The sequence below is a fragment of the Natator depressus genome, chromosome 24 (genome assembly GCF_965152275.1).
Source record: "Natator depressus isolate rNatDep1 chromosome 24, rNatDep2.hap1, whole genome shotgun sequence".
Classification (NCBI taxonomy): domain Eukaryota; kingdom Metazoa; phylum Chordata; order Testudines; family Cheloniidae; genus Natator; species Natator depressus.
Genome location: NC_134257.1, coordinates 18650468 through 18720550, shown reverse-complemented (window position 1 = coordinate 18720550; position 70083 = coordinate 18650468). Strand labels below are relative to the sequence as shown.

General features: G+C 51.2%; 3 protein-coding genes and 1 pseudogene across 3 annotated transcripts; 2 read left to right on the top strand and 2 right to left on the bottom strand.

Annotated features, from left to right (window-relative positions):
• Nucleotides 1-4315: 4315 nt before the first annotated feature.
• Nucleotides 4316-5611, top strand: LOC141977378 (interferon-inducible GTPase 5-like). Its single transcript, XM_074938834.1, has one exon. The coding sequence runs from the start codon at nucleotides 4343-4345 to the stop codon at nucleotides 5609-5611; it is 1269 nt and encodes a 422-aa protein (XP_074794935.1). The 5' UTR covers nucleotides 4316-4342.
• Nucleotides 5612-20670: 15059 nt separating this feature from the next.
• On the top strand, nucleotides 20671-23067 carry LOC141977563 (interferon-inducible GTPase 5-like; annotated as a pseudogene).
• A 17230-nt stretch (nucleotides 23068-40297) lies between these two features.
• On the bottom strand, nucleotides 40298-41407 carry LOC141977377 (interferon-inducible GTPase 5-like). Its single transcript, XM_074938833.1, has one exon. It carries the CDS (start codon nucleotides 41405-41407, stop codon nucleotides 40298-40300), a length of 1110 nt encoding a protein of 369 aa, XP_074794934.1.
• Nucleotides 41408-62452: 21045 nt separating this feature from the next.
• On the bottom strand, nucleotides 62453-68714 carry LOC141977562 (CD276 antigen-like). Its single transcript, XM_074939077.1, has 4 exons — nucleotides 68642-68714; nucleotides 67720-67796; nucleotides 63458-63811; nucleotides 62453-62694 (listed from the first exon to the last, which is right to left on the bottom strand). Exons 2-4 carry the CDS (start codon nucleotides 67787-67789, stop codon nucleotides 62453-62455), a joined length of 666 nt encoding a protein of 221 aa, XP_074795178.1. The 5' UTR covers nucleotides 67790-67796; nucleotides 68642-68714.
• Nucleotides 68715-70083: the final 1369 nt, after the last annotated feature.

Sequence of the window (70083 nt, the reverse complement as noted above, 5' to 3'; positions counted from 1 at the left end):
CAGAAAGGCACCTAGTGGAGTTTTGGGAAGTGCTCCAGCAGGGTAGCCGCCCAACTCCCATTGATTTCCAATCCCTCTTTGCATCTTTAGGTACCTAAATAGCTATGGAAATATAGCCCTCAGTCACTTATGAAAATAGAACTTTGGTGCCTAAGTCCCTTAGGCTTTGCTATGACCTGAGTTAAAGAGCCTCCATTGTCTACGTGCTCTCTCTAAGAAGTCTCCATTGTATCCAGTTCTTGGGAAAGTCCTTGGGAGTGTGGATTCCCTTTAGTAGACCATCAGTGCATCTGGCTCCTCCTTTGCAGCATCTGAAAGGCTGGTTGTGGGTGTTCCCAATAAGGCAGCCCTCCCCAGAAACCTTCTGGAAAGGATTGCAGAGAACCTCCATGAAAGTTTCCTAAAGATCTCCATGGAGGATTCCTGGGTCATCCCTGTGCACATAAACATCCTTTTTGGGGGAGAACCCTCTGCGTAGCTGGGGCAGCCACTGGGAATCAGCTACCCACTGCACCTCACTTTTCCTTCATATTAAACATAAAATATAAGAGCATGTAACCCCTACAGTTTCACTGGAATTGCATCCCCACCAGAGGTGCCTTCCCCGGCATCACGCCTGACCACGATGCTGTTCTGGGAATGGCTGGACTGCTCTGGGGTTAAAAGTAGCTCCTGGCTCTCAGGAAGAATGGATCCCCCGCTCGCCTGCCTTCCATTCTCCTCCTCCTGCTCTTTGTCCACAGTGTCCTCCTCGTTGTTGCCTGGGGTGGCCCGGGACTCCTGGGAGGTAGCCATGCTGCATTTTGGGGGTAGTGCTGGGGTCGCCGCTGAGAATCGCACGCAGCTCGTTGTCGAACCAGAATGGTTGTTCGTCTCCCTTGTCTTCTGGTACCCCTGCCTGCTGAAGTGCTTTGGTTCTCACACTGCACTGTTGCATGTCCCGGGTGTAGCCTGTCTCCCCCAGACCCCACGCATAGGTGTCGACATTTCTTCAGCTGGATGGGAGCTCTGCCTCCTCAGACTCTTCTTCCCACACAGCAATAAGATCCACCGCCTCCTGTGTACTCCACGCTGGGGCACGTTTGGGGCATTGAGTCACCATGCTCAGCTAAGCTGTCGACCCATCAACATCGAATTACTTAAGTAATTAAGTCAATGCTACAGGCCGGTTAGGTTGGCGGAAGGGACCTCCTACTGTAGACGCAAAGGCGGCTTCCTTTGACCTAACTTTGTCGTGTAGACCAGGCCTTAATTAATTAATACAACGGGAGCTTCATCGCCGCTCATCAGCAGGTCTGCACTGCCCTAGCGAGATGGCCCAGAGGGCAGCTCACAGTCTGTCCTGGGATCCAGGCCACTGGTGGGTGAGTGTGTTACTGGCTAACGATGGGGCCCAGCTCTTGTCAGGGCGGAAAAGGGAATGGAGCCAGAGATCAGCGGGACAACGTAGAGTCCAGAGAGAGACAGTCAGTATGTGAAGGTGAATAAACGAGGGGCTGGGGGCAGCGGGGATGGGCAGGAGGGGTCTGGGACAGTAAAAGGGGCAGTGACATGGGGGAATGATTTGGGGCAGGTGGGGGGGATGGATTGTTTTTACATGTGGCAATTTGCACCCCTCCCCGGGAGCAGGTCAGGGTTAGGAGTAAGGGAAGGAATGCTGGTGGGTTGGAAGCCAGGCCCCACGCTCTGTCAAATGACAGGACCCCTTGTTCAAGGAGACTCTGAAGAACCAGAGGGGAAGCTGTGGCCGGGGCTTCTGCAGAGCAGGGGGCTCCTGCCTGGGATGCTTCACTCTGAGGAGGGGTGTTTGAACGGAGAAACTCCTGTGTGTGGTGTTCAGTGAGGAGCCCTGAAAAAGGGAAACTGAGGCAGGGTGCTGTGGAGCTGCTATGCCCACAAGGGGGCGCTCAGTGGGCAGCTGGCCTGGTTACCTGGAGGCTCTGGGGTGCAAGGAGAGAGCACAGAAGTTGCAGAGGGGAGTTTTGGTGGTGTTTTGGTCACAAGGCGAGGTGAATGTCTGAGCAGTCACGTCCCCTGTTCTCTTACTGCGTTCACCGCCAGCTGCAGGTAACTTCCAAACGGTGCTTGTGCAAAGCTGAAGCACTGGCCTGGCTTGGTCAGTGTTGCTGACTACTTGCCAGGTGGGGTGTGACCCCGATAACAAAACACCTGCACTTTGCTCCTGCCTCGTCACAGAAGAAAGCTGGGAGCTGCTGTGGCTGTAAGGCGGAGAAAGCTTTGAGGTAGCTGGGGAGGGGAGGGCGTTGAGGGGCGGGGAAGGGGGGCACAAAGGGAATCATGGGGAGCCCTGGAGGGCCCCTGAGGCGCCAGGTGGGGCAAGGCAGAGTTGTGGAGCTCTGAGGTACCGAGCAGGGCAATTATAGGGCAGGGGGAAGGTACCAAGGAACTAGGGAGATTCTCAGTTACACTAAATCCCCTTCATGCCGCCCGAGTGGTGAGATGAAGCTTAACTGAGATTTCGGACCCCGCATTCCTCTCCACAAAACCCAAAGGCTGTTCCTGTCATTTACAAGGCCCGAAAACGAGGCATTAAAGAACGTGAGAAATCTCTCACCCGCCACAGAATACACATAAAAATACAACCACCAGTTTGGGCTGTTTAATCTCCCAGAGGTTTAAACCCCGGAGCTGGAAAATCCCAGAGATTTAAACCTTGGAGCTGGACTGGAACCAGCGCTATGGAGGAGAAAGGCCCATATCGAGGCCTGGCAGAATTTGTATTTTTATTTGATATCAATGTTTGGTTTTAAGCATTTGTTTTATTTGTATTGATTTCAGTTTTCTCAGTTGTGCACAATTATGGGCTTTAAGCATGTTTATTGATTTAAATGTTCACAGTTCCGGGAAGCCAGGGAAGGTCAGACAATCGGGGGGGTCAGACAAGAATGACAGTAGACATTGAGAGTCAGAAAGTTGAAACTTTGCAGCTGTTAAAACACAAACTGTCAACATTGCGTGTCAAAACTTTGACCTTAAATCGAATTCTAATCAGCTCTGAAGCAGCATTTCCCGTACTTGGCTGATCTGTCAGTTTCAGTTATCGATGGGAATATTTTCCATTCCCAGCTCCCGTGAGCCAGCCAACGCCCTGGAGAACACAACGCAAACAGGAGCACGTTCTCTTGGCCCTTCCTCCTATGACAGTGGGCCAGCGCCTGCAGCTCTGCTCAGTTAAGATTTAGACCACCTTTCGGTATCTTCTAAGTGCTCTAAATCTGCATAGTTAATTAGATCGCCTTGAACCAGGGTGTGCCTCCTGGAGGTACTGGCTAGGGTTACTGATCCAAATGTGGGGTCATTTAAGCCAGGGATTCCCAAGATCCAGTGGTTTCCCTCTTCTCCCCCCCCCCACCTAAAAAAATCCTTTTCTTAAGGATCACGGGTTCTACCAATGATTATTTGGTGCCAGACCTGATGAACTCTGTGAAGTTTGCAAGCTTGTGTCTCTTCCACCCAGAAGCTGGTCCCATAAGGACATTCCCTCACCCACAGGGGCGGCGAGATGTATGGAGCACGGGGGCCAACTCCACCAAAGTTGGGGGCCAGGTCTCTCCCGCAGCCCCACCTGCCACCCCCGCGCACCTCTCCTGGCCTGTCCACCCCGTCCCCGCCTGCCACCCCTGGGCAATTTAAAAGGGCCTGGGGACCCCCCCCCCACCACCAACAGCAGCGCAATAGGGCTAAGACAGCTTTCTGCCTGCCCGCTCAGCTTCCAGAAGCAGCTGAAAGCCGCCGGCACGACCCTGCAGCCCGGGGGGGGGGGTCTCCATGCCTGCCCCCCATGTGGGAATCGGGAATTAGGAGCACTTTGATCTCGTGGAGTGGTCTGAGCCCCTCTCCCGCCACCCCTGTGCCTGTCCTGGGTGGTCCTTGGCTTTCACTCCCATCTCCAACCCCTCCTGGCAACCTCCTGCTCTCCTGGCTCCACAGAGCAGCACATCTGACGGCCCCATCGTCTACTCCTGGGAGAATTCTGCTCCAAAGTATTAAAAATATGCACAGCTCGTTAATTATACACATGCACAGTAGGGCAGAATTCCCCCAGGAGTAATAGTCCGTGCACCGGGGAGGTTACCCAGTATTTACAGTGCTTCAGGTGTCTGCACCGTGGGGACGGGGATGCAAGTTCCAGCACACGTGTTGGTGGGGGTGAAACCAGCCCCACGGCTGCAAGTCTGTACGTTGCTACCTGAACTGTTTTATTTTTTTAAGGCTGCATTTACACTAACCGAAACGTGCCATTTCCTTTTCTTGTCTTGGGAAGAGGGAATCTCTTGTAGGTCCAACGGATATGGAGCTGGTCTCAGCGCTCACAAAGGGTATGGAGTCCGTCTCAGCGCTCATGAAGGGTATGGAGTCCATCTCAGTGCTCATGGAAGCTCTGGATCTAAGCTCGGACCCAAAGGAATTCTTCGATGGCTCCATAAAGGTGTTTGAGGAGTTCATGGATCTTTTCAAAGACAAAGGACAGGCTGAAGTGGCTTCCATAGCGCAGGCGGAGCTGGAGTCGTTCAAATCCACCATGCTCGACATCGCAGTCACGGGGGAGACGGGTGCCGGGAAATCGTCCTTCATCAATGCCCTCCGGGGACTGACTGCTGAGGATGACGGGGCTGCCCCAACTGGGGTGACAGAAATGACAACGGAGCCGACTGTTTATCCCTATCCAAACCACCCCAACGTGAGGCTATGGGACCTGCCCGGCATTGGCGCCCCAGATTTCAAGCCAAAGACATACCTGCGGCAGGTGAATTTCAAACGCTATGACTTCTTCGTGATCATCGCTTCGGAGCGCTTCAAATGCAACCACGTGGCCCTGGCCTGGGAGATCGAGAGGATGGGGAAGAGGTTCTATTTTGTGCGCTCCAAGGTGGATGAAGACTTGTGCAACGAAGAAAGGGATCACCCTAGAACGTTCAGTCAGGAGAGCGTCCTGGAGCGACTCAGGATGGACTGCAGGAAACACCTGCAAAAGATAGGGATGAGCAACCCAGAGATTTTCCTTCTCTCCAGCTGTGAATTCACTAAGTATGATGCTCCTGGCCTGGTCAAGGCTTTGCAGGATGATCTCCAAGGTCTGCAGAGACTTGCCTTTCTGCTCAGTCTGCCAAACCTGTCTGCAGAAATCATAGAGGAGAAGAAAGCTGCCCTGCAGAAGCTGATATGGCTAATCTCTCTCGCATCGGCTTTAGTCAATGTCATTCCAATCCCACGGCTCTCTGTTGCTTGTGATATTAGCATCCTGCTAGGATCCATGATTGCCTTCTACAAGCACTTCGGCCTAGATGAGGGCTCCTTGGCTAATCTGGCCAGGCAGACTGGGAAACCGATAGCAGAGTTGAAGGCCGTTATCAGATCTCCTGAGGCAAAAGAAATAAGAGGAGATGTTGTAATCAAAATGCTTCTAAAGGAGGAGAAGGGTTTACCTAGATTAACTGCAAATCTACCAGTGCTTGGTCCCATGTTAACTGTGGGAATCTCTTTTTTAACCACCTACTTCATGCTGTTGAGCTTTCTCGATAAAGTGGCTGAAGATGCCGAAAGGGTTCGGAAGACTGCTTTGAAGGAAGACGAGAAAAAGCGTAAATGATCAGCAGACCTGTTCATGAATAAGAGACCCAATCCCAGCTGGAGATTGGGCCACCTCACCCCCAAATGTTAAAAATCAAGCCGAAAAGAAGCGGCTCTTTCATTCTTTAATTTCCCCCGATGAGTCGGGTTTCTAGTCTTTCCGTTGGACTTGTTAGGATAGCCAAACCATTTGTCTAAAATGGGAAAACCAACAAAATACACCAAGATCCTCAACTGCTGTAAATCAGTGTCGCAACCAACCTTGCCGTCAGCTGCTGTCTCTTTCGTACCCGGCCTGCACGACCATCCAGCCCCTGTCTACAGCAGACTCTGTGCACCTTCTAAACCATGCCTTTGATCTGAAGAAGTGCAGACCATGGCTAGTTTGTGTGCTAGCAGCCGGGTTACAGATGAATGAGGGTGCTGGAACAAGCATTTCCCAGCAATGTCACTGCAAGCATTCAGAAATCACCACTCAGGCCCCTCAAAATCATGAGATTTTTAAAAATGTTTGTTTTTTTTTTCATTTGCCTCCTGTTTTGAGGGTTTGCTGGTCACCGTGTGCTGCTGTTCTGCGCAGCCCCTGGAAACCAGGACCAGAAAGTTCTTTTTTTGAATAACACCTGAGAGTCTCCCGTGACCACATGACGCCAGGAAGCGTTACGGGGAAGTACCAATAACTGCACGAATCACAAGAGTTTGCAATGCTCATATAGTGACTGTAACCAAGCTGTGTTTTGCATCAGGTGATCCGAGGAGCAATTTAATCATAGCATGATCCCAACAGCCCGGCTGAGCCCTTGGACAATCCAGCGTATTGCTACGAGTTGGATATAGAAGCTAAATTCTAGGTCGGTGGTTTTCAACCTTTTTTTCTGGTGACCCCGTTGAAGAGCATTGTTGATGCCCGCGACCCAACGGAGCTGGGGATGAGGGGTTTGGGGTGTGGGAGGGGCTCAGGGCTGGGGCAGAGGGATGGGGTGCATGGGTGGGGCACAGGCTTACCTCCGGGGGCTCCCGGTCAGCGGCACAGCAGATGTGCTAGGGCAGGCTTCCCGACTGTCCTGGCACCGGGGACTGCGCTGCACCCGGAAGCGGCCAGCAGCAGGTCTGGCTCCTCGGCGGATCTGTGCAAGCGGGTGCTCAGGGTAGGGGCAGCGCATGGAGCCCCGTGGTTCCCCCACCTAGGAGCCGGACCTGCTGCTGGCCACTTCCGGGGCTCAGCGCGGTGTCAGAAGAGGTAGGGACTGGCCTGCCTTAGCCGGGCAGCGCCGCCGACGGTACCTTTAACGTGCTGACCAGAGCCGCCGCGACCCAGCGCCTTCCATTCTGCGACCCAGTGCTGGGTCGTGACCCACGGTTTGAAAACCACTGTCCGATGTAATCTATGGCCAGTGCAACTGCATTCATGCTGTATCAATAATTAGTGTGCTTGTTTCTTTATGATTACTGCTCGTGCATATATAGTCGTCTCATGTAATAAATTCAATTATAACCTGAATTAAGCCTCTGTATAGATCATGACGGCAATGGTCAGAGAGAAAAACCCAGTGGTAGGGAGTCCCATGGGTTAACCCCAGTAATTCCCATTGCCAGGGAGTCCCACTGGTTAACACTGTTAATGCCCAGTGGCAGGGAGTCCCGTGGGTTAACCCCACTAATTCCCAGTGGGAGGAGTCCCACTGTTTAACACTGCTCATTCCCAGTGACAGAGAATACCACTGGTTAACCCCACTAATTCCCAGTGGCATGGAGTCCGGTGCGTGAACCCCACTAATTCCAAGTGGCAGGAAGTCCCACTGGTTAACACCACTAATTCCCAGTGGCGGGGAGTCCCGTGGGTTAACCCCACTAATTCCCATTGACAGGGAGTCCCTCTGGTTAACACTGTTAATGTCCAGTGGCAGGGAGTCCCGACCGTAACAAAATGCTTAGGCAACCCAGGGATGAGGGGTTTGGGGTGCAGGAGGGGGCTCTGTGTTGCGGGGGGCTCAGGGCTGGGGCAGGGGGTTGGGGCTCGGTGTGTGTGTGTGTGTGTGTGTGTGTGTGTGTGTGTGCTGCCCCCTGCTGGAGGGGCTGAGCCCTGCATTGTGTGTGTGTGTGTGTGATAACTGCACACTGTTACCCCCTGACTGCATGGCAACATTTAGAGCTGTGTCCACCAGGAAATGGGCTGGGGGGCTGGGGGCCTACACTCCAGGCATGGCAAGCCAGCCTGGGCGATGTTGCTCAGCCCCCTCCAGCTGGGCTGGAGTCTCTGGAGTGAAAAGTTATGTGACTCCTGGTGACGAAGGCGTGCCCCTGACAGCAGGTCTCCTCATTCCACCCGTGCAAACTGCGGGCTCCCCCACTTTGCAAGCAGCTCGGCCCTGTCCCTGCCTGGCTCCCGCACTTGGGCCCTGAGTGACGGGCTCCCGCCCACAGGCCAGGGGTGCAGCCTCTCTGCTCCTGCGGCAGGTCTCGGCAGCATTTGCCACCGTGCTACCGCCTCCGAAGGAGGACAAGCAAGGCCCTGAAATGGCTCCGGCCTTTCATCTCTGACCGAAGCCCAGGGCCATTCTGGGCAACGACTCCGCAGCCTCGAGGGCTCCCGTCTCCTGGGGCTCATCCCCGCCCCTCCCCATTCAGCAGCTGCAGGAAACCAGCAGGTGAGCTGCCCAGATGCCCAGGCTGAGGGGCCAGCAGGGCACAGACCACACCTAGCTTTGCTCTGGCTTCGTGGCCAACGTTACCTGCCCTGTCTCCCAGGCCTCTCGCTGCCTGGCCAAGGTCAGCAGTGGGGTGAGAGGAGCAGCAGCAGCCCCCCCACACGAGGCGGAGCTGATTCTGGCAGTGAGAGGGGACCACTTTGGAGAACTCTGCCAGAGAAACCCCTTCCCTTGGCCTTGGGCACCTCCTGCTCTGGTTTACCTGGAGCGGGTATTCCTGTGCCAGGCTGTGTGGACACTCCTACCTGGGAAGCCACGTGGCTAGAACGGAGTTAGCTAAATTGGGTTTGTTACCAGCCATCGCTGACTCCACCCTGAGCCAGGTTAGTTCCAGAGTCAGACCATCCACACAGACCTGCAGCAAAATACCCGCATCACCACTCGGCATCCCGTTTAGCGGAACCGTCTGCCTCTGCGCAGGCCAGGCTGATTCTGCCCCGCTCCTGCGCACTCCCCCAGCAGAACACCCTCCCATCAGTCGGCATCCGGCCAGCAGGTCACCGCTGCCGAGCTGGCCACGAGTTACGGGAAAGGCCCTGATAAGGCAGCTGCAGTTTCCTGTCTTCAGGAAATGGAGGCCGAGCTCTGAGAATGCGCAGCGTGGTTCACAGTGGGGCAGCGTCTGCCCAGCCCCACGGGCTCCCAGGGACACGTTGCCCGGGTCTTCGCTCTTCGCTCTGGCTCCCCACTGAACACCGCGTTCAGGCTCCTTGCCCTCGGTTTCAAAGCCCTGCATGACACTGGCCCCACCTGCCTGAGATACCGGCTTTCTTCCCCCTCCGCCATGACTTCCCACAACAGCTGCTAACTGACGGGGGGAGACCAACAACTGGGTTTGACAGAGTCCTCACGGGAACCAGACCCAGACGACGCAGCTCGCTGGCACAGGAAACCCCAGCCTGGCTGCCTTTAAAGCCAATGCAAACCCCGTCACTGTGGCCAGCACCACACTCCTGCTCTTCTGCATTCAGGAGCAGCCGGAGCCTGCCTATGGCGGGCAGGGAAGAAAGACAGAGAGGCCCTGGATGCCGTTATTTTCCGCTGGGAGACGCTCAGACAACTGCAGCGATGGGCCCAATGCAAGAACCCAGATGAGAGAAACCGGATGTGAAACGCTGCAACATCAGAGATTCCACTGGCTCTGAGCTCAGGCTCCTTTCTCTTTTCCTCAGCAGGATGTGGCTTCCGATTTTTAAAGGCTGCCTCTTTGCCCCTGGCCGCTCTTACTCTGTTGTTTAGCCACAGGGGCACATTTTTGGCCCTCCACTATGTAGTTAAATTTGGGGTCACAGGTAACATTTCATTTGAGCTGCTATTACTTTGCTTCACAGAGCTTTACACGGTACACATTTCATTTCATGGTGCATAACTTCCTGCTGTGTCTTGTATCTGATGTTGCTATTTGCGCCTGTGCAAAGGGGGTGTCATCTGCTACCAAACGGCAGGAGAGTGCATTACAACCACTCTGCAGCGCCGTAAGTGATGGCGCAAGACAGAGCCAGGCCCTGAATTTCTGCCTTCCCTGTGAGAATGCTGAATTCCTTGGGTTTCAGCAATGAGCCCAGGTAACATTCAGCAGCTGCTGAATGGACATACACAGACAACAGCACTTCGCATTGACTCATTAGCTGCTATTCAGTAAAACTGTAACAGGCTTGTCATTAGAGGTCGCTGGGACAGTGACCAGCCCTACCTGTGTGTTTGTGCAGTATACAGCGTCCTGATCCTGACTGGTCCCTTTGGGCATGATGGCCATGCATGTCAGAATACTCCTAATTAATAATGGCATGTCTGACTACAGGCAGGGGGGCAGAATCTGTCTGCCTCATTCTTTATTGCATTCCATTGAGAATTTTTCTCAAATAAATGCATTAAAACTATTGGTGCTCGTTGACAAAGCTCTCTGGACTTTCTTTTATAACATTGTTTTTTGCTGCCCAATTCATACGAGAGAATTGCATCTGCAAAGCTAACATCTGGCCGTCACCGTTTATCACCATCATCATGTTCCTATTACACCTCTGGTGTTTAGGGCGGTGACGAAGCTCCTCCACTCCTGTCTGTTTTTGGCAAGTCTTTCAAAGGTCCCCCAGGTCTGCCCCAGGTTTTTCAGCTCAGCTGCCACAGCTCTTCACCGTGTTGTTTTCGGGCGGCCTCGTTTTCGCTTGCTTTCAGGTGTCCATCTTATTGCTACTCTGGTGATGGAATCACATGACCGATCCATCTCCAACGCCTCCTGGCAGTGATGGTGCTCACATCCTCTTGGCTGCACTGTGTCAACAGACCTTGGTCTGAGATTGTTCTGGGCCAAAAGATACGGAGGCATGGGATTAGCAGGGTTCAGAAAATGTCTGGATGTTTATATGGAGGACCTGACTATCCAGAGATATAATAGGAAAGAGTGAAACAAAGAAACAGACAAAAACCACCCCAGAATTTTGGAAGGGACAGAAACTTCCTGATTCAGGGCATGAACCAACCTCTAGTTAAAGGGATCAGCATGAGCCATTTCCTAGGGCATGCTGTCTCATAACTGCTACTGCGGGCCCCTTGCTCCTTCCTCCGGAGCAGCTGGTAATGGCCATTGTCAGAGACAGGATTCTGAGCTAGAGGGGCCCTAGTCTGATCCCCTCTGGCAGCTCCTCCGCTTCTCTGTTAATTAATGAAGGTGAAACTAATGAAGCAGGGGTTTTGTGAAATCATAGCTTTCTGCTTATAGTGAGAACTATGACATAATTTCCTGTGCATGGAATGTCTGGCTGGGCTCTGGAAATGATTTGGTTCTTTTAAAGAAATAAACATTTTGGACTGTTTCTATGTCTTGAATTGTCTCAGTATAAATCACTGTTCAGCAAAAATGACAAATTGTCCCTTCATTGCCAGCAAATAACCCTCCTCCCCACAAAATAACATGAACATTGGTGCTCTTTGTGTGTCAGTCTCTTTAACAGAAACTGACCACTGAGGCGGTGACACAAGGGAGTCGGGGATACACAGGCATTCCCAGCGTCAGAGCTCCAAGGGGGTGGCTCTGGAATCCTATGTGCTCTGTTGGTCGGTGAATGTGATGGGCGGTCACGTCCAGAGATAGAAGAGACAAGACAACTAATCTGGGGCCCTTGGATCATATGCTAAGGCAGCATGGCCTTGAGCAGCGGTTCTCAAACTTCATTGCATCATGACCCTCTTCAGGCAACAAAAATTACTATGTGACCCCAGGAGGGGTTACCGAAGCCTGAGTCCACCCAAGCAGGGGGGCCAAAGCCCAAGCCCAATCGCCCCAGAGGGGCAAGCCGGCCAAAGCTGAAGCCCACGGGCTTCAGCCCTGAGCGGGTGTCCTGTAACCTGAGCCCAGCCACCGAGGACTGAAGATCTCTGGCTTCAGCTTCGGCCCTGGGCGCTGGGGCTTGGGCTTTGGCCCCAGGCCCTAGCAAGTCTAATGCCAGCCCTGGCAACCCCGTTAAAATGGGGTCATGACCCACTTTGGGGTCCCGACCCATAGTTTGAGAACCACTGGCCTAGAGGAACGACAGTTTACTCGCTCTTGCAAATGTAACCCCCAAGGAGATGCCCTAGGTTCCTGGGGCTCGGTCTGCTGGCAGCTCTGGGAGGGGCACACTGCCCCTGGTAGAGAGGGGGAGCCAAGGCAGGCTCAGAGTCTGCCCGGCAACCACTAGGGAAGGAGATGCCCTCCCAGGGAGCTCAGGAAAGGGGAGAAGCCATTTGGGAGTCAGTCTGGAGCCGGCCAGGGCAAGGGCAGGCCTGGCTGTGTGGGGAGCTGGGGAGTCCCAGGCCAGCATGCAGGGTTCCCCCTGAGAACTGACCTCTAGGGACCTGACAGCAGATCCCTGCGCTGGGCTTTTCCCTCTCCACTGATGATTCCCAGTTTGTAGAGTTTTGCTGGGAAACTTCCTCAGCCAGGCGGAGTTCGCCCTCCAGCTCCCTAGGGGAGACCAGTCACCACATGACCAGCTCTGCTCTGGCTGCTAGTCCTGGGCTGGCCTGCTGGGAGTGTGTCTGGACTCTGGGCTAGGAGACGACAGTTTGGATTTTAGCACAGTTGTGTAATCTGCACCTTGAGCCCTGCACCCCTTTGTGGTGAGGGGAAATCCTGGGACCAGAAGCAGCCTGATTCCTGCCCGAAGAGGATCCCTGCCAGCAGAGATCAGCCCCTCTGCAGTGACCGAGGAGTCCAGAGTCAGCTCTGAACCTGAGGATCATTCATGGAGTTTGTGATGCACCATCGTTTAGTCAGTCAGGGAATTTGTTTTGGGGACTCCTTACTCCCTGAACTGTGTCCTCAAGCCAGGGAGTGAGGGTTTGGGGATTTTATAACCTGCTGCATATTAAACCTGTAGAGGGATTTACCACCTTCTCCCACTTGCGAGTCCTTTGGGATGTACTTAACCCAGTCAGCCACACTGCTAAACCACTGCAGAGAAGAATTTTGTGGTCATAGGTCATCAAGGGCCCCAACAAAGTACGCGTACCAACGGGACAGTGATCTTACATTTGCTACATCAGGTCCCGTGACTGGGGAAAGTCACGGGTATTATCAGCGTGGGCACCGGTGACCCTAAAAATAGTGTTTTACCCTGTTATGTTATATTTGTCTCCTGTTTAATATAATTATTGTGTTGAATATATTGTATGTGTGTGTGTTATTTCTTGGAAGTCTCCAACTATCTGGCAAGTAAGTGGGGGTTACCCTGTGGTTAGAATTTTCCTCCCAAGCTGCCCTGGTGACCCTGCCAGGAAGGAGTGAGCGGGGTGGAGGCACCGCCAAATAAATTCATAGGAAAAAATAAAGAAGATTCACCCTACTGAGTGGGTGGCGGAATCCAGAAGAACCCAGACCTGTCCATCAAAACAGTCAGCCTCACCTCAGTCCCTGGAAAAATCATGGAGCAGGTCCTCAAAGAATCAATCCTGAAGCACTTACATGAGAGGAAAGTGATCAGGAACAGTCAGCATGGATTCACCAAGGGAAGGTCATGCCTGACTAATCTAATCGCCTTTTATGATGAGATTACTGGTTCTGTGGATGAAGGGAAAGCAGTGGATGTATTGTTTCTTGACTTTAGCAAAGCTTTTGACACGGTCTCCCACAGTATTCTTGTCAGCAAGTTAAGGAAGTATGGGCTGGATGAATGCACTATAAGGTGGGTAGAAAGCTGGCTAGATTGTCGGGCTCAACGGGTAGTGATCAATGGCTCCATGTCTAGTTGGCAGCCGGTGTCAAGTGGAGTGCCCCAGGGGTCGGTCCTGGGGCCGGTTTTGTTCAATATCTTCATAAATGATCTGGAGGATGGTGTGGATTGCACCCTCAGCAAATTTGCGGATGATACTAAACTGGGAGGAGTGGTAGATACGCTGGAGGGGAGGGATAGGATACAGAAGGACCTAGACAAATTGGAGGATTGGGCCAAAAGAAATCTGATGAGGTTCAAGAAGGATAAGTGCAGGGTCCTGCACTTAGGATGGAAGAATCCCATGCACCGCTACAGACTAGGGACTGAATGGCTAGGCAGCAGTTCTGCGGAAAAGGACCTAGGGGTGACAGTGGACGAGAAGCTGGATATGAGTCAGCAGTGTGCCCTTGTTGCCAAGAAGGCCAATGGCATTTTGGGATGTATAAGTAGGGGCATAGCGAGCAGATCGAGGGACGTGATCGTTCCCCTCTATTCGACACTGGTGAGGCCTCATCTGGAGTACTGTGTCCAGTTTTGGGCCCCACACTACAAGAAGGATGTGGATAAATTGGAGAGAGTCCAGCGAAGGGCAACAAAAATGATTAGGGGTCTAGAGCACATGACTTATGAGGAGAGGCTGAGGGAGCTGGGATTGTTTAGTCTGCGGAAGAGAAGAATGAGGGGGGATTTGATAGCTGCTTTCAACTACCTGAAAGGGGGTTCCAAAGAGGATGGCTCTAGACTGTTCTCAATGGTAGCAGATGACAGAACGAGGAGTAATGGTCTCAAGTTGCAATGGGGGAGGTTTAGATTGGATATTAGGAAAAACTTTTTCACTAAGAGGGTGGTGAAACACTGGAATGCGTTACCTAGGGAGGTGGTAGAATCTCCTTCCTTAGAGGTTTTTAAGGTCAGGCTTGACAAAGCCCTGGCTGGGATGATTTAACTGGGAATTGGTCCTGCTTCGAGCAGGGGGTTGGACTAGATGACCTTCTGGGGTCCCTTCCAACCCTGATATTCTATGATTCTATGATTCTATGAAACCTGTCAGCATTAAAGACGGTAACCGGCTGGAGAGGGGGCACTATACAAATTTATCGTAACTTGATTTTGGCCCTTGCTGCAGGCAGACTCACAATACTGCACACAAGATTGGGAAGCCAAATGGGAAACAGTGCCCTGGCACCCAGGGGAAAGGACAATGAACTGCAAGCCCAAAGACCACTCCTATCCCAGCTCTTCCACTGATGGCTATTTGCTACTAGCAGTGGCCGATGGGCCACATTCTCAGCGTAACATCCCTTTCATAAACTTATCAAGCTCAGTCTCGAAGATGGTTAGTTTTTTCGCTCCCATTGGAAGGCTGCTCCAGAACTTCACTCCTCTAATGGTTAGAAACCTTTGCCTAACTTCAAGCCAAAATTTATTGATGGCCAGTTTATATCCATTTCTTCTTGTGCACCATTGGTGTGGAACTTAAACTTCCTCTCCCTGGTATTTATCCCTCTGGTGTATTTATAGAGAGAAATCATATCTCCCCTCAGCCTTTGTTTGGTTAGGCTAAAGAAGGCAAGCTCCTTGAGTCTCCTTCGTAAGGTGTGTTTTCCATTCTTCTGATCATCCTCATAGCCCTTCTCTGCACCTGTTCCTGTTTGAATTAATCGTTCTTGAACATGGGAGACTAAACTGCACACAGTATTCCAGATGACCTCGCACCAGTTTCTTGTATAATGGTATCTTTGCTATCTCTACTGAAAATCCCTTGCCTGATGCTTCCTAAGATTGCATTAGCCTTTTTCATGGCTGCATCACATTGGCAGCTCATAGTCATCCTGTGACTCTTTCTCCTCCTCTGTTGCTTCCAACTGATATGCCCCCAGTTTATAGCAAAAATTCTGGTTAGTCCCTAAGTGCATGACCTTGTACTTTGCACTATTAAATTCCATCCCATTTCTATTACTCCAGTTTTCAAAGTCATCCAGATCTTCTTGTATGATGTTCTGGTCAACCTCCATATTGGCAATACCTCCCAACTTTGTGTCATCTGCAAATTTTATTAGCACACTCCCACTTTTTTTTACCAAGGTCAGTAATAAAAGTGTTAAATAAGATTGATCCCAAGACTGATCCCTGAGGAACTCCACTAGTAACCTCTCTCCAGCCTGACAGTTCGCCATTCAGTACGAGCCTTCGTAGTCTTCCCTTTAACCAGTCCTTACCCATCTTTCAATTCTCATATTAATCTCCAACCTCTCCAATTTCCCATGTGGAACTGTACGCTTGACTGAAACGCAGGTAGGTTAGATCTACTGCATTTCCTTTGTCTAAAAAATCAGTTATCTTCTCATAGAAAGAGATCAGATTGGTCTGGCATGATCTACCTTTTGTAAAACCATGTTGTACTTTATCCCATCCAGTTTGGGCTGCAGCTCTTCCCTATGAATGTTTCCCCCTTGCTTGGGATGCAGGTTTCACATAACTTCTGCAACTTTGACTTGAAGAAATTCCAAGCCGACTTCACATTAGATCCTTGAGTTCTTCAGTCCAGTCACTTCCCTAACTTCTTCCCTTAAGTTTTTAGTTTGCTCTTTTGAAATCAAGCACCATAGTTACAGATCTATTTTTGTTTATCCTTCCGTTTAAAATTGAATTAGCTCACGATCACTTGAACCAAGGTAGTCCCCTACAACCAGTTCGTCTATGAGCTCCTCACTACTTGCCAATAAAATGGCATCATCTCTTGTTGGTTCAGCGACTGTTTGGTGAAGAAATCTGTCTGCTATCACGTCCAGAAAAAATTGGGCTCTACCATTATGAGTAGCATTTGTCCTTTAGTCTATATCTGGGAAATTAAAGTCTCCCCTATTCCCAGTAGTATTTATTTCATTCAAAATATTAAAGAGGTCTTTGTCCATACCCAGAGTTCTCGTAGTAGGAGCCACAATCATACTGCTTGTGATAAATCTGTGAGAGCCAGCAACTCTGTGATTGTCACGCACACTTTGGGGATGGGCTGGGAGAGTTCAACAATCTGAAAAAAATGGCATCAATCGTTTAAAAAAAAAGGCATATGTTTTCGGGGGTCTGACTCATAATTTGTGACATTTTGGCTTTGGTAATACTGCAGATGCTGCACACTGCTCTGAGCATGTACAATGCTACATATGGCAACGCCAAGGTGGTCTGCTCAGAGGTCAGGAAGAATTGGGGCCTGAAGGAGGCTTTCTGCCTGGAGCCTCTTTATCTTCCCTGCCCCAGCTCTCCAGCCCGGTCTCTCAAGTTCAGTCCCATTCCAGGGTTGCAAAGAGTTCAACAAAACTGTCTTCATTTGAGCTTCCAAACAGAGCCTTGTCCCCCTTGGGGGCTTAGGTCACTTCGCTAGGAGGCTGGGGGGGGGGACGGGACCATGGCCAACCCACTACTCCGGGTCCCAGCCCAGGGACCCTACATACTGCTTCCTTCAGTTTGCTGCTGCTATTCCATGGGCCTTTTCCCATGGGGCCTTTAACTCCTTTCTCTCCACCCTGACTCAGGGCTGAGGTTCTCAAATCCTCTTCCTCCTTGCTGAATGCGGGGATCACCAGAAGCTGTCTTCTGGTTCTCTTCTTGAGCTCCTGTCAGCAGCAACAAGCACCCTTCCTTACTCTTCTGGTCCCAGCCAGGAATTGACCTACTCAGGCCCTGTAGCTCCTTTTAATTGAGCCTGCTAGGCTCTGATTGGCTCCTTCCAAGAGGCCTATCGAGGCAGGCCTGGAGGACCCCCCTCTGCTGCTTCTTCCTGGGTCGAGGGTTGCCACCTGTCCAGGTTTTACCAGACAGTCCGTTTTTTGGCTTCTGTGTCCAGGTGCTATTTAGGGTTGCCAGGTGCCCGGTTTTCAACGGGAAATTCCGGTCAAAAAGGGGACCTGGCAACCCTAAATGGCACCCAAACCAAAAGTCCAGTTACTGTGGGGTGGTGGGAGGCGCCAGGTCATTAGTCCATGCCAGCCCCTGCTCATCGGGGCTACCTCCTTCCTGCAAGCAGGCTCCTTGAGACAATCCAGCAAACGACGTAGGGAAGGATGGAGAAAGGAGTGAGCGATGGGGGCAGGGCATTGGGAGGAAGAGGGAAAGAAGAGGCGGGGCCTTGAGGGAAGAGGTGGAGCAGGGGTGTGGCCTTGGGGGAAGAGGCAGAGAAGAGGCAGGGCCTTGGGGGTCCAGTAACCAGCAATTAGAAAGGTGGCAACCCTACTTGGGGCAGGGTTTGGTAGGATCGCAGGCCCTCCAGCAGGAAGCCTCGAAGGGCCTAGTACACCCCATCACATCATTGTTAAGATTCTTTTTTGATCTTACTACTTTTTAAAAATGCCTTCTTATTGTTCTTAACTCTACTGGCCATAGATTTTTCCTTGTGTTATTTTGCTTCCCTTATCAATTTTCTACAATTCCTAGCTTCTGATTTACATTCATTACTATCACCTTCTCCATTCATCCATTTGTTATATATATGTAAGCAGTGTCAGGATGAGCTCCACCCTGACATCTGGTGGTGAGGTGTGGCAAGTTGTGGAAAAAAAAAAAACTTCAGGGGCTGATCTCATTTGCATAGGCACACCCACCCCGCCTAGACTGAGGCCATAGCTGCCCAAATGGTCGCTTCGGCTGCTGTGGGATCCCCAGTGTCTCTGTTATTGGGGCAGGAAGAATAAATTGTTATTACCCTGATTATGGGAACGGTGCTTGGAACTGTACTTGGCTTTTTGCTATGATGGAGGGACTCACCATCAACTAAGTAGCACTCGCTAGGCAAGGGTCATGGGTTCCAAAACTGTGTGAATGGAGAGAGACTTGAGATGGGTATTAGTGCCTGGTGGTGTGGGCCCCTTTGTGAGGGCCTGAAGCACCAATTGCACCTCTGTCTCTCTCCACTGTGGAATGTCGGAGCTAATTTTGGGTCTATTAAGAGTCTTGCTACAGGTACTGTGCTGCATTCACTTTGGCCTTAAGGTGCACCAGCACTAAGGCCCCCACTACTATGAGCTGAAATCACTGAGCACTGTGTCAAGTAGTGGGGAGCCGGAAGATCTAGAGTGCAGCGGTGTGTTCGTGAGACGGCGAGCTGAGCAGAACTGTTCGTGAGACGGCGAGCTGTGCGGAGTGGAGCCGTCTGTGAGACAGCGGTGTGTTCGTGAGACGGCAAGCTGAGCAGAGCTGTTCGTGAGATGGCGAGCTGTGCAGAGCGGAGCCATTCATGAGACAGCGAGCTGAGCAGAGCTGTTCTTGAGACAGCGAGCGGTGCAGAGCAGAGCCGGTCGTGGTGGAGCGGAGCCGTTCGTGAGACAGCGGTGTGTTCGTGAGACGGCGAGCTGAGCAGAGCTGTTCATGAGACGGTGAGTGGTGCAGAGCGGAGCCGGTCGTGGTGGAGCAGAGCCGTTCGTGAGACAGCGTAGCAGAGCAGAGCCCTGTGGGGCAGTCAGCTTCAGGACACGTAAGGTGCCCCTTGCCCCTTTTCCCCACACACAGGCACATTTTAGCCAGACTGGGGAGTAACACTATGCAGATGAACTTTTGAACTCTGGGGCTGGACTTTTTGGACTTTGGGTGATTTGTGGATTGCTGGACTCAAGAGACGTTTGGGTGCTGGGACTCAAGAACCCGAGGGAAAGGGGCATGCCCCAATTTGCTTGGGGTGGGTTTTTTGCCCATGGGTTGTGTTATGAATCCTGTTGGTGGTGTTTCCCCAACATAATGCCACATTGTTTCTCTTTGTTATTAAAAGGCTTTTTGCTACACCCAGACTATGTGCTTGCGAGAGGGGAAGTATTGCCTCTTGGAGGCGCCCAGCGGGGGTGGTATATATTTGTCCCAGGTCACTGGGTGGGGGCTCGAGCCGGTTTGCATTGTGTTATTGGAATGGATCCCCTAGATATTGAACCCGGCCCTTGTTGCTGCCAACTCTGATGGGCAGAAGGGTTACATATATTTTAAATAACTGCCTTCACTTCCCCTCTAAACTCAGTCTGTTTTTTTAATTAGCATGGCCTTCTTCCTGAGTTGTGGGATTGTGGCTTTTTGGGCATATAGTAAAGTATTCTTAAGCAATTCCCAGTTATCATTCACATTTTTCTGATAAAATTCTTACTTCCAGCTGAACTGGCTCATAACTTTTTTCCGCTTTTTGAAATTGAGCCTTTTAGAGCAACAGGTACATAAATCACTGGTCTGGACTTTTTTCTGTTTGCACATTATAAATGTGATCAAATCACGATCATGTGTATCTAAACTACCATTAATTTTTAGTTCTATGATCAGTTCTTTAGCTGTGAAGATGAAGTCTAATATAGACTCCCCCATGCTGGATGCAACACTTTTTGAGTTGGGAAATTGTCATAATGGATGTGTCAAATCTGTAAGCTTGGCTATATTCTCTCTACACAGCCACTGCTCTAACCACGAGACCATGCTCCTCCCATAGTAAACATGTGTGCTAAGGATCTGAACGTCTTGGATTCAAATCCTGCTGATGACCTGGGGAAGGTGGGGGTGGGGGGCGGAAGAGAGTTATGGATGCATATAATGGTATCAGTTTTTCTAGTTTTCTCATTTTCAAATTGTATCAGTTTAATTTGTACAGTGAGAAAACACCCTGAAGAAGTTCTGTAGTTAAAAAACCTGTCAATTATAGGGCAATGTATAATAAAAGCCAGGCGTTCCACATTTCAGTCACGTTCTCACAGTTTGATGGCTTGTGTCACACATTGGCAGGTTTGATAGCCTTCGAGCCACATTTACTGTCCTGTGAGCCTTTCTCTTGCTTGAAAGGGTCTGCAGTGAGTTATGGGGAAGGGGAGCTGGTCGTGTCTGCTTGCAGAAACTCCCAAAGGCGCAGCTCAGAATATGCCCCTGGAGGTGTGTGATCTGAATGAAACCTCTGACTCTTTCAGTCAAGCCCAAGAAGGGAAGCAGTGATGTAAGGAGCCAGCTGCCACCATCTCTGTTCCTCTGAGGCCAGCTAGAGACAGTCAGACACCTCTGTATCTAGGCCCCGCTCTGTCCCTCCCCTGTTATCCACCACAGCGGGGCCAGGGGGGTGATGCCCTGCCCGCTTCCTCAGCCAGCTGCTGCTTTCACTTTCCCTGCATTGTTCCAGGGAAGGGGAAGGGCCAGACTGGGGGGCATGGGGAGGGGCAGTGGGATTGAGCCAGCCGCAGAGCAGAGGGAAGGGAAGGGGAGAAAGAGGGGCACACAAAGAGGGGACTTGGCAGGAAGAGGGGGAGCTAGGAGCCCACAGAAGGCAAGACAGCAGCTGAGACACTGAGGACGAGAGATTGATGAGCTGCTTGTGCCCACAGATTGCTGCCCCTTCCTAGAGACCATCGGGCCCCCCCGGATGCAGCGCAGCCTGGGGGAAGGTAAGAGATTCCTGCTGGCTGGGATTTCCCTGCACCCCCCACCCTCCCCACCCCAATTCTCACATCCCCCAATAGTGGCCAGCTGCCGGGCTCTGATGCTAATGTCCTCTGGTCCTGTGCATGGAGCCGGGATGGGGTCCAAGAAAGCAGTGTGCTCCCCGTCTTCCTGCCAGGCCTTTGGGGCGAGTGAGAGCAGCTGCAGGGATCCCCCTGGCTCCCCTGGCCTAGAGGGCATGCCGAGGGAGGGCTGGGTCTGAGCACTGCTCTGCCCATTCACAGCTGAACTATTGTCCCCGTCAGGGGGCAGGGTGCTGGGCTGGCTCGAAAATCTCCCCGTGTATATTTGTGTCTTCATGGGGGCTGAGATCTTGTGAAAATTCTCACCTGTGGGTCTGCACAGCACCCAGAATAATGGGGGCTCCTGATCTCAGTCAGGGGGTCTGGGCAGCGCCCACCACAACAGGGCCCTGATCTCGGTCGGGGTCTGGGCACGCCTGGCACAGTGGGCTCCGATCTCAGTCAGGATTCATATGCACTATTATACAACAAATAATAAATAATGATTAAAACCAAACAACTCCTGTTTTTCCCATACTTCCCCTGCCTCCTTCAGTGCCCGGACCAGATACGCAAGGGGAAGAGTTATGGTTGCATAGGCTACCATAAATATGCCTTTTCCTAACTTTTGAGTGCTTGACGTTGCCACCATAAGTAATCCGCTGTCGGCGTAGGATTTTCCAGAGGTAGCAATAACTAGGAGCTGAAATGTTTCTTCTTCTCTGTAGTAGATTGAGCACCATGGCTCTCGATGGGTTCAAAGCCGCTGTCTATCAAGGGAGCCTGACAGAAACTGTTTCTAATGTGCAGGATTTTTACAGCCACACCCTCAGCTTTGCCGTTACAGGGGAGTCAGGGTCCGGGAAGTCCTCCCTCATCAACGCCATACGGGGGCTACATGCTGGTGATGAAGGTGCTGCTGAAACCGGGATGCTGGATGTCATAAGGGAGCTGATGGCTTATCCAGATCCCGTCCTTCCAGGAGTCACCCTCTGGGACCTACCAGGGGTGGGGGGTGTCCTATTTCCCTCTAGACATCTACTGTAAGCGGCTCAATTTGAGCCAATTTGAGTTCTTCATCATTGTCGGCTCCCAGCGCTTCCGCTCCGACCACGCCAGGCTGGTCCGTGAGATCCAGAGACTGGGCAAGAGGTTCTGCTTTGTGTGCTCCAAAGCCAACGTGGACCTGGATGCTTCCAGGAGGCAGCGTCCCTCCAGTTACAATGAGGAGAGGATCCTGCAGCAGATCAGGGAGGACTGCAGGAGAGGCCTGGGAGCAGAAGGAGTGGGCCACCCACAGGTTTTTGTCGTGTCCAGCTGGGACCCCCACCACTACAATTTTCCCCTCCTGCGGCAAACTTTGCAGACGGAGGTGCAGAGCCTGAAGAAACACGCCTTCCTGTGTAGCCTGCCTGCTGTCGCCTTGCCCATCGTCAAGCAGAAAAAAGCTGCCCTGAAGGGGCAGATTTCTCATGTCTTCTCAGTGCCGTTCCTGTCCCAGGCCTCTCTTTCTTGTGCACCTTCTTCATCTTCAGGAAACACCTGTTCCGATACTGTAGCAGCTTTGGCGTGGACGACAGGTCCCTCTCTGCTCTCGCCCGGCAGGTTGGGAAGCCCATAGGGGAACTGACGGCCGTGATGACGTCCTTGGGAATGACCCCCATGGTGGCTCTGAAGCTGCTGTCGGACTCGGTGGGGGCCGCCGTGACGGTAGCGGAATATTCGTGGAAGCGCCTCCCCGTGTTTGGTGCCTTGGTGCCCGGAGGGGTGGCGCTGCTTACCACGTTCTTCATGCTGCAGCAGTGTTTGGCCTCAGACGATACCCAGCGGGTTCTGAGCAAAGCGCTGGAGGCAGAAGGGGAAACACCATCTAGGATTGGATGTCGTGTCGGATGTGCCTGCTGCTGTCTAGCAGACATGGTCTTGGACTTCAAGCAGGAAAGCTTCATGCTTCTCCATCCAGGAGTCCCATGTCCAGTCCCCATAAACCATTTAGGGGTGTTGTTGCACGTGGGTCAAAGTGCCCATAACGAAGGTGACAGACTCAGTGACAGCTCAACGCTCCTGAGGTTTCGCCCCACAAGGAAGGAGGCAGCTTCCTTCTTGACATTCATACAACAAAAATAAAATTATACTGAATCCAGTTCTACCTACCTGTGTCCCTCTGTGCTCCTCCATCACTTCGGTATATGAGCACCTTACACGCATTAACGGACCGGATCCCCACACTGGGGCAAATCGGCCATAGCTCCATTGGGGTCAATGGCAGAGACCCCCAGCTGGGGTCAATTGGCCATAGCTCCACTGAGGTCACTGGGGCTAGACCACCGCTGGGGTCAATGGGCCGTAGCTCCTTTGGAGTCAATGGGGCCGGATCCCAGCTGGGGTCAATCGGCTGTAGCAGAATGGGAGTCAATGGGGCCAGATCCTCAGCTGCGGGCCATTGCTCCATTGAAGCTTAGAAGCTGAAGGTCTTGTCCTCATGGGAAACTTTTTCGGTAGAACGTAAGCTGTGAATTTAAACTGACAGAATGACCCTGGTGGAACCTCCTGTGTGGACGCTCTCGCTCCGGCAGAAGAGTGGCTTTCTTCCGTTTTGTTTATGTCACTTGGGAGAGGGTTTAAGCTGAGCCGGAGAATGTCACTGTTCAACCGGGACAAGAAGACAAGGCAAGGCTTTGAAGACAAGGCCTAAAAGCCTCATTAAAAGTCAATCCACCCGCAGCTCACCAATCATGTGGGACGATCTTGCCCTGTGAATCTTGTCAGTTGCCTTTAGCTGCAATGCTGGGGCAGTGGGTTTGCTGTGTTTGCTTTTTCATGCTGATCAGTATCGTCTTGCGATCATGTGATGCTTTATTGACTCATTCACTCCCTGACGCAGACCATGTTTAACGTAATAACGCCATTAGATTCCACACCCGCCAGCCAGTGCCTATCCACGTTTACCTTCATTCACTGATCTTGGTATTTGTTGTATTTGTGTGTGTGTGTGAGAGAGAGAGAAAGAGAGAGATTGTGTGTGTTTGTCTGTAATCATGAATCTCAGATGCTGTGTGTTTTTCCATGTGTAAAAGTGAGTGTTGGACTCTGGCTGTGTATAATCATGAGTTTCATATTGTGTGTGTGTGTCTGTGTGTGATCAGGAGTCTTGGACTGTCTGTGCGCATCTGTGTGTGTGATAGCAAGTCTTGGATCACGTGTGTTTAATCATGTCTTGGATTGTGTGTCTGTGTAAGTCAAGGGTCGGAAAACTACGGCCTGGGGGCCACAACCGGCCCTTCAGATGTTTTAATCTGGCCCTTGAGCTCTCGCTGGGGAGTGGGGTCCGGGGCTTCTCCCACCCTGCATGTGCCATGGCTCCGCACGTCTCCTGGAAGTAGAGACATGCCCCGCTCCGGCCCTACACTTAGGAGTAGCCAGGGGGCTCCATATGCTGCCCCCGCCGCAAGCGCCACCTGCGCAGCTCCCATTGGCCGGGGTTCCTGGCCAATGGGAGCTGCAGGGGCAGCACCTGCAGACGGGGCAGAGTGTGGAGCCGCCTGGCCGTGCCTCCACATAGGAGCCGGAGTGGGGACATGTTGCTGCTTCTGGGAGCTGCTTGAGGTAAGTGCCACCTGGAGCCTGCACCTCTGACCAACTCCCGTGCCCCTTCCCTAGCCCTGATCCCCCTTCTGCCCTCTGAGCCCCTCAGTCCCCAGAGCACCATCCTTTACCCCCAACCCCTCATCACCAGCCCCACCACAGAGCCTGCACCCCCAGCTGGAGCCCTCTCCCACCCCAACCCCCTGCCCATCCAGAGCCCCCTCCTACACCCTGAACTCCTCATTTCTGGCCCACCCCAGAGCCTTCACCCCCTCCCACACCCCAATCCCCAATTTTGTGAGCATTCATGACCTGCCATACAATTTCCATACTCATATGTGACCCTCGGGTCAAAACGTTTGCCCACCCCTGGTGTAAGTCTTGGACACTGTGTGTGTGTGTGTAATCCTGAGTCCTGGATTGTGTGTGTAACTGTGAGTCTTGGATCATGTGTCTGTGTGTGAGATAGTGAGTCTGTGCGTGTGTGGGTGTGCGTCCGGGATTACGTGTGTGTGTTTGTGATGATCGGGCTGATTTCCCCTGTGTTTAATTCTAGCAAGGGTTGTGGGGCTATCAGAAGCTGCACCCACCCTCCTGCGGGCCCTAGAGTCGTTTGGAAAATGGGGTTTGTTGAGGGGAGGTATTTCTTAGAATATTCCATTTTTTTTGTCATCCAACTGAAAAATGTTCAGCTGAAAAACCCGGTTTTTTTAAAGCGTAAATATTTTTTTTGTGGCAGGACTCACCAACCAGGGCTGGAGACCCTAAAGGGTTAAAGCAGCTTCCCCTCCCCCCTATGCCTGGGGATGCCAGGGCAGCTCTGCTTCCTGAACAGAGCAGTTGTTGGAAAGATACCGGGCACCAGGACTGAACCTTGGACTTGGGGGGAGGACGAGGGGGGAATAAACGCAGGAGTGTTTAACGCTGGAATTAAAGGAGACACATCTTTCGCTGTGCGGCTTAGCAGCTCCCTAAACCACTTCCCAGGATCCAGCCACTAGAGGGGGTGAAAGACACACACTGGGATGTTTCAGAGTAACAGCCGTGTTAGTCTGTATTCGCAAAAAGAAAAGGAGGACTTGTGGCACCTTAGAGACTAACCAATTTATTTGAGCATAAGCTTTCGTCAGCTACAGCTCACTTCATCGGATGCATACTGTGGAAAGTATAGAAGATCTTTTTATACACACAAAGCATGAAAAAATGGGTGTTTACAACTACAAAAGGTTTTCTTTCCCCCCACCCCACTCTCCTGCTGGTAATAGCTTATCTAAAGTGATCACTCTCCTTACAATGTGTATGATAATCAAGGTGGGCCATTTCCAGCACAAATCGAGGGTTTAACAAGAACGTCTGGGGGGGGGGTAGGAAAAAAAAGGGGAAATGATCCGGGTTACACTGGTGCTACAGTAAACCACCCCACCGAGAAGGTGGGGGGAAAGCGAGATTAGGATCATGTAGACGACCCCCTAACCCTGTGGAGCTGCCCCTTTAAAACCTTAGATTTAAAGAGGATAAATGATAACTTTTTTTCTGTTGTGTTGGTGTTAATGTGCGGAACTCCCTGCCACTGAAAAGTGGATTGAGACATGGCTGGCCATTTCGATGGACAGTGAGATGATCCACAGCCCCGTTAGAGAGATGGGTGTAAATGGGACACATGCCTGCCTGTTTTTGAGCCCATCAATCTCTGACTGAGGAGGCAGGAAAGAGCCCTCCCCCATGGCTCAGATTGTTCCACCAGTGAACATTAAGGGGCATCATGCACCATCCCATGGAGCAAGTAGACCAGGCCCCCATCAGAGCTGGGACTATCATAGAATCATAGCAGATTAGGGATGGAAGAGACCCCAGGAGGTCATCTAGTCCAACCCCCTGCTCAAAGCAGGACCAACAGCAACTAAATCATCCCAGCCAGGGCTTTGTCAAGCCTGACCTTAAAAACCTCTAAGGATGGTGATTCCACTACCTCCCTAGGTAACGCATTCCAGTGCTTCACCACCCTCCTAGTGAAATAGTGTTTCCTAATATCCAACCTAAACCTCCCCCACTGCAACCTGAGACCATTGCTCCTTGTTTGGTCATCTGCCACCACTGAGAACAGCTGAGCTCCATCCTAATTGGACTAGCTAGTGTCTTCCATTCACTTGCTCTGTTCTGTGATTACCCAGAAGGGGGCCAGGTATGTAAAAAATAGTCAGATCCCCAGCTGGTGTCACTTGGCCCCGGATGGGGGGAGAGAGAGAGAGAAGCATATCTCAGGATAGATAGATAGAGGTGGTGTACGGGGATAGATAGATAGATAGATAGATAGATAGATTAGATAAGCTGGGGGTCTATTACAGACCCTGTCCATCCATGACACCCATTCTCTCTGATTGTCTCCAACCCCTGCAAACCCGTGTTAGAAGGATGGCTTGAACAGACTGCCTGACCCGCAGACCGTGTGGCCTGGTGGATCTGGGGTCCCCACCCTCAAGGGCACTCGGTCTGAGACCTATGGCTGTGCTGGAAGCAAATAGTAATTATTATTGATCCACTGACTGATTATTGGGGTGCAGAAGAGCGCACCTCGTCTTCTGGTGGAGACTCAGATGGGCTGGGGCCAGGGGAGCAGAGGGGCAGGGGGAGGCTGTGGGGGCCCACACAGGTGGGGTGTGGGGAGCAGAGGGGCAGGGGGAGGCTGTGGGGCCCCCCCAGTGGGGTGCGGGGATCGGAGGGGCAGGGGGAGGCTGTGGGAGTCACACAGGTGGGCGCAGGGGGGGCCACACAGGGAAGAGAGGGGGAGGCCGTGGGCCAGCAGGTGGATGTGACATTTTTCATCTGAGCCTCCCCGTTTCTTGCTGCATTATATAATGCCCCCTCTCCCCAGGCTGATCTTTTGCGGGGGGTGGCTGTATCTCGGGAACTGCTGGCTTAAACAACCCCACATTTGGAGCGCTAACCCTCTCCACGGCCCCACCCAGGAGACAGCGATTTTCTAGCGGGTCCCATTCAGCGCGTGGATATTAGACAAACTTAGAGGCTCTGGCCCGTCAACAGGAAGCAGGGCCTCAGACACCTAACCGGAGCTCGAGCAGGGCTTTCGCTCAGCTAGTGTAGGTGACATAACCTCTCTGCAGCAGCATTCCCGTCCTGGGGGGCCTCTCCCCCCTCTGTCCCCCACCACAGGCAGGATCTTCCTCTTTCATTTGTTTGGTCAATAAAACAAGCCGGTGAGAGAGAGAGAGAGAGAGAGAGAGAGAGAATCCAATTTATATCAGAACTCCTGGCTCTAGCTTTGGGAGGAGAGTGGGGTCTAGTTGTGCTGGATGCTGCCCGGACACACAGTGAGAGTCAGCCCCTGTACTGAAGAGCTTACTGTCCGCACAGACAATGTGGGGTGAGGGGAAACTGAGGCACGGGGTGGGTGGAAGGATGCCACTTGCACGAGGGCAGCAGGAGAACCAGGACTAGCACCCAGGAATCCTATTTATGTCTCTCTACAAAGAAAGAAAATTCCTAGGAACTGACTTGGGAAGTTGTCAGGGTCTGAAAGCAGGGGGTGAAGAACAGAAGACGTTTGGGAAGGTCAGCTCCAGTGGGCACATCCGGGTGGCCCGAGAAGAGGGAGGCTTCGGCTGCATTGGTAAGGTTGCTGGACCCAGACTGACCCGGTGGTTCTGTCCATCTTGAGCACCGAGCCCGCGCTGCGTCACCTCCCCACGAGGAGATGGCAGCCACAGAATATGACTTGCTCAGTCTCTGGTGATGCCCCAGGAGAAACAAATCAGAGGGTACGGATTTTATTTTTGTTATTAATATTGGGGGGTCTCACACTTCGGTGCAGCCATTGGCAGAGAGCATTGCCCACCCCAGGGGCTTGCCTCCATGCCCTTCCTCATGCCAGGGGCTCTCTGTGCCCCACATCCCCCCTCCTCTCCATGCCAGGGGCTCTGTGTGTGACCCTCCCCTTCTGCCTCCCATGCCAGATGTCAGTGTACTGTTGTGATAACTGAGCCTACAAATTTACCCTCATTGTGAGCCCAGCCGTAAATAGTGAGTGAAGGATTATATATGTCCCTAGAACAACCAATGTGGCTGGGAAGAGTGGGAGGTGAGGGGGGACAGGACAACGGAACAAGCCCAAAGAAAACGGCTGCCTGATACAAGTCAAGGGCAGCATTAAGATCATGTCTGGTAACCACAAACAGCGCAAGCCTGCAAATCAATGCACCACAACTGGATGTCAGAAATGAGGGCTAATCGGTGGATGAAATATCGAGGGGACGGGCTGTGCCGCCCACCGCTCCCTTTTGGGGTCCTGAATGAAGGAGATTTTGGGGTGCGACTTGGCTTGTTTGACTGCAGCTGCTGGCTGGGAGGTGGGTGGACCGGAAGGAGTGAGTTTCACCATCGTAGTTTCCATCCCCACAGTCTCCTGGGGCTCTGGGCTCCACCATGACACTGCTGGGGGAGGTCGAGGGGCTAGGGGGGGAGGTCGAGGGGCAGGGGCAGCAGCTCTTGGTTCTGCACCTACCATGTGTGTCCTTGAGTGAGTCAGCGATATCGGCGAATGAAGCCTCAGCTTCACTTCCTCCCATGCTGACCTCCCAAGCCCCAGCTGCATGGGGCTGACAGCCCGAGCCCCAGCCACCCAGGGCTGACAGCCTGAGCCCCCTCCCATCTTCAAATAAGGGATAGAAAGCGCTTTGCCAGTTCTCCAGATTATCTGATTTTTTAGTATCCGGTCTGGCCCAGTCCCAGTGAGATCAGACAAATGGGGTTCTGCTGTAATGATCAGAGTATTGTCATGCCCCCATATGACCATACTGTGTGGCATAGGAGCTGACTCCACGGGTGCTCCGGGGCTTGTGCACCCACCGGCAGCCCCACAGATCAGCGCCTCCCCCTTCCCTCCCAGCACCTCCCACCCACCAGTGCCCCACTGATGAGCTCCTTCCCCTCCCTCCCCGCACCGCAAGCCCACCATGATCAGCTGTTCAGCAGCATTCAGAAGGTGCTGGGGAGGGGAGCGGGGTCAGGAAGAGGCAGGGGGAGGGGTGGAGTGGAAAGGGGTGGAGGCTTGGGGGAAGGGGTGGAGTGGGGGCAGGGCCTGGGGCAGAGCTGGGGGTTGAGCACCCCCTCCCCTGGAAACTGAGGAAGTCAGCGCCGGTGCCAGGGGGACACTCTTATTTTGGTGGAAGAGTGGCTTTTTTTCAGTGAAGCTTTCGCTGCATCCCAAGCAACATGAGCGAAACTGAAAAATGCCCACTGTTATATCAAGTATATCAAATATATTTATATATATATATATAAAGCCTTTCTACAGATCACAAGTTTCCCCCTGTCACGGAGTGCCCGGGCGATGCTCTGGAACTGCTCCCTATGAAGCCAGTCAGGACTCTGGGGCAGTCGCCTTCCGGTGAGCAGCCTGTCCGCAGGGCAAACAGCTCACACGGCTTCCACCTTCCTGGGTCTGACCTCAGAGCATTCAGCATCCTCTGCCCCTCCGTGTGCTTCCCACAGCGAGACCGCTCAGGCGGGGCTCCTGGGGAAGCCAGAGGGTCCTGCACCCCAACTCCGCAGTCAGACGGGACTCTCAGCCAGCCAGTAAAACAGAGGTTTATTAGACGACAGGAACATGGTCTAAAACAGAGCTTGCAGGTGCAGAGAACAGGACCCCTCAGCTGGGTCCATTTTGGAGGGCAGTGAGCCAGACAACCACGTCTGCACTTCACTCCATGTCCTAGCCAGCCCCAAACTGAAACTCCCTCCAGCCCCTCCTCCTCTGGGCTTTGTTCCTTTCCCAGGCCAGGAGGTCACCTGATTCCTTTGTTCTCCAACCCTTTAGCTCTCACCTTGCAGGGGGGAAAGGTCCAGGCCATCAGTTGCCAGGAAACAGGGTGTCGGCCATTCTCTGTGTCCAGACCCCTGCACACACCTGCCCTCTAGGGCTCTGCAGTGATCATACACCCTTACCCCACCACCTAGATACTTAAGAACTGCATAAGGGAAATTGAGGCACCCCCACAATATTCGGAGGAACCATTAAGAACAGTCCCACTTCGTCACATCTCTCCCCCCTTCGAGATCGAACTGAGCGGGGTCACTTTAGGCGGTGACCTGGGGAAGTTCGAAGCCACCAACGTTCCCATGGATGCCCCAGCGTCTCTGCCATTCCTTGGTAGGAGTTACACCAGGCCCTTCCAGTTTCACGCCCTCCCTTAGGTCGGGGGTGGTCGATAGCACTCGCAGGCCGCATGTGGGAAGGTTTCTGCGGCCCGCCCTTTGGCCACCCCAAAACCCCAGGGGGTCAAACTTGGATTGGGTCTTCTCCCCAACAAGCTGGCCAAACACAGCCACTTGGTTATAGGACTGTTTAAGTTTCTTAACAGCTTTCACTCCATCTGAGACCTTCTCAAAGCTATCCACACTGGGTCTTTCAACAGGACAGTCAGTGGATCCATTCACAACAGAAAATTTCTGGCTGTTAGGAACTGAAACTTTCTTGATTAAATCACTTTCACACCCTTCAGTTGCAGTAAACTGCTTGCAAAGACTCCATGAGGATTCCTTTCCCTAGGGCTTTTCTATGCAACAATTCACCCCTCCCAGAAATTCTGCTCTTACCCTCTTTACCTAGGGCTTGCTCTAGAGGAACACGTTCCTGAGCAACAACAGACTCTTTCTGGGTCTCCCTTACATCCAGAATTACCTATGGCCCGTCCGGTGGATTCCTACACAATCCCCTTTCAGGCAAACTGACAGACTTCCTAGATAAATGGTCAGAAGCCTTCTCCTTCCCTTTGCCACACACAAGTTCAGGAATCTTTTCCTTCTTCCTACAGGTTTCCACACCCTCCATAGGTAACACAATCACATCACCTTCACGCTCTCCTTGTGCCCTGGCTAGGATCTCACCCTGATTAGACAGAGTTGCGACACCCTTTCCCAACCACACACGAGCAACAGGCAAAATACAAGCACCAGAATTGTCTGGTCTCTGGGATTTTACATAGACACTAACTGGATGCGACCTAGTTACAGGGCCATTCTCCCGAGCAGACACAAACTTAGGACCATTCCCTTCCTGGGCTTTAGCTGAATCCAGAACCAGCTCTGAGACAACTGCACAACGCTCAACCATCACAGGCTGCAAGGCCCCTTCTGTCTGCTCCACAGACCAAGAAGAGCCGGACACACTTTCTCCTTTACCAGACACACAGCTTGGGATCTCATTCCCCTTGTCCCAGCACACAAGGCTGGTCACAGACACCTGCTTGGAGATCAGGGTAGCTCCCTCCACAGGCAAGTCAATACCTCTGACAGGCACAGGCACGTTTCCTTCACTGTCCCAATTCTCCACCCAGCTAACAGGTAAGGTCCAGGGACACTCATCTTCCACTCTCCTCGCCTTCCCACCCTGCTGACTGGACAAAACCATCAGATCACAAGGCTGCCTAGGCTCATCCAAACTTTCCTTACCAAGCACCTTGCCACTCCCCACAGATCCCCTCCCCTGCCTGTGTCTCCCCCCACTCAGCTGGGGTCTCAGCTCCCCCTGTGCTCAGCGCTGCCCTTGCTGTGCCAGTGGGGGTAGGCAGCGAGCTCGCTGCTTTCCTCACTGCATCAGAGCCAGCGTGAGCCCCCTCTCCGGAGTGCAAGGGCGTAGGGAGCATCTCTCTGTCCCACCCAGCCCCAGGGGTCTGCTTACAGGCAGGCAGGTAGCCTGAGCCTAGCGGCTCCTCCCTGCTGCGAGCCAGGTCATCTGCATTTTCACTGACCGTTTCCCTCTCCACCGATTGGTTCCCTGGATTCAAATTCAAACCCTTGGCCGTTACAGGAGCAGGGCCTGGATCCTGTCCCAAAGAGACACAGTTGCCCCACAACAGGGTCTCGCAGCTGGTGTCCTGGAGCACCCCAAAGACCAGCCAGCCCCACCCCTCCTGGGTCTGCACAGGGATCTGGGCCATAGGCAGGGCGAGGGGCTTCGTCCCTGGGACCCTCACCCAGCTCACACAGCCCCTCAACCTCTGAGGCTGCACCACCCAGGGCCTGACAACAGTTCTCTCTGTCCCAGGATCTCGCCACCCCAGGAATGTCTCCCCATTGACCATCACCTTCCGCTCCCACTGGGGGTCCGAGGGGCCTGGCCCCAGGAAACTCCACACAGACATATAGGTTGGGGTCAGGAGTGGGAGCCTGTCCACCTCCCCACCCATCTGGCCGACAGAGTCTATGGCCTTGGGACCCAGCAAGGGAGCTAGACACCGGGGCTTTTCCGCAGGGTCCCCCTGGTTCAAATCTCCAGCCTGCTCAAAGGCAGTGAGGTGGGCATCCACATCCCCCCCTCCTTAACCAGGGGCAGCAATTTAGTCTCGAGGTTCCCTGCGGAACTGGCCCCCCGGGGTCTATCCCCACTCACCCCGGGGAGGTTCCCTAGGCCTCTCCGCTCCCCCACCGCCAGTTCATGCTGCTGCTGCTTCTGCAGCTCTTTCTCGGGCTCTCGCTGTCTCTCACAGTCCTCTTGCTCTCTCGGACTCAGCTCCAATCCCGTCCATCTCCGATCCCCCGATGGGGAACCCGATCGTGAAGACCCTCGTCTGGTCGGGGACAGGAGTCTTGGCGATGCCTGGCTACTACTCCAGCTGCTCCCAGATCCTGCTATAGCCCCATTTGGGGTCAGGAATCTGTCCCTTAGAGCGGTCATCCTCCTCCAGCTGCACGATTAACTGTGCTTTGGTGAACTTTCCAATGCTCAACCCTCTCTTTCTGCACAGGGTTACAATGTCCTTCTTAAGGAGATGGTGACAGACCATCACTCCACTCTTCCCAAGTTGTTGTGGACTCACAGGCCTGTGTGCTTGCAGCTCCCCACGGTTTCCAGGGAGAACCCCTCGTGTGCCAGCCCTTCTCGAGGTCACCACCTCTCTGCCAGGGTCGAGCTGCAGACTCCTCCGCCCCTGGGACCGCTCGCTGCAGTCCCCCGGGGGACCCTGTTACTGCAAAAGTCCTTTTCTCTGGTCACACAATCCTAGGGGTTAACCGCCCCCTGAAACCGTCTCTCTCTGAATCTTCAGCACGCCTGGTCCCCATCAATCCCCCTTTGTTTTACTGCTCCCCAGTCACTTACTGCAGGAAGCGCCATCCACGGGGTGCAGTAGATCCCACCCCTGCCACCAGTTGTCACGGAGTGCCCGGGCGATGCTCTGGAACTGCTCCCTATGAAGCCAGTCAGGACTCTGGGGCAGTCGCCTTCCGGTGAGCAGCCTGTCCGCAGGGCAAACAGCTCACACGGCTTCCACCTTCCTGGGTCTGACCTCAGAGCATTCAGCATCCTCTGCCCCTCCGTGTGCTTCCCACAGCGAGACCGCTCAGGCGGGGCTCCTGGGGAAGCCAGAGGGTCCTGCACCCCAACTCCGCAGTCAGACGGGACTCTCAGCCAGCCAGTAAAACAGAGGTTTATTAGACGACAGGAACATGGTCTAAAACAGAGCTTGCAGGTGCAGAGAACAGGACCCCTCAGCTGGGTCCATTTTGGAGGGCAGTGAGCCAGACAACCACGTCTGCACTTCACTCCATGTCCCAGCCAGCCCCAAACTGAAACTCCCTCCAGCCCCTCCTCCTCTGGGCTTTGTTCCTTTCCCAGGCCAGGAGGTCACCTGATTCCTTTGTTCTCCAACCCTTTAGCTCTCACCTTGCAGGGGGGAAAGGTCCAGGCCATCAGTTGCCAGGAAACAGGGTGTCGGCCATTCTCTGTGTCCAGACCCCTGCACACACCTGCCCTCTAGGGCTCTGCAGTGATCATACACCCTTACCCCACCACCTAGATACTTAAGAACTGCATAAGGGAAATTGAGGCACCCCCACAATATTCGGAGGAACCATTAAGAACAGTCCCACTTCGTCACACCCCCCTCTCACAATAGCGGTATTGATGCAACCCCTCAAGGGTGGAGTCAGTTATATTGGTATAAAGATGCTTATACCAGGAAGGGGAATAAACCGTACGGATATCGGGGACCAGTAGGGCAGTATCCGTACTAGAGGCTGTCACAGTAAAACTACATGGGTATGAAAATCACACCGCTAACCAATGTCATTATATTGGTACGGCTTTCTACCGCAGGCGGTCTTCTTCTTTCGTGGGGCTTAAACCCAGCACGGTTACATGTGGAAGTCTAGGGTGTGGATCCAATTGATTGCTTCCAGTGATGTGGCGCGGGTGGCCCAAGGTACCGGGATATGACATCTGAGCTGTTGGCCGATGAGGTGTGCCATAGTTTGAAGTGTTTCCGCTGCGAGCAGGGCTGTGTTTTGTTCCCATTTCCTGAGAAGGAAGGTGCGTCTGCCGTGGGACGTGTGGATGGAGTTCCAAGTAGATCATATACTTCATGGGAGTGAAAAGCCACCCGTGCAGGAGATGACAATCTTCTCGTGGTCTGCCCTGTTACGTGCCAAGGCACAGCCAATGTGATCAACGCAGCATCTGATGTCGTTCAGTGCAGTCCCAGATCAAACACCAATGGAAAGAAAAGGAGGACTTGTGGCACCTTAGAGACTAACCAATTTATTTGAGCATAAGCTTTCGTCAGCTACAGCTCACTTCATCGGATGCATACTGTGGAAAGTATAGAAGATCTTATTATATACACACAAAAAACATGAAAAAATACCTCCTCCCACCCCACTCTCCTGCTGGTAATCTATCTAAAGTGATCACTCTCCTTACAATGTGTATGATAATCAAGTTGGGCCATTTCCAGCACAAATCCAGGGTTTAACACGAACGTCTGAAGGGGGGCGTGGGGGGGGGTAGGAAAAAACAAGGGGAAATAGGTTACCTTGCATAATGACTTAGCCACTCCCAGTCTCTATTCAAGCCTAAGTTAATTGTATCCAATTTGCAAATGAATTCCAATTCAACAGTTTCTCGCTGGAGTCTGAGTTACTTTAGTGTAGTCCAGAGAGTTCATGTGTGTGTGTGTGGGGGGGAGGTGGTTTATAGCGGAATAATTATATCCGTTAAATTCACACCTTAGGTTCTATTGAAAAAAAAAAACTTTCCCATGTAGGCAAGGGCCTCAGTTTAAACACTGACTGAAGCTGGACTGGTGCAACTTCTCCTGTATAACTTCATTCTAAAACGGGACAAAATCCAGGCTGTATTGAAGCCAATGGGAGCTTTGCCATTTACTTCAATTGGGTCAGGATATCATCCACTTTGTCCTTTTTTAAAAAAGGAGTGAGAGATGATTCCAGGCAGGAGATGAAATTTTGGTCTAAAACAAAGGACATAGCACCATTAGGATTGACCCAGTGTCCATCTAGCCCAGTATCCCATCTCTGACAGCGGCCAGCACCAGATGATCCAGAGGAAGGAGTAATAACCTCACAGTAGCAGATGTTGGCTAATCTGCCCCTTACATTACATCTAATTGATTTAAGCCCCTCAGCATGTGGTTTAATAGCCCTCCCCTAATTGTTGTTTTTAATTCTGGACGCTTGCTAGCCCGTGCCATCAGTGAAATGATATGAAAGCCAAGGAGACACATCCTAGTAAATTCCACTTTCAAAAATGTATTTAATAGACATTTGTCAAGGTCCCTCCCCCACTCTGAACTCTAGGGTACAGATGTGGGGACCTGCATGAAAAACCTCCTAAGCTTATCTTTACCAGCTTAGGTCAAAACTTCCCCAAGGTACAAAATATTCCACCCTTTTGTCCTTGGATTGGCCGCTACCACCACCAAACAAATACTGGTTACTGGGGAAGAGCTGTTTGGGAAGTATTTTGGGGGGAAAGACGTGTCCAAAAACCTTGCACCCCACTTCCTGGACAAGGTTTGGTAAAAAGCCTCACCAATTTGCCTAGGTGACTACAGACCCAGACCCTTGGATCTTAAGAACAATGAACAATCCTCCCAACACTTGCACCCCCCCCTTTCCAGGGAAATGTTGGATAAAAAGCCTCACCAATTTGCATAGGTGACCACAGACCCAAACCCTTGGATCTGAGAACAATGAAAAAGCATTCAGTTTTCTTACAAAAAGACTTTTAATAGAAATAGAAGTAAATAGAAATAAAAAAAAAAATCCCCCCTGTAAAGTCAGGATGGTAGATACCTTACAGGATAATTAGATTCAAAACATAGAGAACCCCTCTAGGCAAAAACCTTAAGTTACAAAAAAGATACACAGACAGAAATAGTTATTCTATTCAGCACAATTCTTTTCTCAGCCATTTAAAGAAATCATAATCTAACACATACCTAGCTAGATTACTTACTAAAAGTTCTAAGGCTTCATTCCTGGTCTATCTCCGGCAAAGGCAGAATGTAGACAGACCCACATACCCTTTGTTTCTCTCCCTCCTCCCAGCTTTTGAAAGTATCTTGTCTCCTCATTGGTCATTTTGGTCAGGTGCCAGCGAGGTTACCTTTAGCTTCTTAACCCTTTACAGGTGAGAGGAGATTTCCTCTGGCCAGGAGGGATTGTAAAGGGGTTTACCCTTCCCTTTATATTTATGACAACATTGAATGACATTGTTGCTATCGTAAGCAGAGTCAGGATGAGCTCCACCCTGAGATCTGGTGGCGAGTCATGGTGGGTTGTGGAAAAGAACTTTAGGGGCTGATCTCATTTGCATAGGCACACCCACCCTGCCTAGATGGTCACTTTGGCTGCTGTAGGAGCCCCAGTTTCTCTGTTATTGGGGCAGGAATAAACTGTTATTATCCTGATTATGTGACTCAAGGACAGCGGAACTGTACTTGGCCTTTTGTTATGATGGAGGGATTCACCATCAACTAAGCAGCACTCACTAGGCAAGGGTCATGGGTTCCAAAACCCAGTGAAGGGAGAGAGGCTGGGGATAGGTATTGATACTTAGTGGCATGGTCCCCCTGGTGAAGGCCTCATATGCTGATTGCACTTCCTCCTCTCTCCACTGTGGAACATCAGAGTTAATTTTGATTCTATTAGGAGTCTAGCTACAGGCTGCTGAGCTGAATTCCCTTTGGGCTAATGGTGCATCAGTCCTGGGCCTCCCCTACTACAAGCTGAAATCACAAAAGAGCTGAACTTAGGAAGAGCTGAAATCACTGAGTGTTGTGTTAAGTAGTGGGGGAGACTGAAGCTATAGGGTGGAGCAGTTTGCGGGATAGCGAGCAGAGTGGCTGGTGGAGCAGAGCAGTTTGTCGGATGCCTGGAGCAGTTCATGGGGGCGGCTGGCAGAGTGGAGCCCCATGGAGAGGGGGGGCCATCAGCTTTGGACCACGTAAGGTGCCCCTTAATCACCCCCCCCACCATCTCCAGGTTGGGAGGTAAAACTCTGCAGATAAACTTTTGAACTCTGGGGCTGCCCTGACCAGGGACAGAGACTTTTGGGTTGTTGGACTTTTGGGACTTTGGGTGATTTTGGGTTGCTGGACTCAAGAACCAAAGGGAAAAGACATGCCCCAAATTTGCTTGGGGTGGGTTTTTTGCTCATGGGTTATGTTATGAATCCTGTTGGTGGTGTTTCCCCAACATAATGCCACATTGTTTCTCTCTGATATTAAAAGGTTTTTTGCTACACTCAGACTATGTGCTTGTGAGAGGGGAAGTATTGCCTCTTGGAGGCGCCCAGCGGGGGTGGTATAGATTTGTCCCAGGTCACTGGGTGGGGGCTCGAGCCGTTTTTGCATTGTGTTATTGGAATGGATCCCCTAGATACTGACCCCGGCCCTTGTTGCTGCCAACTCTGACGGGCAGAAGGGTTACACCATAGTTACATTCATGTAAATAAACCTTGCAATCCATGTGACAGATAGAATTCCCACCAGGACTTAAAGTTTGTAAAAATGTAATGCATAGACAGGCTATTTCACATCACTTTTAGAGATTTTTATGGTTCCTTCTGTGTAGAGCTGGGCAAATTGATTTTTGGTTTGGTAGCCAAACTGAAAAATCAGAATTAAAAAAAAAAAAGTTTCAGGCCCATGTGAAAACAAAATTGTTTCGTTTTTTTCTTGCCAAAATGAAAAACCAAAATGTTTTTGTTTCTGGTCGAATTAAACTTAGGGGTTGTGCCGATTGAATTACTTCAGTAGAAACTCACAGCAGTAGCTGCAATGGTTAAATCAGTGCCATGACACGGTGTGTAGACCAGGACTGACTCCCTGATGCTCCTTTTAAAATGTCAGCTTAGGCTGATACCTGGGTTGGTGTTTATGGTGTGGGTGGGGTGTATGTAGCGGATAGATAGATAGAGGGTTGGAACGTACGGCAAGGGGAGAGAGGTATACAATGGGAATTAAGCACCTAAATACCTTTGAAAATCTGGGCCGCCATCCATGGGGAGCCAGATACCCCTCTGAGGCACAACACTCGTGCAAGGAGTTGTACTTTGCTACAGCCCTTAAAGGCTGCAGCATACTCCCCGCATATGCAACCAGCTCCGGGGCCAGGGGCATGGGGCAATGTGGAGCCGTCACTCCGTTCCCCACCCGCTGAGACCCAAGGCAGTGACAGAATCCAAGATTCCTAGACTGGAAGGGACCACAGGTAATGTAGCCCCGCCTCCAGTCTATCACAGACCAGCAACACCACCCAGCACCTACACACTAAACCAACAACTGAAATTAGATTAAAGCATTACAGTCTTCATACTCCAGAGTACTGGGGCTTTACCTCTGCACTCCCCTAAATGCCAGAGAGTGCACGCTCTGGATTTGCCATGCTCATCTTGTTGTACTTAACGTACTGCACACAGGATCTTTTCAGGGCGAATAAGGCAAAGCGCCGCATTTATTGGTAATCCATGTATCAATCAACACTGCATCGTATGCATATGATCTATATTACACTCACGCACTCACACACATGCACACTCCGTCTTGTTGTTGTTACCAGCGAGGTGCTCCCCTTAACTTCACTGGCCAGGTGAGGTAGATGGGGGAGGGGTGGAGCCGGGCTTCTGCTGATCCGGATCGATGCTCCAATGTTGACAAGACGAGACCCAGGGTCCTCTGCGAGACACCTCACATTTATAGCAGCTTCTCTCTCATGCAAATCTATCCCAGATTCAAAATCTGTGTCTGTGTCCCTTGGTCCTCTGTGCTGCTTCCCTCTGGGTGTCGTCTTAATGCTGCCACGTTTATTTTCAGAGAGGGTGTTTTCCAAAGGAGGTGCTCGCTCCCCACTCCCAAGGCCGTCAGTTCGTCTGATCTTCTGTCCTGAGCCCACTTGACAAGTTTTATTGTTCTTGGGTCTGGCTTCCATCCCCTCTCCAAGGGTTGCAGCTGGCTGGAGGTGCTGCCTTCCAGGCCTTGCTCATTCACACCTCATTCATTCAACAGGGCAATGGATTAAAAGGGGGGAGATCTTATTCTACTCATAGCAAAAAGACATTTTTATTCTACCTTAACTATCCTTAGGGGCTATAATATTATACCAAGGCTCAATACAAAATTTCTATATAAGGATCTGATGCAAAGTTCCTATATCAAAGGACTTGATACAAAGTTGTATGAAAATAGAGGTTATATATGGATAGGCTTAATACAAGTTTATATGAAGAGGCATAATACAAAGTCATATGAAAGTTATGTGAAGATGCTTAATGCAGAGATCTATCTACAAATCTCGCCATCGGAGAACAGGGACCAAATTTTGCTGTCAATGATCCCAGGGTAAATCCAGTTCTGTTGATTTCACTGGAGTCACTGGCTTCACACTGATGAAACCAAGATCAGAATCTGGTCGTAGGTCTTTCATGCACAACAAGTGAATTGAATTTTTTGTTAGGTTACTTTGACTTCCTCTCTTCTCCCTCCAAAGCCTTCCTCAGAACGCTGTTGGTATTTTCAGTTAGGTCATTCAAAAAGCGGACCATCACACCACCTGTTCTTGCCATACAAAAAGCTCCACCTATCACTGGTACCCACCGGAGAACTTTACTCTCTATAGGAGTAAATTCAATCAGCAGATTACTTATATAATTGGTTGTTATTTCTGAGGCCTGTGGACATGTCATCACAGCCTTCAGGTCTTTGACATCCTTCCCAACCTGCCCAGCGAGTGTAGAGAGGGAGCTGTCATCCAGGCCAAAATCTTTGTAATAGCCTTTTATGATATCTATCACAATGGCAGCATCATAATTATCAAAGGGACCCAGCCAAACAAGAGTAGCAACCCCACCCGCCCGGATGCTGTTTCCAATTGCGGGCATTAATTTTATTGTTTTTTTCTTTTGCAGAGTGGTCCGCGAGATGTCCAGTAATTTCTCTCTCTCCTGACTGAAGATTTTGTTGAATAAAGTTACTTTCAGGAGTGGAAAATCATAACAGGAAGGTCTACTGCTGGATATAAGAAAAACCTCGTGGTCAGTCAGACCCGCTATTTGCAGACGCTCTGTGCACTCCTTTCGGATCCTTAGCAGGGCGTTCTCCTCATCCATTTCATATGACACATCGTCCACTTTGGAGCATACAAAGTAAAAGCTTTTTCCCCTCTTCTGAATTTCCTTAGCGAGTTCCGTATGGATGCACATGAAAGGCTCAGAGGCGATTATGATGAAAAGGTCATATACGGCAAAGCCTACCTGCTCAAAGTACTTGTCTGCTTTAAAATCTGAACATGAGATTTCTGGCATGTCACAAAAGTACAATTTAGGGTCTCTAGGATGTCTGTAGGAGGTAGGCCATCTGTTTGTCCTGTTCCCCACCAATGCAATTTGGGCAGCTCCTGTATCATCATTCTTCAGATCCTTGATTGCGTTGATAAAGGAAGATGCACCAGCGCCAGCCTTTCCAATGACAGCAACGTCAAATCTGCGATTCATGATCTCCTGGGCTATGGAGACGGCTCTGGAAAGGTTCCCTGCATTCACAGCTGCCTTGAAATCTTCGGTGGACATAACGGACAGATTCTTATTGTCTGTAAGGAACAAAATGTTACTTCAATAATTTCCCCTCAAAACTGAGAAGGCATTTAATGAATATTACAGGGCATGAGAGAGACCATTTTCCAGTGTTAAATGCTTGATTAAATATTTGGGTTTTTTTTTTCAGATTTAAGTAATAATGCCAGCAGTGAGCCTGGTGCAGAATTTACACACAGCTTGCTGGTTGACCGAGCTTCATACTTCAAGCACTGGTAAACAAGATCTTTAAGTGGCTCAATGAGAAGGCCGGGAACAATCAGAAAAGGCTACCGTTTTCTGTTTGTTTATTTCAGGCAAGGGAACTAGAACAAAGGGAAGAGTGAAGATGAGTAAGCACCAGAGAAGGCAGGAGGAGCAAAGAAGCGGATTGCTGAGCTCTCCAGGAAGCAGTCAGCAGAGCTGTGTGCAGGGTGAGATCTGTGAGCAGCTGATCAGAAGCAAACAGAGCAAGTGGCCATGCTGCTCCGCACTCAGACACCATGAGGCAGGATGGGGCAGATGCTCCAAACTGGAAAGCAGAGGGGGTCCCTTTTTCTCTTACAGGGCATGCAGGAGACCAAGCAGATGGTTCCCTGGATGATCTGTCTATAGGCTAAATGACCCTTGCAGTGCCTTCTAACCCTATGTCTCTATGATCCAGCAGAGGCAGCGGCGATGGTTCAGAGCTGGGGAGCCTTGAGTGGAAAAGGCTTCTAGTGCAGGAGAGACAGACAGAGCAGGAGTCCAGGTGTCTGAGGGCTGGTCTACACCTACACAGTTAAAGGCAGTTTATCTAGACCTAATTATTTCAGTGTACACACTACAGCCTTGCTCTCGCCAATGCAGGTGCTCTACGACACCGACATAACTCCACTCCCATGAGATGCGTAGGGCTTATGTTGGTGTAGTTAGGGTGATGCATTGTCCCTGCAGACACTGCATCCCTTACCTCAGCTGTCTTGTCAATTTCACGCCTCCTGCCATGAAATTGACAAGAAAGCTTGGCAGCTAGAGCCCAGCCCTCCGCCTCCCACCCCCAACTCCCCTGGAGAGCTGGGTGGCTGGACTCTGCTCTCAGCTGGGAGCCAGGGTGAGAAGCAGGAGCAGCCCCTCCCGCCTGCTCCATGCTGGGAGCCAGCAACCTTGTCAATTTCATGGCCCCCGAACCCTGAAATTCACAAGGCTGCCCGGTCCTTGCAGGGAGCGGGTTGGGGAGAAGGGGTGAGAACCTGGGGCAGCTGGACCCCACTCCCCAGGGACGAGAAGCCCTGGGCAGGTTCCCCCGCTTCCTGGGGGAACGGGGAGTGTGGGAGGGGGGCAGCCCGCCATAAGCCCGGGAGCCTGTGGGTCAGCTGGGCTCCTGACAGGGAGCTGCCAGCAGAGCTGAGAGATCGGGCTGTCAGCTCCCCACCCTGCCCATCTTAGGTCAGTGAAAGTGCTTCTGGTGAAGACGTGCACCGCTGACCTAAGAGGGGTAGTGTGGACATGCACCACCGCAGTAATTACTGCGGTAACTATCAGTCAACCTAATATAGGTCAACTTAGGTTTGTAGTGTAGATATAGCTTGAGTGAGGTGATAGAGCTGGAGCAACAGAAGCTTACCGACCAGAAAACACAGGTAGCTCAGACAGAAGAAAAGGGTCTAGGCCCACCCATGGGACCCGCAGGAAGGACATGATGGTGTGCCTGATCAGGAGCTAGCAGACCACCAGATGTGGGTCTGATGGACCCCATCATCCTGCCTATAGCCTGAGTCATCATGGGCATTAACGGTCATTCTGGGATTCTGGCTATGAGTACGGTGAGGCCCTGGTACATCTAGGAAATGCTGTGGTCCATGACACTGCTGGGAGCAGAGCAGACTCAGAGTGGTAGAAGAGCTGATTAAACACCTTCAGGGGTGACAGAACCTTTTACTGGCCTGGCTGACCCAGATGAGTGTGAAGCAACCACAGGTGGAGTATGGAGGTTAAAGAGGCGGAAAGGTGCCCCTTATCTATGGGTTTAGGGTGGTGATTTCAGAAGTAATTAAACATACTGAGAGCAAAGGTAGCTGACACCCTTGCCATAACGGAGGCAGCAGAGGTAAAGCCTATGTCATGGCCAGTGACCAAAACTCCAGCATCAAACTCACAAGGGATGTCTGACAATCAGGGCCCAGACACTCAAGGGGGAATACAGGGGGTCTGAATCCCAGAGAATAAGAACTGATTGAACTGATTGTGTACAATAGTGTTGTACTATAAAAGTGTGTGGAGTAAGGTCTTCAATGGAAGCCCGTGACACACTGGGGACTCATATCACTGTGAAATGTCTGTATTAACACGACATTTCCAATAATTAATATGAGGAATTATGGATGCTCACTGGTATTATGCTTTAAAGTCTGTGACCAAATAAAGGGAAAAACCTATTTTCTCCCAGACAGGAGGGAAGGTAGCTATCCACCTGTCTCCAATGAAAACTAAGCATTATGAAATCAAACCAATGGAAGCCCCATTTACATGGAGCTAGCAAATGGGAGCTGCAACCAGGGGTGTTTTGCAGGGGAGTTCTCCAGGTGAAGGAGGAGTGACTTTGTGACCCTAGGGGTGAGTTTGTCATCTATTCGTTGTGAGATTGTTGATTAAAGAGTATAATGTGGTTTGTTGTGTGCTGAGCCTAGCGGCCTTCTAGACTAGGCTGAGAGCTTCCCAATGAGGCTCTAGCCAGTCATCCTTTGATCTCTGACCCCTGTAGGATCTCTTGAAAAGGGGCAGGGCTAACTCAGGGAGAACAGGGGTTTAAAAAGCCAGCTCCTAAGTTACCACAGGAGCTAGCAAACGGGAGATTTGCAAGGGAGTGTGAGAGGCAGCTACACCTAACAAACATACTCTAAACTTTTAGGCCAATAAACTCCCTCACAAAACTATGACTGAACAAACAAATAAAACCCCTGCAAGAATAAAACTAACGCAGGCAGACGTCCAGCAACAGAGTGGGCCTATTCAGTTTATTGCACTGAATGCAGCATGTACGATTACCTGCCTTGTGGGCAGGTTATATACGTGTGGCATTCGGTGTAAGGAGCTCATGGCTCTCAGAGACCGTGTATGAGCTTTGGAGACCAGAGTGACTGAACTGGAGGAGCTGAGGGAGACAGAGAGGTACCATAAATGAGACTTTCCGGTTTACAGTAGAATGGTCCCACCCCCAGTGTGACAGCCTCTGTGATGTTGAAGAGGATGAAAGTCTTGGGGGGAAGGAGAACATTAGGCTGGAGCGGAGGGAAATGATCCCATAGGTGGGACCCTCATTCCAGATGATGTCATGGTATCCTCTTGCATTCAGGATACTCCTCTGGGCACGGGGACCTCAGTTATTAGGAAGAGACAGGTATTAGTAATGAGCAATTAGTTCATTGGAAATATAGAGAGCTGGGTTTGCGATGAGCGGGAGAACCCTATGGTGACTTGCCTGCCTGTGCAAACGTTGTGGATCTCTCAAGACATGTAGGCAGTCTTATATGCAGTGCTTGGTAGGAGCTGGTGGTTATGGTATGTAGGTACCAGTGACACAGGGAAAGACAGGAGAGAGGTCCTGGAAGGCAAATTTAAGCTACTAGGAAAGTGATTAAAATCCAGGACCTCCTTGGTAGCATTCAGACAGTGGGGCCACTAGATGTTCATAGAATCAGAGATGTGTAGGAGTGGAAGGGGCTTCGATATGCCATCTAATCTAGTCTCCTGCATTCATGGCATATCTAGACCATTCCGGACAGGTGTTTGTGTAAGGCTGACAGACCCAGGTGATCACTCAGTGGGATTGAACCTGGACCTTTGAAGCTAAAGGCTTGAGCCTCTACTGCGTGAGCTAAAAGCCGACTGGCTCTTAGCTGAGGCTTTAGAGCAGACTTCACTCATCTCCCTCTCAGTGCCTCTGGGTTACATTTGTCCAACCTGCTCTTAAAAACCGCCAGTGTCAGAGATTCCACAACCTCCCTAGGCAATTTATTCCAGTGCTTCACCACCCTGACAGTTAGGAAGTTTTTCCTAATGTCCAACCTAAACCGCCCTTGCTGCAATTTAAGCCCATTGCTTCTTGTTCTGTCCTCAGAGGTTAAGAAGAACAAATTTTCTCCCTTCTCCTTGTAACAACCTTTTATGTACTTGAAAACTGTTAACACATTCCCTCTGTCTTCTCTTCTCCAAAATAAACAAGCCCAATTCTTTCAATCTTCCCTCATAGGTCATGTTTTTGAAATCTTTAATCATTTTTGTTGCTCTCCACTGGACTTGCTCCAGTTTGTCCACATCTTTCCTGAAATGTGGCACCCAGAACTGGACATATTACTGCAGCTGAGTCCATATTAGCATGGAGTAGAGCATAAAAATTACTTCTCATGTCTTGCTTACAACACTCTTGCTAATACATCCCAGAATGAGGTTTGCTTTTTTTGCAACAGTGTTATACTGTTGACTCATATTTAGCTTGTGATCCACTATGACCCTCAGATCCCTTTCCACATTGCTCCTTCCCATGCAATTATTTCCCATTCTGTGTGTGTGCAACCGATTGTTCCTTCCTAAGTGGAGTACTTTGCATTTGTCCTTATTGAAGTTCATCCTATTTACTTCAGACCATTTCTCCAGTTTGTTCAGCTCATAGGCGTCGAGTTCCTAATCTGTTGGGGGGGATTCACCACAGCTCTGCCAAGACCCCACCCCCACTCCACCCCTTCCCCCAAAGGCCCACCCCCAACCTACTTCTTCCCACCCCCACCTCGCCTCTTCCTGCCCTCCCTCTTTCCCGCCTCTTCACTGCCCAGTTCTGTCCACTCCCCCAGCGTGCTGTGCCCTCGCTCCTCTCCCCTCGCCTCTCCCCCCAGTGCTTTCTGAAGCTGCAAAACAGCTGATCCATGGCAGGTGGTAGGTGCTGGGAGGGAGGGGGAAGTGCTGATAAGCAGGGCCTGCCGGTGGACAGGAAACTCTGGGGGGAGGGGCAGGTTCTGGTAGGGGACCTGCCTGTGGATGCTCCAGAGAACCCATGGAGTTGGCGCCTATGGTCCAGATCATTTTGAATTTTCATCCTATCCTCCAAAGCCCTTGCAGCCCCTCCCAGTTTGGTATCATCTGCAAACTTTATGAGTGTACTCTCTGTGCCATCATCTAAATCATTGATGAAGATATTGAACAGAATCGGACCCAGAACTGATCCCTGCAGAACCCCACTCGTTAGGCCCTTCCAGCATGACTGTGAACTGCTGATAACTACTCTCTGGGAATGGTTTTTCAACCAGTTTTGCACCCACCTTGTAGTAGCTCCGGCAAGGTTGCATTTCCCTAGTTTGTTTATGCAAAGGTCATGCGAGACTGTATCAAAAGCCTTACTAAATTCTAGATATACCACTTCTACTGCTTCCCCCCATCCACAAGGCTTGTTACCCTGTCAGAGAACGCTATCAGGTTGGTTTGACATGATTTGTACTTGACAAATCCATGCTGGGTGTTACTTAGCACCTTATTATCTTCTAGATGTTTGCAAATTGATCACTTAATTATTTGCTCCATTATCTTTCCTGGTACAGGAGTTAAGCTGACTGGCCTGTAATTCCCCGGGTTGTCCTTCTTTCCCTTTTTATAGATGGGCACTAGATTTGCCCTTTCCCAGTCTTCTGGAATCTCTCCTGTCTTCCATGACTTCTCAAAGATAATCGCTAATGGCTCAGATATCTCCTCAGTCAGCTCCCTGAGTGTTCTAGGATGCATTTCATCAGGCCCTGGTGACCTGAAGACATTTAACTTCTCCAAGTCATTTTTAACTTGTTCTTTCCCTATTTTAGCCTAAGACTCTACCTCATTTTCACTGGTGTTCACTATGTCAGGTGTCTAATTGGTACTAAACTTTTTGGTGAAACTGAAACTAAAAAGCATTTAGCACTTCCACCATGTCCTCATTATCTGTTATTGTCTCCCTCCTCCCTCCCTCCCCCGGCGACGCTGAGCCAGAAGGGGTTAAGCACTAGCAGGCTAACTAACCCAGATTCAATCTTTGAGAAAGTAACAGATTTTTTAGACAAAGGAAACGCAGTGGATCTAATTTACCTCGATTTCAGGAAGGCGTTTGATACCGTGCCACATGGGGAATTATTAGTTAAATTGGAAAAGATGGGGATCAATATGAAAATTGAAAGGTGGATAAGGAATTGGTTAAACGGGAGACTTCAGCAGGTCATACTGAAAGGTGAACTGTCAGGCTGGAGGGAGGTTACCATTTTATGCCAGGAAAGATTTGCCCAGCAGTAGCTAAAAGCCATGTCTTCAACAGGCCCTCGCTGTTTGCCAGGTCTCCAAGTTGCTGATCAGACCTGGATTGTGCCCATGTTTCTCCAGCACTGAGGCTGCACGGAGAGAAGAGAAGTCAAGTCCCCTTTGCAGCTACCCCCAGGCTGGGGAGAGAAGGGGGTACTAGAGCTGGGGAAATAAGGGATTTCTCAGTTTGTTGGCAAGTTTGAAAAATCAGGGGGGATTTGAGGTTGAGCCCAAAACTTTTAGAAAAGTTCAGGTTATCAACAAGTCAATTTTTGTTTAGTTCTGGGACAAAAGAAAGGACACCAGGAATCAATTTCACCAACCCACCCTGCGGCAGAAAATCTCTTACCTTCCACCCCTGGGTGCTTCCGTTCCTGGGACCTTCTCAGGTAATCCGTGTGTGTTTCACCCCCCGCCCTCTCTCTTCCTGTAAATCTGAGATGACTAACAGGAAAACTGAAAGTAACATTGAACCAACATGTAGCAAAAGTCAGATCTAATTTCTGTGAGCTCCACCAAGCCACTTTTCCATCGAGGTGAGGGGTTTAGATCAGTGTGGGTGAGTCCCGCATTGTCTCTTTGCTTCTACAAGCAGAGGGGACTGGAATTCGGATCCCACTAAAGCAGCTCAGGAATTGCTTGACAGGATATGTGTCTGACACATAATTTCTTACCCTTTCCCCTCTATCCCCTCATCACTGTCTTGTCGATAATCGACCTGCACAGAGCTCTCTGGCTCTTACCTGAGGGTGATTTTTTTTTCTGGCACATTTAAACAATTAAACAGTTTTATCTTTTTTCTAACAACAAAGATCGTGAAAAATAGACACTTTGGTCATTATAAATGTCTTTGTTTTTGTTTGAAACAGGTTGAAGGCGGAAATTCGGAAATCCAGCCAGGAGGTGTCCAGCTGAATTCTGATTTTGATTTGGCCAAGATACAACATTTTGAAAATGTTTTTTTTTTCTGAGCCATCCATCACAGTAGTGTAGATGTGGAGTAACTCCACGGCAGTTGCTGGATCTGACTCCGCTTTTCACTCCCCCCGTTGTAAATCAGGAGCAGCTCCACTAGGCGAAGTTGTACCCGTGGGTAACCTGTGTGAGGGGGATCAGAGCAGCCTCTGCAGCCTCTGTGCCCACCACCACGAGGGTCAGTCTGCACATTAAACCCTGCGCCTGGGCCGCTGTAGCTCTTCAGTGGGAAGACGCTCCCGACGCTGATGGGAGAGCTTTTCCCGCCAGCTGAGCCGTCTCGCCGAGAGCTCTTCCGCCGACATGGCACTGCCTGTACCAGGGGTTAGTCAGGGTCGCGATGTTGCTCGAGGGGGGGCGGGGGGGGATTTGTAGTTGTACAGATGTAAGATTGTAGCAGAGACACGGTGTGAGCAGGTGATGCAGCTACACCTGAGCTGCGAAGAGCTGGCTGTGCGAGGTCTGATTTGCAATTACCACATACCAATTATCTCTTGTTTTTCCAGGAGAAGCAGTGGGAACTTGGGATCACTGACAGCTCTAACCAGAGGGCATAACTGGGTACTGTGCCGTCGTCTTCTTTGCTTCTGGGGACACTAAGGCCATGTCTACACTGGCAAGTTAAAGTGCGGTAACTTGCTGGCTCAGGGGTGTGAACCCCCCCCTCCCCAAGTGAAGCAAGTTTGAGCACTTTAAAGCGCTAGTGTGGACAGACCCCAGTGCTCAGAGCTCCCAGTGCCTCAGTTTCCCCTATGTGCTGCATGGTTAAATAGGTGGGTGTGAGAGAAAGGTTGTTTACTCTTTGCAGGGATCCAGGTGTGACTGACGCCTGGCTGTCTGAGGCCTGGAGAAGACAGTGGCCCACTCCAATTGCCCAGACATTTGTTACCTAGCAACTAACGACCATGGCTAACCCCTCTGCAGGAAACCAGCCGGGTGTAACCCCCTGGAGACCAAAGGACTAAGGAGGATGGCCCAGTGACTGTTTCCCAGGAGTAAGAACAAGGAATGGAGGAGGGGCCCTTGGGGCTGTTAGGGGTGGGCTGTTGGAAGTAGGAGACATTTCTGAACTGGGACTGAAAAGAGGTCAGGGGGCTCTGGACTCTGAACCCCACCCAGATGGACTTTGCTCTAAATTCTGTTCTCTGTGTTAACTCAGGACTTTCTACGCTGGGTTTCAGACAATAAACCCTCCTGCTTTCACAACACCGGCTGAGGGTCACTCCAGATTGAGGAAGTTGGGGTGGGTGCACAGGACGCTTTGGGGGTGCAAGTCTTCCCCAGCTGCCCAGCCCCGATGAATGAGCTCAGGAGAGCTCATGGAGTGAAGCAGGGGTGCTGAAGGCGCGGAGATTCAGTCCCAGGAGGTGCTGAAAGCAAAGGGCTTTCCCCAGAGAGTGTGACCCTGCAGGGAGTGACACACTGAAGGGGTTCTCCCAGGGGCTGTTCCAGAGCCGTACGAGAGCACCGGACCTGTGGATCCATGACGGATACACATACAGGATACCGTATCTATAAACAGTTTTATTCACAATATTTACATTTTGAACACAGATTTCGAGAGCCAATCTTGCGATTCAAAGACTATGCAGGAGCAGAGTTAAGATTGTAACAGTGTTTAATTTTAAAGTCAAAGTTTCAAACCTCTCCTTAAAAAACCCAGATAAATAATCAGATCAGCTTGAAAAGTGGTATACTAATTCAGGGACTAGGGTAGAACCTGTGTTACAAATCTGAGCTCATTTGATCAAGGAGTTCTTGAGATACAGCCAGGGTCAGACTGAAATAAAGGCACTAAAGCCTGAGCCAGTTGCTCTGAGGTGGGGAGCTGCCCCGAGTGTATCCAATGCAGAGACATTGACTGAGTCTGCAGAGAGCCTGAGCCAATCGCTCTGAGATAGAAATTATCGTTTTAGGGAAAATCGGATTGTTTTTTAAATGAAAAATGTTGACCCAGTAGAATTTTTACACCTGTATCGTGTTCTTTCAGACCCCGGGGGGCACTGACAAAAGATGACTTTCCAGATCCCGTCTCTCCGACTACAGCAACTTTGAGCTTTGCATTCTTGACAGCCTCACTGACTTCTTGCAGCGCGGAAGCCAGGCCTGACGGGTTATCTGTTGCAACAGCAGCTTTCAGTTCTGCAATTTCTCCTTCAGAGAGCATGTTGAAATCTTTCCAAAACACATCTGTAGCAGCTGTTTCCTGTTGTTCATGCTCCTTTGGCTGCCAGCCTTAAGGAAAGGGAACGACACATTTCAGTTACGGATCGATTCGTTTCCACAGGCAGTATACAATCAGAACCAACAGCTACACTCAATACGATCTCTAGTCAATAGGCAACAAGATTCTGATGACATTTAAGGAAGGCTGCTTTTGTCACATGCGAGAGCTCCAGCTCATTATGACCAACACTGGGGCCAAATTTTACTTTTTTAAATTCTTAATTTCCAAGATTTCTCAGGGGTCAAATTAGTCTCTGGACTCCTGGAAGGCTGTTTGTTTTTTAAATAGCAATATCCAGGGGACCCCAAAATACTCAATTCTCCCCCTCCCCAATAACTGGATGCTAGAGCTAGTCCTGCCTGTCACTTAAATCAGTTCTGCTTTCCCTGAAAGTCAGCGGGAGTTCGGTTCCAAAGTGCCTCAGTCATCCTGCAAAATGGGAGTCAGGCTCCTAAGTCACTTTGGCACTGTTGAAAATTGTAACCATGTGTAATGATGCTGGTTCTGGTGGGACCCAACTGAGAGTGCCAATTCAGGAGAAATTGCTCAGAGCGGAGCAGTTACAGCCCAAGTCTGGGGTTTCTTTGCACACCAGGGCAAACCAAACCAGCCAAACAGAGGACTTTGGTTTTACCCCACTGGCTAACCACAAGTCACACAAGCAATTCCCTTAGACACTCCAGTTTCCCAGTATCCCCACCAGTGCCACTCGTTATGGGGACAAATGGTGATGAAAACCAACACCCCAGTAAAAGAGAAAAGGTTCTCTCGATCCCAAAGGACCAAGCCCCAGACCCAGGTCAATCTACAAATCAGATCTTACCCACAAATCACGCTGCTGCCAATCCTTTAGAATCTAAAATCGAAAGGTTTATTCAGAAAAGGAAAAAGATAGAGATGAGAGCTAGAATTGGTTCAATGGAATCAATGACAGACGGTCATGGCAAAATTCTTGGTTCAGGCTTGCAGCAGAGATGGAATAAACTGCAGGTTCAAATCAAGTCTCTGGAGAACATCCCCAGCTGGGATGGGTCATCAGTCCTTTGTGTAGAGCGTCCGTTTGTAGCAAAGTCCCTCCAGAGCAGTGGCTCTCAAACTTTTTTACTGGTGGCCCCTTTCACATAGCAAGCCTCTGAGTGCGACCCCCCCTTATAAATTAAAAACACTTTTTTATATATTTAACACCATTTTGAATGCTGGATGTAAAGCAGGGTTTGGGGTGGAGGCTGACAGCTCGCAACACCCCATGTAATAACCTCGTGACCCTCTGAGGGGTCCCGACCCCCAGTTTGAGAACCCCTGCTCCAGAGGTAAGAAGCAGGATTGAAGACCAGATGGAGGAGCTGCAGCAGCCTTTTATAGTCTCTTGCCATGTGGTCTCTGCTTTCTTTGTCCCAAAGACAAGCTGCCCATCCCATGGCCTGGAAACACCTCAGAGTTCTGTCCATAGGCAGGTCCCTGCACACCTGACTGAGTCCCAAGGGGTGTCTGCCTTCTCTCAATGGGTCAGTTGTGTCGCTGATGGTCCTTAATGGGCCATCCAGCAGGCTAGGCAGAGCTGACACCAACTTGTCTGGGGTGTCACCCAGAAGCAGAGCCCAAGTTTGAACTACAGACAGTATAGAGCCAATACTTATAACTTTAAATACAAAAATGATACATGCAGACAGACAGCATAATCCTAACCCGCAAACCATCACCCTGCCATAGACACCTTACATGACACCTCTGTACAATATTTGCTGCAAATATATAACAGTGGTTGCAGTTTATGTCAATAACATCACACCATGATCTTCTGACTTGCCCTCCCGAGGATACTGAAGTGCCCAGGGCCAGATCCTACAGCTGATTTAAATCAAGGTAGTTCTGGATTTGGCCCATTGTCCTCTATCTTGTACCGGATTGAACGATTCCTGAGCCTAATAAATGAGTGGCTTTGTCCCGTCTCAATTCAGCTAAACATCAAGTCCTGCTAGGACCAGAGGCTGATTTGGGTATAAACCCCCAAAGCATGAAAAACACAGTATTTTACCCCAGGGGCTGGAAGAACTGGGAACCCCCAACATATGCAAACATGGGAGATTAGGGGCCGGTCTGCACTGGAAATTGTAAGAACAATGGGGATCTTCCACATGGCAGAGGATATAAAAGGCCCTGGAAGCCACTCCATTTTGTCTTCAATCCTGCTTCTGAGCTCTGGAGGGACTTTCGTACAAACTGAAGCTTGGAACAAAGGACTGAATGACCCATCCAAATCTGTGGATGTACTCCAGAGACTTGATTTGAACCAGCAATTTATTCCATCGCTGCTATAGGCCTGAACCAAGAACTTTGCAGTTGTTGTATGTATTTGATTGCATTCAATGAATTTTAACTCTCATCTCTATTCCTTTCTTTTTTTATGAATAAACCTTTAGATTTGAGATTCTAAAGGATTGGCAACAGCGTGATTTTTGGGTAAGATCTGATTTGTACATTGACCTGGGTTTGGGGGCTGGTCCTTTGGGAAGAGGAGAACCCTTAATTGGGATATTGGGTTTTATAACCACTCATCCCTATGTAACCCTTCTGCCCGTCAGAGTAGACAGCAACAAGAGCAGGATTCAGTGTCTGGGGGGTTCCTTTTCAATAACACAACGCAAAACCAGCTCAGCCACCACCCCCCACCAGTGACCTAGGACAATTACACGCCACCCTGCTGCGTGCATCTAAAAGGCCATACTTCCCCTCTTGCAAACACAGAGTCTGAGTGTAGCAAAAAAACTTCGAATAAAGGAGAGAAGAAACACCGCACTGCTTTGGGGAAAGACCACAAACAGGATTCATAACTGTAAGCCATGAGCAAAGAGGTCCAACAACCCCAAAGTCAGAGCTGTCTGGCTGCGCCTCCGCATAGGTGCCAGAGAAGGGCCATGCCACTGCTTCCGGGAGCCGCTTGAGGTAAGTGCCACTCGGAGCCTGCACCCCGATCCTCTCCCTACGTCCCAACCCCCTGCCCCACCCTCATCCCTCTCCCACCCCCCAAACCCCTCGATCCCAGATGGGAGCACCCTCCTGCACCCCAAACTCCTCATCCCCAGCCCCACCCCAAAGCCCACACCCCTCAGCCGGAGCCCTCACCTTCCCCCTCACCCCACTCCCCCACCCCAGCCTGGAGCCCCCTCCTGCACCCTGAACTCCTCATTTCTGGCCCCACCCAGGAGCCAGCACCCCCAACCAGAGCCTCACACCCTCCTACACCCCAACCCCAAGTTTGTGAGCATTTATGGCTCGCCATACAATTTCTACTTGCAGATGTGGCCCTCGGCCCAAAAAGTTTGCCCACCCTCGGGCCAAATCCTCAGCTGGTGTCATTTGGCTGTAGCTTCATTGGAATCAGTGGGGCCAGCTGCTGGGGGACACTTGACCCCACATGATCCCCCGACATGTGGCCTCGGGTCTAAATAATACTTTGTCCTGCCATGAGTGCTGGGGACTGGATTAGAAAACCTCTTGAGCTCTCTTCCAATCCTGTGATTCCATGAATCTAGAGCTGGGAATATAATGGATTTCTCAGTTTGTTTGCAATTTTGAAAAGTCGGGGGAATAAAAAACATTTGGGGTTCAGCTGAAAACTGAACTTTTTAAGATTGCAGAGATAGTGCAAAAAATATACACTTTGGTTATTATAAATTTCTTTGTGTGGTTTTGTTTGTTGTTTGTTTGTTTGAAACAGATCAGGTCAAAGGTGGAAGTATAAAGCGGAAATTCAGAAATGCAGCCAGGCGTGTCCAAGTGAAATCTGATTTTGATTTGGCCAAGTTACAACATTTTGAAAATCGCTCCTTGTGAACCATCCATCAGTTTGTGTAAATGTGGAGTAACTCCAGTGCATCGCTCCGGGGGTGGATTTGTAGTTGTACCGATGTACGTTCATAGTGGAGACCTGGCCTGAGCAGCTGACGCACCTACACCTGCTTAACTCCTGAGCTGTAAAGAGTTTTCTGTGCGAGGTCTGATTTGCAGTGACTACGTACCGATTACCTGTTGCTTTTCCAGGAGAACAGTGGGAACTTGGTATCACGAGCAACTTTGAGCCCAATTGTATTCTGTGCAGTCTTCCTCTTTGTTCTTTTTGAAAGTACCGCCCAATGGTGCAGGCAGGGCAGTCCGGTCCGGTACACCATACCACTAAGGTAGTTATAGCCGGTACAGTGTACCGGAAAGACACAGGAGGAACCCGCCCCCAGCTCTCTATGTGTTCTGTGGACTGCATCCATGAAATATATAGCGACCCCTGCAAATTTCTGGATATCCGCTTCATATCCATGGACCATTTTTGCAGACAGAGGATTTGATGTGATTACAACTGCATGGGGTTCCACTCAGCCTGGAGCATGTTCATCCCCCCGAAGCGGGAAACGTAGCTGTGTCTGGTGAGGGGACATATGCCCCCCCATTTCTCCAAATGCCTCTTGCACGGACACTCAGAAGTGAGGAGGCAATGATCCCCCAGCGGTGGCACTCACAGTCATCCCCTTCTCTTCCCCCTGCCCCATCCCACTCCCCCTTTCTCTTCCCCCCACCCTATTCCCTTTCCTCTTCACACTGTCTCCTGCCCCATTCCCCATTTCTTCCCCCTGGCCGATTCCATCCCTCTTCCTTCACCCTGCCTTGCCCTGCCCCCACATGGGAACTCACCCTTGTACAGAAACAGGACCCAGCAGGGAGCATCCCGGAGCTGCCAGCCCAGCCGGGGAGAGGCGCCAACGAGCTGGTGCAGCGTGGGAAGGACAGGACCTGCCTCCTCCCCGGACAGGCTGAGCAGAGCAAGCCCTGCTTGGCGCTCGCAGAAATCAGGGGAAAGGGGCAGTGGGGAGGCAATGCCCTCCCCCAAAATGCCTATGGCTGGCACGGGTTGATGTCCCGGTGCCTCCCCCCACCCTGGCAACCCTACAGGTGTCCCTGTGGCAAGGGAGCTCCTCCCCAGCCACAGGGGGCTGCTTCGCCTTCCCTGCCAGCAGGAGCACTCAGGGAGGGCTGCGTGGCTCCGTCTCCCCCTCAGCCAACCTCGCCCCCTGCCCGGCCCTGGGAACATAAAAACATTGAATTTTTTTTGGCACACAGCTGTGCCGCAACTGTGTTCGAATTGGGCCACATGCAGTCCCCGGGCTGCAGGCTGAGAACTACTGTTCTGGGGCAAATACGTAGATACTGTGAGAAAGTGTAAATTTGTCAAAAAATGTTGTATGGATACTGTGGGTGCCTCAGTTTCCCCTAATATGTGCTGAATGGTTAGATATGTGTGTGGAGTGAGGGTGGGGGGGAAGGTTGTTTACTCTTTGCAGGGATCCAAATGTGGATTACGCCTGGCTGTCTGGGGCCTGGCCCCAATCCCATGGAGAGCCTGAGAAGACAATGGCCGCTTCCATTGCCCAGACAATTGGTACCTAGCACCTAGCGACCCTGAATGGTGGCTCTGCAGGAGGGCCTGGTGGCTGTGTTTCCCTGGGGAAAAAGAAGAAGGAATGCAGGAGAGTCCTTGGGGCTCTTAGGTGTGGGCTGTTGGAAGCAGGAGACACTTCTTTACCGGCACTGAAAAGAGGTGAGGGGGACCTGCACCCGACCCAGATGGACTTTGCTCTAACTTCTGTTCTCTCTGTTAACTAAGGACTTTCTACGCTGGGTTTCAGAGAATAAACTCTCCTGCTTTCACAATGCCGGCTGAGCGTTACTCCAGATTAATGAAGTCGGGGTGCATGGCGCCATTTGGGTGTGCAAATATTCCCCAGGTGTCCAATCCAGGTGGACTCGCTGAGGGGAGTTCACAGAGTGAAGCAGGGGTGATGAAGGCTCCCAGGGTCAGTCCCAGGAGGCGGTGAAGTCAAGGGACTTATCCCCAGAGAGACCGTGTGACCCTAAAGGGGCTGACATACTGAAGGGGTCCTCCCAGGGACTGTTACACAGCTGCTCGAAAGCACCGGACCTGTGGATCCAGGACAGAATCACATACAGGATACCATAATGCACAGATTTTGAGAGCAAATCTTGCCATTCAAAGATTACGTGGGAGCACAGTTAAGGTTGGAACAGTGTTTCTGTTTAAAGCCACATTTTCAAACCTTTCCCAAAAAACCCAGATAAATAATCAGATCAGCTTGGAAACTGGTTATGGTAATTCCGCCACTAGGGTAGAACCTGTGTTACGTTCATTTGATTTCATTTGATCACAGAGTTCTTGAGATACAGCCAGGGTCAAATTGAGACAAAGGCGCTAAAGTCTGAGCCAGTTGCTCTGAGGTGGGGAGCTGCCCCGAGTGTATCCAATGCAGCGACACTGACTGAGTCTGCAGAGAGCCTGAGCCCATCACTCTGAGAGGTGGAAACTGTGACATGCTATTGGAAAAAAGTTTTAGAGAAAATTGGATTGTTTTTAAATGAAAAATGTTGACCCAGTGGAATTTTCCAGTTGATCTCTGGACTCTAAGAACATTACAAGAATGTCATGTATTCTTTCTTATTAGAAATATGTGTTTGTTTGTTTTTAACCAAAAAGGTAGAAGGGTGCCGCTGAAGAATTTTCTCTGTGCATGGGAACTTTCTACCATTGGAAATCTGTCTCTGGCAGCCTTTCCACCACCAGTGTAATGAGAAGGCAGAGGCATGTAGGGGGCATGGGCAGGAGTTGGCATGGATCTGGCCCTGGGATCAGCAGGGTGAGCCCCACACAGCCCTAAATTGCACCAGAGCTGGGTGGCCTGGAGAAGCAGACCTCAGCGTGGAGAACCAAGGTGAGCAAGTCTACAAGCTAACCCCCCTTGGGTTAGCAATGAGATCTACCCATAGGGAAAGTATATAAAGAGACACTACAAGTCAGACCCCTAATATTGGTTTAAAAGTTGCATGGTTGTTTGATACGAGCAAGCTCATCAAAGGTGTGATAAATGCAAACCCCAGACCGCGGGTTTCTCGCAGCCTCATCATTGTCCTCATGGATTTTCTGATCCTGCTCTTTGGGGCAGGGGTGGGGGTATCTGACCATTTCCCTACTGATGCAGAACAGTCCTCATCTGCTCTGGCAGCCGCCCCCTTCTGCTAGACTGCAGCCCCTTTAATCCCATGTGCTGCTGGTCAACTAGTCAGCCACAGCTAGGGAGTTAGCTACTCTATTCCTTAAACCGTGAGTGGCTGTGACAGAGCGGGCTTTCTACTCCCCCCTCTCTCCCTAAATAGCAGATGGTTTTATTTAAAAATTCCAGTGGCCTGAGAAATGTACAGTCGGCATTCAGTCCTGCATCACCGAGGGCCACATTATGACAGCCTAACGTGGCTGCATGAGGCCCACGTTCAACAGTGCTCTTGAGCACATGCATTAGTCTCATATGAGCAGGGTGGGCATGCTGGTACCTCCAGGAACACTGTGGGCTGCCCGGACATTGCATTTAAGGTCATGCCAGTGTGTGAGGGGGTGTACTCTTAAAAATAGCAATCCCTCATCGAACACTGGACAAAACCACTTTCTGTTTTGTCTGAGTACCGGGTGGGGGACACATTCCCCTGGAAGAGGACTGCCCCGTTCAGAGCTGGAGGAATGATCCCTGCATAACCCTGAGCATAACCCTGAGCCAGTGGATGGATTCTTGGCTTTCTCTCCCTTGCGCCACACGGGCCAATGGAGCTCAATGGGCAGAAGGGAGGAGTAAGCTGTGCCCACCTGTCCCAGATGCCAGTCACCCCCCCTTCCTGCCACCCTGCTGGTGGGGAATCCAAGCTTCTGGGTCACCGGCTCCCCACGTGTTTCAAGCAAACAGAGGCTGAACAGTGTCCATATCCGGACCATAGGGTTGCAGCCGCCTGGAAAGCATTGGATGAGGTGAGCGTGGCACCTGCTGTCACCCCTTAAGGGGGAAACATTGAGACAAAACCCTCCCCCGCACTTAAAACGCCCTCTCCCATAATTCCCCTGCAAGGTGTGTGAGCCGGCTAGCTCACTCTTTAACTATCTCCCAGGGCTTGTGAACAGGAACTCTAACCCTTACTCCAAATGGCGTACCCATAGAAATTCTAACCTTAGGTCTTGAAGCCGTACCCACAGCACACTAACCATTTGGGGAGGGGGGAGCCCTCTCCGAATAAACCCTAACCCTCAGTCAGGGAGCCCTATCCACGGGAATCCAAACCCTAGGGCAGGAGCCCTATCTGCATAAAACCTTATCCTAGGGCGGGGAGCCCTACACATAGGAATCCAAACCATAGTGCAGGGAGACCTACCCAGAGGACCTAACTCCAAGTGGCCTACCTATAGGAACCGATAGTGGGAGTTATTCCTACTTTGAGCAGGGGGTTGGACTAGATGACTTCTTGAGGTCTCTTCCAACCCTGATATTCTATGAGTCTGTGAACCCTAACCCTAGAGTGGGGAGCCCTAGCCATAGGAACCATAACTCTAGGGCAGAGAGCTCTACACATAGGGACTCTAACCCTAATTCCAAGTGGCCTACCCATAGGAACCCTAATCCTAGGGTGGGCAGCCATATCCACAGGAATGCTAACCATAGGGCAGGGAGCCCTACCCGCATAAACCCTAACCCTCGGGCAGGGAGCCCTAGCCATAGAAACCCAAATCCTGACTCCATGTGGCCTACTCGTAGCTACCCTAACCTTAACTCTAAGTGGCGTACCATAGGAACCCAAACCCTAGGGCAAGAGCCCTAGTCACATGAAACCTAACCCTAGGGCAGGGAGCCCTATGCATAGGACTCCTAAGCAAAGAACAGGGTCCATCTCCATAGCAAACAAAACCCTCGCAGCGGCGAGTCTCAGAGCTGGGTCGACGGACTTGGACTCGCGCTGTGAAACCCAGCGAGTGGGGAGGGTCTCTGCACCTTGACTCAAGCCCAAGCGGGCAGGTCCCCCTGGCTATTCTTAGCCCCACAGCGCATGCCCACGTCAATGAACCCGGGAGCTAGCACCTGCTGCCGGAGGCCTTGTTTTTATTTTATTTTTTTTGCTCTGTGTTTTCTCCCCTCTCTCTGGACAGGAAAGATCAAAGTGTTTTTCTCCCGTAGGCTGCAGCTCTTTAGCAGAGCTAGTGCGGACGAAGTGCCATGGCTGAATGTCAAGTCTCTTCCCGGCGTGTGCCTGCCGCGTGCACTGTCGGCAGAGGTGGATCCGACTTTCTACAGCAGGGTGACACAATTTCATGCATCACCCAGAATTCAGAAAGTCTGTAGACAGCTCCCCAAACCATCACACCAACCCTGCCCCGGAACACCAGGGGAGCAGGGAAAGAACTGTGACTCCCTGGCCAGTGGGACTCCTAATAAATTGTAGGCACCTGATTTCGCTGGCAGAGGGACACAGAAATATGACATGGGCCACATTCTCTGGTGGCGTAACTTGGAGCTACATGAGTGGAGAGTTCAGCCACATATCTGCTTTGCCTCCTACAATGTCACTTTTATCTTTTGTAAAATGGGTAAAGAACTCTTTGAGGGAGCCTCCTGCAAAGCCCAGGCCCTGCGATGGCGGAATTGCTTGGCTAATGTTTGCTGCAGGCAGGGAAAATCAAACTTGTCAGGGTCCCAGCTGGATATAAGGAAAATGTCTGTTTCTCCTCCTAGGCATGATAGACAGTCCTCTCTGATCGTCTGCAGGGCGCTCTCCTCACTGCCATTTATTCTCTGTGCAGACGACACATCAAAGTCCACTTTTGAACAGACAAAGTAAAACGTCTTCCCCAGCGTTCGAATCTCCTCCATTAGTCTGGCATCGGTGTTTGTGAAGCTCCCACAGGAGATGATAATGAACATGTCATACTGTCTGAAGTGACGCTGCTCAAGGAAAGTGTCTGAGGGACAATTCATTGTCCTGATACCAGGGAGGTCCCATAGCCTTACACTGGGGTGTCTGGGATATGGATAAGCCTTTGGCTTCACCATCGTTCCTACTACCCCAGTCTCAGCAGCATCTGTATCGTGTTCTTTCAGACCCCGGGTGGCATTGATAAATGATGACTTTCCAGATCCCGTCTCTCCAATTACAGCAACTCTGAGCCTTTCATTCTTGATGGCCTCACTGACCTCTTGCAGCGCAGAAGCCAGCCTGGATGGGTTTTTTTTTGCAACAGCAGCTTTCAGTTCTGCACGTCAAAATCTTCCCAAACCACATCTGTAGCAGCTCTTTCCTGTTGTTCATGCTCCTTTGGCTACCAGCCTTAAGGAAAGGGAATTACACATTTCAGTTATGGATATAACTGGGCATGTGGTGGTAGCCTCTCCATAGGGCTGTCTGTTCAAGTCCGTCGCCTAGAAAAGATTGACATTTGGGGAGAGGAAAGAAAATCTGTGTTAGGAGCTATGGATCCCCAGCTGTGCTGTGCATGACGTGGACTATTTGGCATTGTAGAAAGGGAACTCGCTATGAAACTAACACCTTGTTACAGCATCAGACCTCCCTCCTGGCTTCCTTTGTGTATTTCACTCTTCCCCTATGACCTAAATGCATCACGTGTGACGCAGCTGAGCTGGGTAGGTGGGTGGACTATTTGTTCTGGGTCAGCTGGATTAACATATCTGGCACGGCCCTCCTTCTCAGTAGCATCTGAGCATCTCCCAATCATTAACGAAATTTCCCTTGCAGCCTCCTGTGAGATACCGTCCACATTCCTGATGGATTTGAAGGTCAGGATTTCCAAAAGCACCTTAAGGACTGAGGAGCACAATTCCTATTGAAAGGCCCTTTTGAAAAGCCCTTGCTCTATGTGGCAGAACCGGGAACCCCCAACATGTACAAATTGGAAGGAAACAAAAATGTCTTGTGCCTCACCTGTAAGGAGTTGGCAGGTGGTATCAGGACTGTGTTTGGCTTTTCTGACTCACTGGCTGTCAACAAGTTTGACTCAGGCTGGTCTCTGCCCTCCTGCTGTTTCTGTAGGGGCCAAAACTGAAAAGTCCTTAATTTCTGCAGCAGGGAGGGATGGCGCTTCTTAATAATAATATATGTTATAATTGCTAACAGAGGTAAACACAAGAAGATCCAGTACACAACTGATGATGGCTGGTCACTCACAAAGCCTGTAAAAGACAAACAGAAAACAACATAAAAACTCCCAGAAAAGTCTTGTAGATGCTATTAGATATTCCCAGTCTTTTCCTTCACATCCCTTGTGCAGCCTCACATCTAGTTAGCTCTTCCCTTGCCGCTGCACATTAAGCACCAGCTTTCATTGAGGTATCCGCAAGGCCTCTTCCTTGTGTGGCTATGATGGGGTTCAGAAGCCAGCAATGCACGTATGGCTCATATGGACCCTATGGGGAAGCAGGGACAGCCTGGACCAGATCTATGGAGCTAGAACCTGCTGAGGCTGGGGAAAAGGTTAAGGTTACATCGAGGTAGCTAACCTCAAGTGCTTTTCTCAAGTGTAGGAAAACCCCTCGGGGCTTGTACTATACGCTGTCCCGTACCTTCGACTCTAACTTGCATCCGCACAGAAAACCGTCCCAGTTCTGGCTTGACATGGCAGATGTAGAATCCCTCATCCTGGCTGCGAACTCTCCTTAACGTCAGGGACGCATTTCCCTCAGGGAATCTCTCCGGGTGGAGCTGTGTTCTGTTCTTGTAAGCGACATCTTGTCTCTGCAAAGTGTCCATCCCGTTATAATAGCTGTGAACCAGGAGATCCGGCCCCTCGGCTTCTTCCAGGTGATGTTCAACAACTGGGGGTTTAATCCAACTTCAAAGGAGCAGCTCAGGGTGACGTCCTGCCCCAGCTGAGCCACGACAGGGGACTTCATTTCACGCTTCCCTTATGGAGAAACAAGGCTCAGAATTATTTACCCCAGCTCCAGAGGCAATTGTCGGTCACGTTTTCCGTTCTATTTTATAGAAACCAACCAGCAATAGTAACCCATACGAACATGCCACACTCGTACCATGCACATAACAGACACCCCGCACGCCCACCACACACAGTCACACCGCCGTCACAACTCTCCAAGCCCACCACACTTACATGACACACATGCACAATGCTCACACAGCACACGCCGAACAACACACTCAGACCTACCACGTTACCAAGAAGACCAACAGGGTTATACAACTTCGCATTTTCTCTGCAGCAAAACGTATGCACCCATGTACCATTTCCTTCAAAATTCACACCCACAGAAAGGCCTAGAACATTACCAGTGCTCCGCTTGGGCTGTGAGGGGGATTTGAACCCATGACCTTTGGAACTAAAAGCATGCACCGCTGTCACATGAACTGAAGGAACAACTCCAGCAGCTGATACCACTAGGAGGCTATTGTCTCTTTAGGTGATAGGGCCGCTAGTGGGGGACAAAGGCAAGCCCTGCGCTTGTGCGGGCTAAACCTATGGGGAAGAACACAAGGCTTCACAGCGGCTGAAAGTCAAGGCCAAGTGCTGCTACCACAGACATGGCCTGGGTCTGCACTGGGGGGTTGTGGGGCGTTAACCAGACCTGGCTCTGCTGGGCATCACATTGTACACAGCGAGTGACTGGGTCTCAGATGCTCTGACAGGGACACAGGCAGAGGAAACCTACTTAGCACTGCCAGTGAAATCTCCTGGGACCAGGCTCCCAGCTCAGAGGTGATGTAGCAGAAGTAGGAGCCCTCGTCCTGGACGCGCACGGCCCTGAGTCGCAGGGACGCGTTTCCTTTCTGGATTCCCTCTGGGTACAGCTGCGTCCGGCCCCAGTAAGCTTTGTCCTGTCCCTGCCACAGGTTCGTCTGCCCATAGTAGCTGTGAACCAGGAGATCTGCTCCCTCGGCTCTTTGCATCTTCCAGGTGATGTTCAGTCGATGGAGTTTTACCTCCGGTATGTGGTCGAAGGTGCAGTCTAGGGTGACGTCCTCGCCATCCTGAGCTGTGATGGATGGCCGTGCTCCAGCGACTCCTTAAAGGGAAGCAAAGGTAGGTGTGGGAGCCTTTCACCTTGAACCCCCATTTCCAAGCCCTCCCCAAATATCGTCATTGACTAGCTGAAAAGCCTGCCACCATCGGACACGTGCATCCGTGGAAGGTGCTCCCCATTCCCGGAGACACATGGCCAGTGCACAGTTACTAGTTGGTAACAAAAACCATCACAGCGCTGCCAGGTGCAATTCCTCTGTTAACCCAGCTGGGCTGGAGGAAGTCCCTTGTGGACACAGCTATCCCAGCCAATCGGTGCTTTTATGGATCTGGCTTGTTGCGCTCACAGGGTATGGTTTTAGTGCTCTATGCTGTGGGCCTGGCCACACGAGGAGTGCTCTGCTGGGATCGTATCCTGGCCAAGTGCTCCTAGTGCAGACCGAGCCTGCGTCTACACTCGCGGGTTGTAGACGTTAACTAGACCCAGTGTAGGGGGTATAAATAGCTGCGGGGCCGCGGCAGGACAAGTGACGGCAGCAGAGGCCCGGCTTAGCCAGGCTGAGTATGTGCCCACTGGCTGCAGCTCTTGCTGTCTGTATGACTGCATTTATAATTATTACATTCATTAACCAGTCGGAGAACACTTCGATCTCTCTGGTCACTCAATTTCTGACCTAAAAGTGGCAATTCTTCAACAAAAACACTTCAAAACCAGACTCCAACGAGAGACTGCTGAATTGGGATTAATTTGCAAATTGGATACAATTAACTTAGGCTTGAATAGAGACTGGGAGTGGTTGAGTCATTACACAAAGTAAAACTATTTCCCCTTGTTTATTCCTCCCCCCCCACACACACACTGTTCCTCAGAAGTTCTTGTTAACTGCTGGAAATGGCCCACCTTGATTATCATTACAAAAGGTTTTCTCTCCCCCCACCCCACTCTCCTGCTGGTAATAGCTCATCTTAAGTGATCACTCTCCTTACAATGTATATTTTTTCATGGTCTGTGTGTATATATAAAATCTCCCCACTGTATTTTCCACTGAATGCATCCGATGAGGTGAGCTGTAGCTCACGAAAGCTTATGCTCAAATAAATTGGTTAGTCTCTAAGGTGCCACAAGTCCTCCTTTTCTTTTTGCAAATACAGACTGACACGGCTGCTCCTCTGAAACCTGCACGTACCCTGCTCTCTATGCTCGCCCCAGCTGTCACGGAACTGCCGCGAGCTGGGGGATCGGACTCCCAGTTCACAGTGTAGACAGAGCCTGTGCGGGCACAAGTGTGTAGTGTAGACATGGCTGCAGCTGCCGTAGTATAAAGGGGTTTCAAACCAGTGTAGCTAGTTCTGTATGTGAAGGGGAATACCCTAGACCAGTGGTTTTAAACCTATTTTTCTGGGGACCCAGTTGAAGAAAATTGTTGATGCCCACGACTCAACGGAGCTGGGGATGAGGGGTTTGGGGTGTGGGAGGGGCTCAGGGCTGGGGCAGAGGGGTGGGGTGGGGCTGGGGATGAGGGGTTTGGGGTGTGGGAGGGGCTCAGAGCTAGGGCAGAGGGTTGGGGTGAGGGCTGTGGGGTGGGGCTGGGAATGAGGGGTTTGGGAGGGACTCAGGGCTGGGGCAGAGGGGTGGGGTGAGGGCTGTGGGGTGGGGCTGGGAATGAGGGGGTTGGGGTGTGGGAGGGGCTCAGGGCTGGGGCAGAGGGTTGGGGTGTGGGGGTGAGGACTGCTGGGTGGGGCCAGGAATGAGGGGTTCAGGGTGTGGGGGGGAGCTCAGGGCTGGGGCAGAGGGGTGGGGTGAGGGCTGTGGGGTGGTGCTGGGGATGAGGGGTTTGGGGTGTGGGAGGGGCTCAGGGCTAGGGCAGAGTGTTGGGGTGTGGGGTGAGGACTGCTGGGTGGGGCCAGGAATGAGGGGTTCAGGGTGTGGGAGGGAGCTCAGGGCTGGGGTTGGGGTGCAGGAGGGGGGTCAGGCCTCTGGGCTGGCAGTCCAGGCTCTGGGGTGGGGCCGGGGATGAGGGGTTTGGGGTGTGGGGGGGCTCAGGGCTACGGCAGAGGGTTGGGGTGTGGGGTGAGGGCTCTGGGGTGGGGCCGGGGATGGAGGGTTTGGGGTGTGGGAGGGGCTCCGGGTTTTGTGCGGGCCCAGGGATGGGAATTGGGGCGTGGGGTTCGGGCGTGGGCTCACCTCCGGCGGCTCCCGGTCAGCGGCACAGCGGGGGGCTAAGGCAGGCTTCCCGCCTGTGCTGGCACCACGGACTGCCCCGGAAGTGGCCAGCAGCTGGTCCGGCTCCTAGGTGGAGGCACCCAAGAGGCTCCGCATTGTTCTTGCCCGCAGTCACTGCCCCCCCCGCAGCTCCCATTGGCCAGTTCCCTGCCAATGGGAGTGTGGAGCCGGTGCTCGCAGCGGGGGCAGCGCGTGGAGCCCGGTGGCCCCACTCCCTAGAAGTCGGACCAGCTGCCGGGCGCAGCGCGGTGTCAGAAGAGGTAGGGACTAGCCTGCCTTAGCCGGGCAGCGCCACCGACGGGACCTTTAACAGCCTGACTGGCAGGGCTGAGCAGAGCCGCGAGGGTCCCTGGGTGCTGGGCAAGGCGACCCAGGGCCTGACATGTCGCGACCCAGTAACACTGCACTAGACTGGTATTTGGCAGCTTTACACCGTAGTCAGGGCACGCGCTCTAGGGGCTCAGGAGTGGGAGCTGCAGCTGCTGCGGGACTGAAAAGCGTTCAGCTCCTGGGTGCTGGTCTTAAGGAGACTTAAAGCGCGTGGACGCACTCACGTGGGGCACACACCGCCTCCCTCCCACACTCCCCAACGCACAGTCTCACGCACACACTTGTGTTCTTGTTGCAGTTACTTCCTGGTACTTCCTGTCGAAATGCGCAAGGCAGATATATTCTCTGGAATTCTATTCTTCCAGAGTTTAAGGATTACCGTCCTGCGATTTTCGCTGTTTGGCTGCTCTGTGCGGTTCATCATTTTATTTCTCTCTTATGCTTAAATGTAATTCTTTCAGTAGTGAGGTCTGAAATGTCTAACCTGTCCTGGCTGGAGCAATTATCATTATTACTTTTATTACCCTATTGTGCTTTGTCATCCATTGTTCAATGGGGTACAATCAAATAATAGTATCCATGGGAGGCACATGCACCCCCCATTCGGGCAGACTAGCCTCCTTCCACCCAAGGCCCTGCCCCTTCTGCCCAATGCCCCGCCCCCACTCTGCCCCTTCCACACACGCCCCCTCTCACGGAGGAGCCCTGAGCCCAGGGTGCTAGGGGAGCTCTGAGCCCCACCGCGGCCCGGTCCTGGGGCTATGGCAGTGAGCATTAGCAGGGGTTTGGGGAGGCACCTCCATTACCCACCGCCCATGACAGGACCCTTCTAGAACGTAAATTTAGCTTGTGCTCACCTTTGCCGTGCCAATTGAAAAAAATTAGCTAAACACGTAATTTTAGACACTGTGCAGGTTGTACAATTATTTGCAAATTGTATTTTTAATTGTATCTGTAAAATAACTTAAAATTCATATGCAAATAAAATCTGTATTATCTCCTGATTGTTCTAAACTTATATATAAACTTCAGATATGGCTTTAATTGGTGTTGGTATCTATATTTTTCTTTCTTGTAGAAAGATTTAGATACAGGGCTCCTGTCAGCAAATTTCTAACTTATTATCTGCAAAAAAACCTAAATTGGTTAGTCTCTAAGGTGCCACAAGTCCTCCTTTTCTTTTTGCAAAAAAACTAGTTTTCAGGTGCCTAAGTAGCCCCTTGAAATCACCGTTAGAGTTGGCCCCCAGCCCCCCCCAAATTGGAAACGGTGCCACTGGCACAGACTGGGGCCAGCTAAAAAAAAGGGGAGGGGGGCAAACCCAGAAGGGAAATGGACAATTAAAGCGATCCCAGATCGCACGAAAGAGGCAGGAGAGTGAAGCAGGAAGTACCTACCATAGAGAGTCCACAGAGCCGTCAAAAGCAGTGACCAGCCAGGGCTCATTCCCGCCCTGCCTCGGACCATTTTGCATCTGCAAGAAAAGGAGATAAAATGCTCTGATGAGCTGCATTCCAGACACCAGCCCCTGGGGACACAGACACAGACACTGCAGCCCTGGGTTCCCATCCCGCTCACCCCAGCCAGCGCGGAGGGTCGGGGCCACTCCTCGCGGCTCCAGGAAGCAGTGGTATGCCCCCCTCCAGCTCCTATGCACGCCAATGGCCCTGCTCCAATGGGAGCTGCAGGGGCGCTGCCTGCAGACGGGGCAGCATGCAGACCTGTCTGGCCGCGCCTCCGCCTAGGAGCTGGAGGGGGGACATGGGCTTCCGGGAGCCACTTGCAGTAAGCGCCACTCAGAGCCTGCACCCCTGAGCCTCTCCCCACGTCCCAACCCCCTGCCCCAGCCCTGATCCCTCTTCCGCCCTCCAAACTCCTCAATCCCAGCCCAGAGCACCCTCCTGCACCCCAAACTCCTCATCCCCAGCCCCACCCCAGAGCCCGCAACCCCCAGCCGGAGCCCTCACCTCCCCCCCACATCCCACTCCCCAACCCCAGCCCGGAGCTCCTTCCCACACCCTGAACTCCTTATTTCTGGCCCCACCCTGGAGTCCGCACCACCAACCAGAGCCCGCACTCCCTCCCATGCCTCAACTCCAATTTTGTGAGCATTCGTGGCCCGCCATAGAATTTCTCTTCCCAGATATGGCCCTTGGCCCAAAAAGTTTGCCCACCCCGATTTAGAAGCTGTTTTCAGGGAGCCCTTCATAGCAACCATTTTCAATCAGTTGTGCCTTCAACTTACAGACACGAAGAAGCTGCTAAAATGACACCAGGAATCAATTTCACCAACCCACCCTGGAGCAGAAAATCTCTTACCTTCCACCCTTCCTTCCATTTCTGGGACCATCGCGAAGAAGTTAAAGAAATATGGTAATCCTCTGTGTTTCAGCCGTCTCTCTCTCTCTCTCTCTCTCTCTCTCTCTCTCTGTGTCTCTCTCTTCCTGTAAGTCTGCGATGCAGTAATACGGAAACTGAAAGTACCACGCAATCTATTGAAACAACAGGCAGCAGAGTTCAAGTCTAATTTCTGGGAGCTCCACCCAGCCACTTTTCCATCGAGGTGAGGGGTTTAGATCAGTGTGGGTGAGTCCCGCATTGTCTCTTTGCTTCTACAAGCAGAAGGGACTGGAATTCGGATCCCACTAAAGCGGCTCAGGAATTGCTTGACAGGGTGTGTGTCTGACACTTAATTTCTTACTCTTTCCCTTCTTCACTGCGTTGTCTATAATCAATCTGCACAGAGCTCTCTGGCTCTTACCTGAGGGTGATTTTTTTTTTCTGGAACATTTAAACAATTAAACAGTTTTATCTTTTTTTCTGACAGCAAAGATAGTGAAATATACACTTGGGTTATCGTAAATTTCTTTGTGTGTTTTTGTTTTGTTTTGTTTGAAACAGATCAGATCAAAGGTGGAAGTATAAAGCGGAAATTCGGAAATCCAGCCAGGCATGTCCAGGTGAAATCTCATTTTGATTTGGCCAACTAACAACATTTTGAAAATCATTCTTTGTGAGTGATCAGTCAGTTTGTGTAAATGAGGAGTAACTCCAGTGCATCGCTCCGGGGGTGGATTTGTAGTTGTACCGATGTACGTTTATAGTGGAGACCTGGCCTGAGCAGCTGACGCACCTACACCTGCTTAACTCCTGAGCTGTAAAGAGTTTTCTGTGCGAGGTCTGATTTGCAGTGACTACGTACCGATTACCTGTTGCTTTTCCAGGAGAACAGTGGGAACTTGGTATCACGAGCAACTTTGAGCCCAATTGTATTCTGTGCAGTCTTCCTCTTTGTTCTTTTTGAAAGTACGGCCCGATGGTGCAGGCAGGGCAGTCCGGTCCGGTACACCATACCACTAAGATAGTTATAGCCGGTACAGTGTACCGGAAAGACACAGGAGGAACCCGCCCCCAGCTCTCTATGTGTTATGTGGACTGCATCCATGAAATATATAGCGACCCCTGAAAAACTCTGGATATCCACTTCATATCCACGGACCATTTTTGCAGATAGTGGATCGGATGTGGAGACAGCCACACAGGGTTCTACTCACCGGCGGCACCTGGCCCAAAGCATCCGGCTTGGGCAGCCTGCGGGGCACAGTGTGCTCAGGGCTGGCGACCAGCAGCCAGTGGCTCGGGCTGGGTGGGAGGCTGGAGTCGGGGCTGTCCAGCACCCACTCGCCTTGCCGCTTCCTGTCCAGCAGGTCGGGCCCCACGGCCAGCACCAGTGTCCCCCCCGGCCCGCTGGCTCCTGGATA

What these genes read in the sequence shown, in the direction of transcription:
- LOC141977378 (XM_074938834.1), top strand. Translation starts at nt 4,343, where the DNA reads ATGGAGTCCGTCTCAGCGCTCATGAAGGGTATGGAGTCCATCTCAGTG.
- LOC141977377 (XM_074938833.1), bottom strand. Translation starts at nt 41,407, where the DNA reads ATGTCCACCGAAGATTTCAAGGCAGCTGTGAATGCAGGGAACCTTTCC.
- LOC141977562 (XM_074939077.1), bottom strand. Translation starts at nt 67,789, where the DNA reads ATGGTCCGAGGCAGGGCGGGAATGAGCCCTGGCTGGTCACTGCTTTTG. An exon ending in GGCTCTGTGGACTCTCTATG is followed by an intron (nt 63,812 to 67,719) that starts GTAGGTACTTCC and finishes CTTCCCTTTAAG; the next exon opens with GAGTCGCTGGAGCACGGCCA. An exon ending in GATTTCACTGGCAGTGCTAA is followed by an intron (nt 62,695 to 63,457) that starts GTAGGTTTCCTC and finishes TTTCTCCATAAG; the next exon opens with GGAAGCGTGAAATGAAGTCC.